Genomic DNA, 72089 nt, shown 5'->3' with positions numbered 1-72089 from the left:
TGCCACTTGCTTACTGATGCCATAAGTCAACTTTCTCAAGCTGTACCCTGTAGAAAATAAGTTTTTGTCTAAAAACCAGACCTAGAAAATTAAAAACTTGAGCTTTTAGTTTCATGTTTCAAAATTATATTTGCTGCAAATTATATTGTAAAGTCATTGATCACAGCAAAAATCTTGCCTAATTTGAAGTAACTTATTTTTAAAGTTAAGCTTACTAGCTACTTCTTTTGTGATGTCTCTTTCTTTCTTCCTTTCAGATCAGGTTTTTTCCCTGAGCTTCAGAGAATTTTCCCTGAAATTTCACTTACACATCTCTTATGCCTCTCACATGTTCCTCTTCTTCATTTCACCCATCCCAAACAAGGATATAACATTTAAGAATAATCCTCATGCTGTTGCTACCACCTTCCATATTCATCCTTTGGAAAACATTCAGGCCAATAAAGCAGAGCAACAGCCAGGCACTCCAACAATGAAAAGGTCACAACATAGTTGTTGATGCCAGATTTTTTTTCTCAAGGTCCCTGTCTCCTAGAGAGCCTTTTGTGGCAGCAGCCTCCGTCACCAAAGGACGCAAACGTTGAGGCTCGAGGCATCCCATGGGGCAGGAATTCACAACATGGCTTAAGGGATCATACAATGTGAGCCCTTTCTCCAAATAAAAATTTGAGGACTGTCAGGAAACTGAACAAAGACAGAATCTATTATGAAGACAACATGAAACCTCCTTAGAGACCCAGATGACTCCGCAGGCTGCCATGGAAAATATACGCCTAACCCTTCATTACAGCCATAATCTATGGTTTGATGCTGCATTTATCTTTCTTGTCCCAGTTAGTGAGTTAATAAAACTAAAGACACCAAACAATTGTTAAAGGGCCAGCTCCTATGGGAAGCTGAGCCTGTTTGAGGAGTGTCTGCTGAGAGTATCACTCTAAAGAGTACCAGAGTGTGGGCACTTTTAGAGTTATCATCTGAAAAAAATAAAATGAAAAGAGAAACAGGAAGGATAGAGGAGTTGGGTTTTTTTTCCTTCCTGGATGTGGACATTTAATGGAACTAATGTTTGGTAATTTACTGCTAGGGGAAAATGGGAGGGAGAGTTTAGCCATGCAAGTATGGACTTATTCTTGATTTAAACCCTCCAGATACCACAGTTGGCAAAGGACAGAAAACTGATGGTGATCAAACAGGTGATAAATATATTTCACTCACATATATTATTTCAATTAAAGTAAAATTGGAGCTGCTTTTAACACCAGAAAGAAAGACATGATAAAATAGATGTTTGTGCTCCTGATCTGGTCTTGCATTTAAGGACCTGCCATGCCAAGAGGTACATGCTGACTTTCAGTCCTGCTGCAAAACACACACCTCTCCGAGGACCTGAGCCAAAGCCCCCCCAAGTTACTGGCAGTGCCTCTCCTAAAACAAACATCAGCACCTGCTCCTTTCAAGTCCCGTGCAACTCAGTGAAGCCTGCGAGTGTGTTGGAATAAGAGCTAGTTCAAAAGCAGCAATACACTCATTCCCAGAGTAGGCAATGAGTGGCAGAAGTGGCACAAGCCCCGTGCCTCCTCACAATTAAGTGTACTAACAGTACCAAATTTATGAGCTTTACTACGTGTTCTCAATGCTTCTATGCCTCATCAGTTCAGCCACTTAAGTGAAATCAATCTAATAATACCTACAAATTTCTTGTGCTGGGAGGCACAGCATGGTAACACACTGGCAGATCACCACCCAAAAAGGCAACAACCACTGTGTCCATAAGCACAAAGGCTGGACTGGCATCTGAGCCACTCCCACACGGCTCTAGGTTCAGTGTCATTTTCCATCACTCTCCCTTATTTTTCATACTGCAGAAATAGATGACATTCTTCATTAACTTGACACAAGCAATTTCTAGAGGAAGACGGCAATTTCCTCAGTGTCATCCATAATACACTGTGTTGCCATCTGGATGCCAAATGGAAGTAATGGTCTGATCTGTTATTAACTATAAAAAACTTAGTAAAATGCTACTGCTCTGCCTTGTTACCTTACAGTCATCACTGGGGAAAACATGCAAATATAACTCCAGAAGATGCCTGCATCATCCTTCTCTCCAACTTCAGAGTTTAGTTTGCTTTAATTCAAATTTTATTTAACCTTATAGAAGATCCATATTCATGAAACTTGAAATTTCTCAGGTGTTCTCTGCACACAGAGAAGCAAAAAAATATTTTAATCAATAAAAGCTAATACTGGGTTTAGCAGCATCTCACAGCCAAGGTGACCATCTGCACTTATGCTCTCAACTCTAGCAGTGATAAGAGATTTCACAGAAGCCACATCTGGAGTGTGCAATTGCACTCCAACCACACAACAAAGATCTGTAAAGCAAGTTTGTTTCTGATCCTAAGAAATGATATGCAACAGAAAACCTCAATGATATCTGTAATAACAGTTCAGACTAAATTTAGCATTTTCTGTAAGGCATGTGTTGTGAGAATCTTGGAGTTTTGGAGAGGCATTCCTTTTCAACCTCTAAACTGAATTTCAGAAAGCTAGGACTGACTGGAAACAGAGTGGAAACAGGTAACTCTCATGAGAGCAATAACAAGAAATTACATTAAAAAAATACAAACTTTTCAGTGGCTGATATGAGAATCTGAGTCCAAAGTCATCACAGCCTCAATTCTCTTTCCGGTAGCTAAGACAGGTTACAAAGTTATTTTATCAACATAGATCTCCACGCAATAAAATGAAACTTACACTTCACATTACCTTACCCTTTTCCTTTGATGTGACACACTGAATGTAGGGATACTTGATTTGAATATGTTTATTTTTTCTTTTTCCTTTACTTCCCCCCCCCCCCCCCCCCAGATGTAATCATCTGTTGGATGCACTACCTTTAAAAACAAAATAAACTCAAAACTTATTTTGCTTTTGGAGTCAAATTCTGGATTCAGCTGCTCTGTATGGCTCAACTGAGTTCAACATTATTTGCTTCTATTTGGATCCAAAACAGCAAGCAACATACTAAATTCTAGCTGCCACAAAACAAAAAAACAACAAAAAAAACCCAACAAGAGCCTTTAAATGTGACTAGCATTTTTTAGAAGAAATGCACTGACAAATCCAAACACACGATTCTGTCTCTTCAGCAAAGAGACAGTTCTTGCTCTCCCAACTATGGAAAGGTCCTTATGTAGGTCCGTTCACTCTCTCTGAGCTTCTGTCTCTAATCCGCTCAGAATTAGCGTTTTGACTTTCATTAGGGAAGGCTTTGAAACTACAAATTGTAGAAAAAGGGATATATATCAATATTTAGAGGGCTTTTGAAAAATTCCTCTGCACACAGTATGAAGATCTCAGGGTTTTTTTTTTGGTTGATTGGGGTTTTTTTTTTTGTTAATTTTAAGGCTTTTCATGACAAGAGAAATTCAGCAAGGCCAGTAATTAAGTACAAGAAAGAAAGGGGACAAAACCATTGAAAACATTCAAGCGCTCAACTTGAACCCTCACCTGACCACAGATCATAAATTAAAGATCATTGGAAAAGTTAAGAGATTCTTGCCCAACATAAGACAGAAATTTTATAGAGACACTGATAAACATCTAGCTGTCCAGTTAAACACACCAGAGATCAAATAGGAGAGCATGTATTTGTACCCTGTGTCAAGAATCGTTTTGTTAGGATGGGTTCACATCAGCTGGGACCCTGCTGCCTTTTTCAGTAGGAGCAGCTGCACATTACCTGTTGCCACATATGCAAGTTCAGGTCTCACCCCAGGTAATCTCTTCCTCCTCCTCAGTTCTGCTGGCTACGTAGAAGTCCAGTGTGGCATGGTCATTTTGCTTTGAGCTTTTTAGAAAAAATTATATTTGGAAGCCAAGGAGAAGAGGGGAGCAGGATCCTTTCTCATGAAATGAGCAGGGAAAGGTCACACATGCAGTGACTTCTCTTGCCCAGGTTCAGAGCTGTAACCGTTCTCAAAGTTGATCACACTTCAAAGAATTTGAGAAGAAAAACAGACAAAAATTTAAGCACTAGGGAAACCACAGACTCTGAAATCAAGACAACAGCTCTTGCTTAGTCCTCCTAAACCACAGCATTGGCGGTTTAATTTTCACACATCAAGAAGCAGTAAAGACACCAACATTTAACAGTGCAAGTTCTGCCTCAGACGCATGCCCAGAGCTCACACTGAGTCCAGTAGGATTTTAGTGAGTGTTAGGAATATAACTGCTAATACAAAGCAAAGAAACTGTCTGGCTTCCAGGATGGTCTATGTCTATTTTTCTGCCTTAAGATTAAAGTGCCTGCCAATACTTAAGCGGTACTTCATACCAAGTTCTAGCACTGCTCTTGAAAACACAGCATTCAAAAGAGATTGGAAACAGAGAGGGAGGTCATCACGGCATTTACTACAAAAACAATTCTACCCCTTTAGGGTAGACAGCATACAATAAAGCATACAATAAAGACTACAACCCAAGTGTCACAGTGATCTTCCATCCTCCCAAGGAGAGAAAACACATGCAGGGGAGATTCACTCTCCTCTCCCAGAAGTAGGTGTAGGACAGAGATGAAAGGAACAGAGTGCTATCACAGTGGCACACATCCAGCCCAGCTGAAGTGAAAGCTCTTGCAAGGCCTTAGAGGAACAACCCACATTTTTTTTCATTATTAGTTCTCCCAGTGCTGCAAAATTAGTTCACAAAGAAAGAAGCAGCCCATCCTTGTTTCACAGCCATATCAGCATAACATCCCAGGTCACTGTGACCTTCAGTGCATGTGCGATTTTCATTTTTACATGAATACCAGATGTTGAGCCCTCTCCCTCTGATGTTCATTTATCTACAACATCAGGCACTCGGCATCATGTGCGTTTGTAACACTCCCTTTGAGTCTTGGTGGTGAAACCTCCATATTTAACTTTAGCTGTTACAGCAAACATCCATTAATTTCAGCTCTCAACCCTGTTGACCTGAATCTTCATGGGATTTCAAATACAGCTTAGATTACATCACTGCTGTTCTCTACAGCAGTTCCCTTTCAAGCCAAAGCAACTAAGATAGCATTTCAGTTTGATCTATTACATCTTGGTATCTGTTGATTGTATTCACTTTTTAGAGCATAAAATACTCAGAATAGCTGTTTGTATTCTTATTCCAAAAGTCTGCTTTGGAAACACAACAAAAGGAAACAAAAAATAGCAATCTGGAGTGTAAATAGCATCAATGGGATGAACCCCAGGTGTACAGCAAAGAAGATAGAAAGTATACAAAAGAGGCAGCAACAGCACGTGCATCCTCTCCAAAGGGAGGGATTCTGCCAGGCAGAAGAGGGAAAGTGGGAAGCTGTGATTTCTGAAACCTGAGGCTAAGATCTGTTCCTGTGTTTCAGTACTTTGGTATTAGTCCTCATAGCCATGAGTGTGAGTGTGCAGAGAAAGGGTCCCTAAATGCACAACGTAGAGAATGGGTTGTAAGCAATGCAGGATCATGCCAGCTCTAACAGGAAGGACTTCTTTCCTCTTAACTGTTAGAAAAACTTTATTTCCTTCAGTTAACACAAATACTCCTAATACAGCCTTGCATGGACAACTGATGGAGCTTGAATAATCTAATCCTCCACTACCAGGATCTTGACTGATATAACAGCCCCCTGAACCCTCCCATACGTCCTGCACGAAAGATATTTGGAAAGAGTTCCAAGAGTCCTGGAAAAGCCCAAGGAGAAGCCCTCCTGACATTTCTCTCATTGCTGTGAGTGGCTGCCCTGCAGATCAGGTGCACCCAGGGACTGCATGTGGCATCAAACTGAACAAAGTGTGCAGCCCCCTGGGAATCACTGCCATATTCCATGCTGCGTCTGTGCCCACACCACCCATGGGAAACTGCCCCTGTGCCATGTGGGGAACAGAAACAGGGGAGAGAGCACTCATCAACAGTGCAACAAGGCTGATCAAAGGAATCAAAATTAAATCCCCAAATAAATTTTTAAAAATTATACCAAAGAAAAGAAATTTAGCAACATAAAAATGCCTACTCTAGGCAGAGGGGGTTTACTTACAAATGATAAAATAAACAAGAGGGGAGGTATTTTTCGAATTCAAGCCTTTATATCTCAGTTGGCAGACATGAACAAATTTTGTTAAAGCAAAGACAACCATTGCTTTGATGGAATTGTGCTTTTAGAACTTAGGGGAAAACACTCTCTTCCTCTCTTGGCTGCTTATAACATGTGAATAATCAGCCCAAAGTAAACAACATGTGGTCTTGTGTGGTCTTTTTCTCTTCATATGAGGCTGGTATTTCACTTGAAACTATGAAGTGACAGGAAGTGGGGAGTTCTGCAAAGATACAGGAGACCCTGTGCTTTCCCAACAAGCTCTGGAAATGCAGTGTGTTTGGAGAAAAAGAATTATTCCTGTTGCAGATGGGAAATGCAAAAAAATACATCTAAACATGTAGAATGAATGAATATTCCTTTGAGTCACATAACTAAAGAATTTTGTGTAACTGTATTTACAACATTTCCTGACTCTTTCATGACTGTTTGAGTGCTCAAGCGTCACTGAGTACTAATCCATTCTCAAACTGAAATGTTAAAGGAGTTTCTGAAAGCAACATAGCTGCTGTATTATTTGCAAATACAGTTCTGGGTGTGTGGTGGTTGCTCACACAAACCAACCAGGGAAGAGAGACAGTCCTCTGGCAGACAGGAAGGCTCAGCACAGCAGGGTATGTGCTCCCCTTGCTGTTGCACTGCAGGCAAGGAATCCATTAGCTGCTTTCCTCGGCCAGGCTCCTGAAAGAATGACGAGTGTTTAACACGTTGCTACCCATTTTCACATCAGTATGGGGTGTGGAACATGTCCATTGGTTTCCTGAACCACCGCTTGCTCACCCAGCCCCAGGGGGCCCTGACTGCTCCCACCATGGTAGGGAATGCACGCAAACCATCAGCTCAGCGAGTTTTCCAACTGCGTGCTCCCTGTCCCTACCACAAAACCTCTCTCCCACATGACCCACCCATATCCCCATCACTCTAGCCGTCTCTCTGTACGGTCTTCCTCCCCACTCTGCCCAGCCATTCAATCCATCTCAACCAAAGCCCAGGAGAGGTTTGGTCCCTCCAGGCACCTCATGGGATTTGGCTGGGTCCCTGTGCCGCACGGGCTCAGCTTCATGCTCTGTGGAGTACAAAGGCAAGAGGACACAGGCTACTCTCATATACAAAATCCTTCCAGTGGGAACTGCAAATGTAAACTGGAAGCCGTTGCTTTGAATACGTGGACTCATGTGGCCCCTGCCTTCATTTCCAGGCTGACCACCTTCTGAGTTAAACATCCCACCACCTTCTCCCTCTGTGACTCTTGTCCCTCTCCTTTGATTTCTCCCAAGTTATCTCATTTACAGCACCCTTCAAAAAACAGGTTGATAAAGCATCTCCCTAAAATCACTCTAAAATCAACCTTCTTGCCTACAGTGGGCAGGGTGGGAAATGAGATAGAAAAGAGATTTTAAATAACACTAGAAGACAATGAAAAATACTCATGTGCACATACACTACATCCTTATACTTGTCCATACCTTCTGTGTCTTTTCTGTGACATTTCTGGTTATAAACATAATGTGTCATACCAAACCAAATTGCTGTGTTTGTGCCAGGCCAGAACTGTGTTCTTCTGGAGTGAAATACCTTGCATTTTTCTGAGCCCTGAAACAGCAATCACACCCCATACGTTTGTGAAGCACTCTCAGCTGGGACAGCTCTGCAGGGTTCCAAGTGCTCCCAATACCTCCCTTCAAGAAAGAGCTGCCCAAACCAGTTCCTTCCCCCCAAATATAAACTCTCTTTGCCACATCTCCCTGGGGGTGCAGCTCAGCACCTTGCCCCCCACACCACCAGCACTGGGCCTGGTGTAAGGCACATTCCAGGAATGCTTCCAGCTCCTAACTCTCCTCCTTTTCCTGAAAGCCCAACCACACTTTAGTCAGATGATTTTTTTTTTTTAATAGTTGCTAATTCTCAAGCAGAGAGGGGTGCATCTGCTCTGGAAGGTTCCCTGCCCAGGTCCTTGTTGCCTGCTATATCTTATTAGGAGTGGAGCCTAGACAAAGAAAATATTAATCTGAATTCATTTGCATTTGTAAATAACACATTTAAATGAAAGAGTGGATGCAGATTTAACAGCATTAGGATTAGCTAAGAGCATAAGCAAAAAAAACCCTACCAAAAAAAATTCAAAAGCCAGATCTTTGTGATTAAGGAGTTTGGACAATTAAGCTTTATGATTTGCTGCTGAACAAACCAACAAGGTGAAATATGTCATTATTTTTTCCTAAACCCAAGAACTAACCAGATAAAAGAAAATAAACTCCAATCAATGTTTTTCTCTATAATAGTCTTTTTTTTTTTTTTTTTAATATCAAGCAGACTCTCTGAAGATTACTACAGAACACAACTAAAATGTAAACAGCACAAGATTGCCAGTGATGAGCTGTGCCAGGGTGCAAGTCTGAGGCGACAAGGGCAGAACCAACTTGTTCTGGTCTCCTGCATGATGGGGGTGAATAAAACAAAATTAATCTCTTCCAGTTATGTGAAGGATAAAAAGCAGCTGCAGAGTCACTCAAACAGGCACAGATTAAAAATCCCTGAGAATACCATACCACTTACCTCCAGGATCAGCAGGCTCTGCCCTGCCTCTGCTGCAGCCTCGCTGTCTCCTGCAGCTCTCAGAAGGCAGGGCTGAGCTGACAGTACAGGATCCCAAAAGTTCCTGGTAGGAAGCTCACAGCCCCTCGTGCAGGCAGAGGGGTGCTCCTTCACAGACACCCACTACACCTAATTTGAAGGAAAGAAAGTATCTCTTTTATTCCAGCCACTCAGCCAGCACAGGCACGGCCTGGGAACTGCTCTATTCCACAGGACACAGCAAACCCACATGGAGATCCTTCCCCACAGAAGTCTCTGGGTTGATTTGTTTTCCTGTAAGGTGAATCAGATTCTGCCCTTTGGGCTAAATACCTAAATCCTTTTCTAGAAAAGATTCCTACCAACTCAGCTCTGTAAATTGCCTCATAACCTCGTATCCCACTGATGTCGATAGCAACGAGGGTTGGTCACCTCTTCATTGTGCCACAGAACAACATATTTGTGTTACTACCCATCTGTCTGCTTTGCAGCCACATCCAGGTCTCACAGTTTAATGTTTACTGGTCTCTGGTACATCTCTGCCATCAGCTCCCTCTCAAACACAACTCACATGGACTCTCTTTGGTATTCAGCAAACCACAACAGGTTTCCTACAGATGGGAGTTGTGATAGATCCTATCTCATCACTGGAAATCTCAGTGTGAGGAAGTCTGGGTCATCACAAAAACACAAAGATGTCTTTCTAGGTTTTTGGTGTTTGTTTTGTGTCTTTTTTATCTGCACACCCTCCCCAACCACACCCCCCCCCCTTGACTGGTTTCAGGGCCCTGATGACTCTCAAAAAGGAAAAAAAATTAAACAAAACACAGACATTAATTTGGGTACCTAGTTCTCAGATGCTTCAAATAAATTGCTCAGGGCCTTGCTGTAATTTAGCTCAGGAAAGCAGCCATTTTGCTAAATTAAAGATATTAGAAGTCTTATGAGTAAAGTGAGCTAGGCTTTACCCCCTAATTTATTAGCATTTTCATTTCATTCCTCTTATCTTACCCATCCCTCATTTCAGAACTGGTCAGGTTACAACCACAGAGGTTCATTATCACATGGAAAAATCCACGTGCAGGCCAGTGCTGTAGACTGCAGTAGCACCTTAAGAACAGTGACTCCAGCAGGAGGGAGCTGTACATCTCCAGCCTGGCCTTCCCTGTCAGCCCGGGTTGCCATGGCTACGAGCGATGCTCAGGAACCGGGAAATGAGATTGCCATGGCACCAAGGCAAGAGAGGCTACCTGGGGCAGGGGACACACTCCCGATTCTAGATGCCATGGTTTAATTAATAAGAGAATGTAATGTAGCCAGCGACACACAGGTAACACAGAATTATGGGGCCATTTCTGTTGGACTAAACTTAGAAGAGGTTTTAATCCAGCTTTAAAAACAAGTGGCAAAACCACATGAGCTTGTTAACAAAACAAATCACAGACAGAACATATTATATTTCTACTGTTATAATAACAAAATGGGAACAATTAATTCGCAATAAACATAAGTGAAAAGCAAATGAGGATCCCTCATATCTACATGAACTCCATACTACTTTCTAAAAATGAAAGGTGAAGGCTTCCTTCCCAGGAGGCAGACACAGTGCAAGGAAAACTGAGCAAGCAGCAATCTGCCCTTAAAAAAGGATTTTTAATACTGGAAATTTGTCTGTGACTGGGGGTGTTCAAAGCTCAGTCTCTGTGACTCACAGGCACCCTTTAGAAGGACCCGTGTTATCAACTCCCACCCCCTGACCCCCGTTTAATCAGATACCTTGCAGCACTGAGATACTCATCTCACACTACTGAGCTGTTGCCAAGACACCACTCGCACTTCCAACTCCCCATTAACATCAGCTAGTAATCTTCTGCCCTTGGCTTTCAAAGCACTGCAGAAGGATCCAAGGCTGCTATAAGAAAACAGGGCAAGAGAAAAAGCTGCTTGCTCTTGCAAGCTGTCAAATTAAGTTTAGCCCATGGCTTTTGCATGCCTCAGATAATCAGGAAACCAGAAAAATAAAATCCTAAATCCATTACTTTTATCATTTGGGGGTCTGAGTGGTGAATTTTGAATTACAACTTGCTGGGAGTTAGCAAGAGCAATAAAACTTTAAAAAAGAGACATGACCAGAGGTTCCCCTGTTTCCATCCGTTTCTCCTTCAAGTGTTAACAAGCTGTCTCTCTCACTGCTTACATCCACAGCTGAGTCCCTCCTCCTTCCCCGGAAGCCCACAGCACTGCCCCTACACTTCTCAGCTGCTTTCCCATTTTATTCAAAACACAGACGATTTGAGCTGGGGTTTGGACAGGAGCACAGAAACTGTTCATCCTGAACAAGGCTTTTGGGATCAGCATGCTGGGGTTGGAGCTGGGGAAAGCCCTGCTGCAGAGGCTGGCCAGCACTGCTGTTTCTCAGCATGGACAAAGACAAGGAGATTGAAAAATTCCAGCCAGCCTCATCCCACCCCATTATTTTGCTCTGACTGAAACAAACGCTGTTACCTTTGACCCTACTCTCTGCCTAGGATGCAATCACAGCACTTGTGAAACGCTGCTGCTTCTGCAACACTAAATCCACAGCAGGGAAAGCAGTCCCGTAGATCTCCGAGTCTGAGCAAAAGCTACAGACACTCAGTAACCACCACGTTTCCCAGGCTGTATATCCAGGTTTAGGTTGGTAATACTCAATCTGTGTCTTTAGCCCTTGGCAGGAAGGTGACGGTGGCAGAGGGAGATGAATGCCAAGGCTGCTGCAGGAAGCCAACAGCACAATAAATGTCCAACCTCCACTGCAGCAACCAGACTGTTCTTACCCTCAGGTAGGTTTGTGTCAGATCTTATGTCAGCTGAACTTGATATTAGCCTTCAAAACAGGTAAAATAAAGAAATCCTCACATCTATGAAAAAAATACTGCAGGCAAATAAAAGAGGGATAAGAACCCCAAATCAACACATTTTGTTGAGTTGGTGTGACGATACCTGGCTGTGAGAAGTGGAGATTTCTGACTTGCACCCTTCATTCTATCCCTGGACAAGTCACTTGCTCCAGGACTGAGAGGAAAACAGGACTGGGTCACTGCCCGGCAGGAAGATGACATCCAGGGAGGTCAGAGGCTCTCCCCTACAGCAGGAAGACTACAAAGGATGGATTAAGAAGAGATAATTTTTTTTTTTTTTTTGCTTTGGTATTGTGAAACAGACAGTCAAAATCTTTTCCAAATAAATAAAGTAGGACTGGGAAGATAATTCTTTACAATAAATAAAGGTATTGCTTTTTTCTCGATCCAAAATGTGAGGAAATCGGGTCAGAACCATGGGTCTTTGCTCTTGTGGGAGATTCCCAAATTCACAGGAAAACAAATGTCACTACTGCTCAGCAAGTCATCTGTCGCACGCAACTGCTATCGTAACTGAGTCATTGACAAGCTTCAAACATTTCCCACAATATTCCTGTGAGGTTGTGGGGGTTTTTTTTGTCTAGTGACTGAAAAGAAAAAACCGAGTCAGCTCCAGCACAAAAATCCTGAGTTATATTCTAAATATTACTTAAATTATATTTAAATAGTTGTTTGGGTTGATGGGCAGTCGTTTAGACCAATTACGCTTCTCACAGTTTACATATTTAAACCGCACAGAAAGGCGGGACTGCCCCTTTTGTCCGAGCTCGCCTGCTGGGAGGTGGGGGGGGGGGCTCCGAGTGTCCAGGCCCCGCCGGGCCGGGCCGGGGCCACTGCCCCTTTCCCCCTTTCCCAACGCTGCGGCACGGACCCTGGGTGGCTGGGGGGGGACTGTCCCAGAGCCACAGGCAGCTCAAACCAGCCATGGACTGTCACAGCTAAACCCAGCCATGGACTGGCTCACAGCTAAAACCAGCCATGGACTGCTCACAGCTAAAACCAGCCATGGACTGTCACACAGCTAAAACCAGCCATGGACTGCTCACAGCTAAAACCAGCCATGGACTGGCTCACAGCTAAAACCAGCCATGGACTGTCACACAGCTAAAACCAGCCATGGACTGGCTCACAGCTCAAACCAGCCATGGACTGCTCACAGCTAAAACCAGCCATGGACTGGCTCACAGCTCAAACCAGCCATGGACTGCTCACAGCTAAACCCATCCAGCACGGCTTCTGGGGACCGGCGGGTCCCTCTCCTCTCCATGCGGAGCCGGCGGAGTCAACGGGAGCCGGCAGAGCCTCCTGTCTGCAGCCAGCACACTTCGTGCTGAACTGAAGAAGACACCACGCAGCCAGCAGCACAGAGGGAGCGAGGCTTTCCCCACCGTAAAGCCTGAACAAGAACACTCTTCAACATGGCGGCTTCAGAGTCAGAGAGAAAGAGAAGTGAGTCCTGTGGGACGGAGCTGGAAATGGCGACGTGAGAAAAGAGGGCGGTGCCGCGATTCTGGCGTGCAGCTTAAAAGAAACCTTCTTGCATGCCGTGGTAAGAAACTGTAATACCACAAACTGTCTCTTTAATCCATTTGAAGAACATGGGGGGATGGAGAATCCTCGTGTGGCCTGTGAAGATTGTGAAGAATGCCTATGCCAGGCTATATAGAAGTAAGAGGCTGTTAGAGACTTGTGGCGAAGAAAAGCCTTTGTGTGCAGGCCAAAAGAACTTATCCTTAAAAAGATGAATAACCCCATGTGATGGCCCATGTTTTGCAGTGTGACAGAACTGTGAGATTTTTCATGGGAGAGATGTTCTACACACAGCAGATTGTTTGTTTCCGGGCGGATCTGCTGTTAGTGGCAGTTTGGGAACCACGTGCAACTGAAGGAAAACCCTTTTTTCCCTTAAGCATAAGAGAGACTTTTCAAGAACTGGAACACTGACTAACATCCCATGTTCTGTTATCCCTTGTGTGAGCTAGGTAAAAGGAGAGAAGTGCTGGAAAAGGGAGGGGGGGGGGGGGGATTTGCTTTAATTTTTTTGTTATTTTCTCTTTACTTTTAATTCTATTAGTAATAAAACTCTTTCATTGTACTGCAACTGTTTAAGGTTTGTGCCTGCTTTGCTTTTCTCCTAATTCTTATCTCACAGAAGGAAAATAAGTAAGCAATGAATATTTTAAACCAAAACCACTACAATAGTATAAATGTCTATTGCCATCCTTCATACCTACTGTCAGCCAAGTTTTCTTATACTGCAGTTTCAGGGAATAAACACACTCAGATTGTGCCCCAAGATACTCATATAGCTGCCTTTTAAGACCATCACATGGACCAGCAGAGAAACACCTGTAGAGATTTTTTGCTTTGAAATTACCAATACCAACACTTCAGTTCAATAGCCTAGGAAATAAAAACATTAAGGTAAATTATCCAACCTCACAGTCTGAGTTACTGATTCCCTCAGTGCTGCAGGAGCATTTACCCCCAGAGTGGCTGCAGTGACAAGGGGTTCTGTGACACCTGTTTGCTGATGTCCCCAGCACCCCACGCTGGCTGGGGACCCCATGAGTAAGGTGGGTGGCCTGTGCAGTTGCAGAGGAGCCAGGCTGCTCGAGCCCACAGCTCCCACCTCTGTAAACTCCTCCAGAAGTGATGCCTGGTCACATCAAACGACTCCTGCAGACAGTTTGAGGTATAAGCTCCAGAATAGAACAGATGAAGAGAAGGGATAATGAAGAGGACTAAAGTTTCGATATACCTTAGCAAAAATTATGACAAGACTTCTGTCAACTCAGTTATACAGAAAGCCTTTTGCTGTAGTTGACATGTGCTTCCAATTTTAAAAACGATTTATAAATTAGGAGTAAGATACCAGATGTGGAGATGATGTAAGCATTCGAGATGCATCAACCTTTAAAGCTATTTCTCTAAAAACTATGAGAAAGGTCTTGGCAGCAAAATAAAAAATTTATAATAAGAAAAAAAAAAAGGGCAAAAAGATACTAATTGTTTCTTAAGGGGAGCTGGGAGGAAAACCAAAGCAGGGCTATGGAACAGTGGAAGCTGGGTATAATTTTCTGCAGCCTCTGCTAAAGGTTATCACAGCAGTGTCCTCCACTGTATAAAGTCAGTGTTTACGAGGAATGAGATTAATTCAAAGGCTCCTGCTGTCAGGAGGAAAAGCTGGGCGAGGAAAAGCTGCTTTTGCCTGGCTGGGTTTGGCACAAGCCCTGACTCAGCACAGGGAGCAGCGGTGACATGGGCTGCAGCCCTTCCATCGAAAGCTTGGCTCGGCTCCGCCCTCCAGGCCAGCAGCCCGGCCTCAACACATGCAGCTGCTCTCCATGGAGGCCAAAATCCTGGAAAATGCTGGACCAGGAGCCCACCCACTGCCAGTGCTCCCCATGGCACTGCCAATGCACCTGCTCTGGTCAGACAAGGGAATACCTGGAGACTCAGATGCAGGGGGAAAAGAGCATGGAAGAGAAGGAACCAAACAACTCTTAAAAGAGGTCTTAGTTAAGCAAAAAGTTGAAAGAAGCCAGGGAGTTGGCTGTAATCTCAGCCCTAAGAGGGAAAGAAAATGTGAAATGGTGTCAGCCTGTGCTCCTAAAGAGACTTTCTAAGGCTTTGCTGCACTGAATCAGCACAGGAATCTTCAAATCACAAGGGGCTAGAAATTTCTATCACAATAAAGCTGTTCTGAGTACTACTGGAGCTTTCTTGAAAAAGTAAATAAACAAAGACAAACAGATGGAAATAATTATAATCTGAATACTTGGAATTGTTGGAGTACAGTTTTCAATTATCCCAGATTGGCCTGGGCCCTAAAAACCCATCCAAACAGCTAGAGTTACAAAAGAGAGAAAAAAAAAATCACTTCTGGCATAAACAGGTAGGAGGTTCCTGGGCTCTGGCCCACTCCAGAACCCAATCCACAGATCCCTGAGGGACAGCCTGGCACCCCCCCACCTTCAAGCAGGGATGAGCCCTTGGAGCAGAACATCCAGGGAGTGATCCAGCAGTACAGGTGATTAACCAGGAATTTACTGTGGCACACAAGGGCAAGGATGATGGTTTAGCTGCTCTCAGCAAAGGAGAGGGGCAGCCAGTGGCCCTCAGCACAAAGGGGGATGGAGAAGAAATGAAGGGGAGAGCATCCTGTGGCCAGTTAAACTGTCAGACGTCACATGGCAATTCAGCAGCTTGCTTAATTTAAACTATGGAATATTTAAACTAACGAAAAAAGAAAGGTGTCAGGATAATGTAAATTTTTGTCTTTTTTTTTTGTTTTAAATCAGGTTTTCCATTTCCCACTGAACTGGGGCTGCTGCAGAGCAGCAACACAAGCTATTCACAGATCCTCAAGCCAGAGGATGAGGACAGCAAACCTTTGCTTTCATGGCAGGCATTTCTCAAATGCAGTTCTTTCTCTCCACCAAATCAGCTCACCCTTCCACAAGGACCACAAAGGCAGGGTGGGTACACACCTGCACAGTGCCCTGAGCACAGGCTGCTGCAGGTGTCACTTGGCAGCCACAGCCTCACTCTTCCAGCATTTCAGAAAAAATCCTGTCTAGAAATCTCTACCACTCAAGACTCGCAGAGCATCGTCCTTCCTGTGGAAGCAATCAATTTTATCTACATCTTTTTGTAAATTCCATAAAACTATTAACAAAGACTAAACATCTGTCAGGGAAAAAAAGCACACCAGAAAAATCTGATCAGCCCATGGTATAATGAAAAGTTACTGGTAGAAAATAAAACTGATAGAAGGAAATGGAAAAATGGTTTAAAAACAAGTATCCCGTAGTAGCACTGGGAAAAATTCCGGGGAAAGTCCCAAATGTCATCTATTTATGAAAACATTAGGAAAATTACTGCAAAACACAAGGGAGCACACTCCCCATCAGCAACATGCTGCCCTCAACCAGACCTGTCACCTGCCAGTCCTGGAAAACCTCAGATAATCCACTACTAAGCACATGGAGGAATGATTATATGGGAGATACTTTCAAAGAAATATTGAACAAGTTTATCAAGACTTCAAATAAAAATGAAAGAAATTTCTGAAAGAAATTCTAGCACATTTCACTCATAACATCCTTGGAGAGACGTCAAACAGTTCAGCAGGAACCACCACGCCCCCAAACCTCCATGGTAGCCTGCACCAGGAAGGGACAACCCAAAATCTTCTGGTCCTCAGTCTGCCCTGTTGCAGGTCACCTACACAATGTCAGCCCGTGGGAGTGCAGAAGCACAGGCAGATATCCCACCGGAGCTGCACTTAATCAATAACTTATCAACCCATTTTGATACAGAAATCACTCTTGAAAAATCTCCCTTTTTTTCCTTTCCCCTATTGTTTTACAGCTCTTACGCAACTTTGGCAAGAAGGGGAGGAATGAAGATGTGATGCTGAACAGGCCAGATTGCTCATTGTCATTCTCAGCCTTCCTGCTAATTATGTTACACTGCTTTAGCTGGAACAGACCAAGTCCTGAATTGCCACAAAATTAAGCAAAATCATTTCCAAGAAACCTGGCATAAATACCCAGCAAATGTGTGTGAGTTCCAGAGAACTGATGAAACACAAAATGCTTAATGAGTTTCAGTAAATAGCTTCCTTATAGCTTGTTAAACATCCACAACCTACCTTCCAACTACACTACATAACAGGAACTATGCCTTCCAAATCATTCTTCAATCTTGTAAGCTATATGCTTAAGATTTAAAAACAACTATAAAAATATGGTACTAGGAAATGTACCAAAAATAGAGAGCTTGCAGAAAAATTCCTGATACAAATCTTATTTCAAAAAAACTGGACTGCATCTGGCCAACATTATTAAGATAAAGCTCTAACTCAAAGCCTGTATTATTAGTTAAGGATCCAAGATGTTTTACCAGGTTGGGATACAATGAATTTTATGGGAAAAGTTCAGTCTTTTTTGCTATCAATAATTTAATATTTCAAAGTGATGCTTCTTCCTCCCTTAACCTCTCTAGGAGCCTGAAGTAGCAGAAACTAGATGGAAATTTACTTCATGTAAGGAAACCTACTCAATATAAGGATCTATGTGAAAATCTCACCATTTCAGAGGGATAAAGGTCACCAGCCACCAGGCTCATTGCCAAACAGTACTGCGACTGCACATCAATGAGAAGTCACATAAACTTTTCCATTCATGAAGTTGTCTCTCAATTATCTGCAAATAATTACCATAACAAAAACCAAACAACCTACCCAACCTTGCTACCAATAGAAGGCATTACAGTTTCAGAGAAAGAAATAAACACACACTTGTAATAAAGTGCGAAAGGGTACAGTGGAATGCGTGGATATTCAGGGGCTAGGGATTCAAATACGGTACGTGGTTTTTCCTGCTGTTGCACTTGGCAGTGCCGAGTACCTTTAAAGTCTGATTTGAAACATCTTTTTGACATTTCATGCAGGACGGGTTGCACTATCCTTTCGGGTACATGTGCTCCCAGGAAACTGAACCCACCCAACTCCCAACAGGGAGTGTTGACTTTTCTACCAACCACCTCGTACTGGAGATCAGGCAGCAGTTAGGGGATGTCCATCCACGACCACTGGGAGCCAGAAGTGCCCCAATGGCCAGCTCTGTGAGAGCTGCAAGGTCTCTTCGTTGGGCAGGGAAGCAGCTAAAGCCTGGTTTGCACACAAAGCAGGAATGAAATGCTGAAGCCAATCTATATCATGATAGCTGGGATTCAAATCTTACCAATTACTTGCTGAAAGCCATAGGTATCTATTTTAATCGTAGCTTGAGTAGAGAAAATACTTGCAAACCTTCTCTGAAACTTTCAGCACCCCACACCTGCTGTCCCTCCAGCCACCACAGCTGGATCTGTGCTGGACAGCCTCAGGCAGACACAGGCCCACTGCCACCAGCCCTGCCCTCAGCTTCAGCTCCAGCTATCCCTGTACAGAAGCTACTCTGCCTGAGAACATTCCCTAATTTCCCATTGATCACTGGCACCTTTCATCCCAAATTAGAAACTTTCCTCCCACTGGCTCCCCAACACAAAGAAAAGGCACATCTGTCATCTGTTCCCTGGCTTGCTGAGGGCAGACAGATTCACTTTATATCACTTCTAGGGAAAGCCAGAGTTAACTTTCCACACCACTCCCCTTTCATCTGCAGGAGAACATTTAAAAGGGAGGGCAGGTCCCAGCCGCGGCTCAGTGACCAGCAGCCATTCCCAGCACTTCCCAACAGCTCCCCGGGGACAGCAGGAAAGGACAGGTACTGCTCTGCACACTGAGCACAGGCCTGGCGCTTCCTTTAACCTTTAGTGCCAAGGTAGAAATTCTACATGCACAGAAATAACATCAGGTTTTTTAAAATATAATTCCCAAGTATTACAACTCTTGTTTTAAAAATTACTCACCTTTTCAACTGTTCGGGTACTTTCCTTATTATTTCTTTATTATTTTCTCTTTCCCTGCTGCCACCCCTAGATTTTTTTCAGTGTACACAGTAATAATAATTCAGGTCTACAATGTTTTTATTTGTACTTTTATTGTATCTATTTTGGATCCTATGCCTCTTTAATGGCTACGTTAACATATTTTCTGAAAAATGGTTACATTTTTCCTTCCTGAAATTAGTTCCTATAATAAATACCTATTTTATAATAGTTCTGAACTTGTTTATTTCTCTTTATTAAAGAGACCCCTAACAGCGTTTTAGTAGCTATAAATGCATTTTAAAAAAAGAAAAAAAAATGAAAGTGAATCATATTACCCTAAACAATTTGAAATAAGAAGTTTATAGTCTTAAAACCCCCCAGTATTTTTGAAAGAAAAAAACCCAAACAATTACTTTGCATATAACTGAATCTGGAGGAAGATGGAGCCTTCTCATGGCTGGTTAAAGGGATAAACAAAAATATCAGCTATACAGCAGGGAAGGTTTGACATTTCATCAGCACTATGACCCTGGGCATTTGGGGAACCTGTAAATAGAGACACAAAAAGAGGAAAAAGAGGCCTCTGTTGAGATGCCTCCAGGCTGGAGTGTTACCAGCAGTGGTTTGTGAGCTTGTAATCAAAACTTGAAACTTAAGTGCTCAAGATCTCTTATGAAGCCCAACTGCTAGCATCTAATACCTGACCCTTCGACCCACAAACTTAAGGAAAATGACACACCAAATACAAGTCCGAGCACACTTGGATAGGAAAAAAAAAGTCATAAGCCTACAGCTTTACATCAGGTATTACCACAGCCAGTGCTCTTAAAACCAGGTAAATGGCAGACCATATGCAAATAAAAATTGACCAAGCATGATTAATTTTCCTGCAGTGAAAATCCAGGCTAACCTGGTAATTTCTGTTCCTGCATTCAGTCCAAAATGGTCACATGTATCTGTAAATAAAAATATTTGACAATAACAAACACACATTTCTATATTATCAACTCTGTACCACTGAAAAAACTGGATGTACAGGGACCAATTTGTGAAATTAATTTTATTTTTGAAACATGATATCCAATTACAAATAAATAATTCATACAATATAACTCAATTAGGATATACAATGTTCAGGCATTTCATAGTAACAACCAAGATCACATTGAAAATGAGTTTACATTAAATAACCCATTACAACAATATACAACTGGTCATTCAATTAACATTTCAGCCTGGTCCAAGGTGTAGGCAAGTTGAAAATTGTTCCTCTTACCAGTAAAGAAACAGATGTACATCATTTTATACTGCGTCCAAAGTAATACACCACAGTAATAAAAATTAAAAATGCTGCATTGCATCGCCTAAATGTAGTTTTAGTACAGAATAAAAAGTTTGTGAATTTTAGCAGGACAAAGGTTATTGCAAAGGAGTTTTATGTCCTATAGCAATTTCTGCATAACTTTATGAGCTTTACGGGGTGTTCCTAATCTATGGTTTCTGTTCCATACCCTTCTCTGCCTCCTGTCTGTAAAGCAGTGGGATGTAGGTATGCGTTACGTTCTTAGCTCCAGTCACACATTGCTCTTCACTTCCATGTCAGCAGAATCTTTCAGTGCTCAGCCACAGCTCCCCACTGAGGTGTGCTCCTGCCTCTGAGACCTGCAGCAGCAGCAAACTTGCACTGTCTTTTCTGACACGTAACTTTTGAATTTCTCACCTAGTCCAGAAACACCATACTCGGCAAACAACACGTCTAGCTTGAATGATAGCCTGAAGTCCTGAAATTTTTTTAAAGAATTGTGGAACTTAAAGGATATTCACAGCATCCCTGGAATTTCTTGGTCAACCATTTTAATAATGAAATACATGGATTTTCACAACAGAGTAAGTAGTTACAATTTCCAATGATTCAGAGACCTGGTAAGTTTGTATTTACAAAAGTTTTGTTAAAAATACCCCTCTTTTGGGGGCCCTTCAGGTGAGGTATATGCCCCTTGCTCTTAGTTTGAACTCAGATTGTTTAGTTACAGCTCTTTGCATTACAAAATCCACACGTGACAGAGACCATTCCTTCCAAACATGCACTTCTCAGTTCCTGTACAGCTGCCCACAGCCTTTGGGACACGTGCAGAGCATGCCAGCAGGTACTTTTGCTCTTGTGATACAGGGCATGGGAAGACAAACCAAAACAAAAATAAAAGAAAAAATGGAGGAGATTCCCAGCTGGCAAGCAGTGCACCTCTGCGGGGTTGGAACAAATCCCTCTGAAGTTGTCCTTGTGCTCAGCAATGCAGGAGCACAGGGTGGCAGCCAGAAGGACCTGGCAGCCCACAGGACCAGGACCAGGGGAGGGAGGGAGGCCCACACCTGAACTGCAGCCTGACTGGACATCCCATTACAGACCTTGTCACTGCCCAGCACCCACAGGACAAGTGCCCTCAAAATGGGACTTGGAAGTACCCAGCAGTAGTTGAGTCTGTCTTTTGCTTTAAATCAAAGAAAAAAACAATACCCATCACAAAGATTTTTAAAAATCTTTCTTTCTCCAGCGCCGAGACTAAATGTAATGAACTGCTTTGTTTTCACATTCTGTAGAATAAATGTCCACAATGAATCTGATGCCTATTGAAGGAGGAACTACATATATCACAGCCATTTTAAACATAAACAAACCTGAACTATAAAATCAAATGCACAGTTAGACTGCAACCCCATCTTGTGACTGGATTAGTAAAAAAAATTTAAAACTACTATTTCCAAACCATTTTAAAAGTTTCATTTATGCAACTTCTCCAAAGGGAATTCAAACCCTTAGCAGAACAAAATACTAACTTCAGATTTGTTTAACCAAAAGCAGATTTATTTTCTTAAATCTGCTGCACAATACACCAAGTGATATACATAGTACTTCAGCAATTCATTAATTTTCACTAAAAATCACAAAAATATTTGAACAATGTACAGGCTGTGTTGAGTTCTATTTAAGAACCTGTTGAGGGAGCACAGATACAAATTAAATGTTAGTAATGTCTAATACAGGGTGTGACACTTCCCTACAGCCTTGTCAATTTTTCCACATCTGGATTCTTCAATCATTTTTCAACATTTGTCATATCTCTATTTGCCACACAGTTTTCATTTATGATCTGGATACCTAAAGGCAGTAATCTCAAAAATATGGTCCCAATTTCTTTTTGTTGCTTCTATTTCCATTTGATTACTTACACAAAATTTACCAAATATTAACAGTTTTTTGTGGACAGCAGCAGAGGAAATCCTTAATTAGCATAGACCACCTCATAATTTCATCAAAACTCAAGTACAGGGAACCTGCTTGATAACCTTCAACTACTATGAATCTGCTTTCTATAATCAAGGGAGAGCATAAATTAAAAAAAAATACTTCAGAGGTTTATAGCATGAGAATTTGCATATCAAAGACCTCCCAAAACCTCATGTCACAAAGACAAACAGCAGGAACTCCCTCTCCCAAACTAAGCTTCTGCCCCTCAGCATTGCTATGTGCTGCCATAGCAGGGGACTAAGTGAGCATCAGGACCTTGAGTTTTATTACTACAAGTAAATGATACACGAGAGTAATCTCCAAATTAAAGCCATTTTAATATTTACTCCATCACAACACTGACTGATGTATGCCGTTTCACATTCTCATGTAACCCTGATTATTCTTTCCAGAAATATTTTGAAAAGAAAATTCACATCTGAAAAAAATCTGAACACTCTCACTGAAGAGGAGCCCCCATATTTTTTCAAACTATATCCCTGAATCTCTACTGAAACAGAAATTAAGACTCCTTCCCAAAGTAAGAGTTGGGTGTAACAAACCAAGCAACATAAATAACTCTGACAAATGCTTCAAATACCTGTTTTTAAAGCAAAAAGTACTGCACAAAAGAACAGAGAATCAAAGGGAGATTTTTAATGGCACAAAGGGCAGCTAGGCACTGTGTGAGCTGAGAACATAACTGTCATTATGACTTTAAAAATCCCCCCCAGGAAGATGTGGGTTGCAGCTAGGGCAGAGCAAGGGTCTTGTCAAACCTTCACAAACAACAGAAGAGCAAACCCAGTGTAATGTCCAAACCTAATGAGAAAAGACAAAGATTGCTACAGTCCCTCTGCTGAAAGAACACTGTCAAGCTCGTAAAGTGTTAGGAAAAATTAATGATAAGAGTTCACATTAGCACTACACAATTCAACTCTGGATGAAATCGTCACGAGCTATTTAAAAAAGGAGTTTCTGTATCTGAGAGATTATTCTTAGGTTTAACTTCTGCTGTGTTAATAGCATCTTCTGTATTAAAGGAGCTTTAACTAACACCTGCAAGAGTACCTGCCTTGAGGCAGAGCTGCGCCATGACCATCCTTCCATTTTCAGATAAAAATAAAAGTAACCATTAGGCACATATTGAAGGTGTATTACACAAGCTGGAATGTCAAACATTTTCTCCCTCAGATTTACACAGAAGAATAGCACAGCAGCAAACAACCTGGTCCTCTGTTCAACAATTACCTTGTTACAAGCATTTTCAATGTACATAATGTCACAACATCAATACCTTCTTATCTTTAAATAATTAGGTAAAAAAAGGCCCCCAGTATAACCATTTCTTACATAGCCAAGTTCTCTCTATATACATCCAAATTTTAAAGATACAAATAAAACATTATACAGGATTTATAAATGTTTAAAAACTTGAGGCTTCAGAATAATGGTTTCCCAAAAAGACCTGGGAAAATCCACAGACTGACAAGGTAGCAGAGAAAACTGGAAAAAAGGAGACAGACACAAGTTTGCTGCCATAACATTTTACTAAACGTGCCAGTCATCAAGGTGATACCATTAGAAAGAACAGTTTAAGCTGGAAATGAGGAATGGTGGTTTTGTGTGTTGATCTCAAGCGTTGAGTTGAGACAGGCAATTCAAGTATTTCCTATTTGATCCAAGCTCATCGTAGCAAAGTGGTGCAGAGGAGGATTATTTTACGTTTTTGCCATACATTCGATCAATGTCCATTTGATAGAACGCCGTGAGCTCTTTGCGTTTTAGTTTGAACGCATCTGTCACCAGACCAGTCTCTGGGGTCCAAGGATCAGGGCTCAAACGGATTTTTACTGGTATTTCAAACTTCTCCAGATTCGCTGTAGAAAGAAATATTTTTAATACAGAACCTAAACGTAACCATTTTCCTGAAGTTAAGCACAAAAGGAGAAATCATATTCTCACACAGAAAAGCATGTGACAAATGAGGAAGTGCTCCTCCAACCTCCCACATTGGCTTTGACAACCTGTGGGGTCACAAGCAGAGTAGACAGGATCCAGCAGTACCTGTTGGTCAGTTTCCACTGAAATACTGGAATAAAGCCCAGCTGTTCAGGTATCTGTGCTGCTCCCTAACTTCAAAAAAGTCTCAGTGCATGGAAATGATATCCTCAAAACACACTCTGCTCTACCAGCATCATGGTGCTCATCATCTGGAGATAAAGTCTTAATATCCATTCAAGCTAAGCTTGAAAAAATGAGGGAGTTTGTTTTTTCCTGATAGTTGTAAACTGATCAAGAGAATTATGTTCATATAGCAGCTCTTCCCTGTACTGAAAGAGAGCAGTGCTCTCCACATTACACCTCCTGCATAAAACACTATCATTTGCAACAGTTTCTGCTATGATTTCAGGTATGAGAAAAGAAAATCAAAGAAGAGTGGCCAACAGGCAATAATAAAAAAAAAATCTCTATTTTCAAGTTGAACTTCAAAAATATACACAAATGTATATTTATCCTGTGCAACCTGCCATTTCTAGATTTTCCTGCCCCTTTTTCTCTCTTTGGCATTAGATTACTGGGTTTGCATTTTCAGAGTTTTTTTGCAATTTATCACTAAACCCCGTAGTATTTAAAAATAAAGCCTGTGATACTAAAGTGAAAATCAGAAGCAAATACAAAATAACATCAAAATCACTGAGTGAAAAACTACCTTTTATCAATTTAAAAAAAGTATTTAATTCTCTTCAGAATAGTTAGTGCTTCAGAAAAAAAGGAAGGCAACTTTGTACATGCTCTCCATCACAGCAGCTTCTGAGAATGACTTTGCCCATGTGCTCCACACAGTGAAGAAAGCCAGACTACAGAGGTGGGGCAAGGAAACAGCAGCTGCAGTGCTGAGACTGCACTCATGGCAGGACGGTGCGCCTGGGATGGGAGCTGGCAAGTATCTCATCAGAGTTTAATATATTCACAAGCAATATGGAGAAGAGATGAAGATTAACAAGCAAAGATTGCTGGAAGCATGTAGTTATCCAGTGTAGAAAGGAGGAGGACAAAGGGCAAAGAGGGGCAGAAGGACATTGTGATACTGAGCAACTGCAACACAGCAGCAAACATCCATTGCAGGAAAGCGTCAAGAGAATGAGTATGGAAAACTTTACACCCCTGATGACCATTAAAAAAAAAAAGAAATCATTCTGTAGCCATAACTGACAGTGTTACGAAAAAAGCTCAGTGTTTAGTAATGGGCAAAAGCAAAAGGAAGGCAGAAATTATTAAGAAGAACAAAATATCACTGTGCCAGTAATAAAATATCATTCTGCACCAGAACAGCCTGACAGACTATGGCCAATTAGCACGAAAAAGATACTGAGGGGGAAGAATAACCCACACCGACAGAATCACAACCACCGCTGGGACTGCTCACTGCCTCTCCCAGACCAGAGCTCAGCAGAGTCACCCTGAACTGGCAGATGGAAGGCTTGGGACAAACAAAGCATTTCTCCACACAAACTGGCCAAGCTACACAACTCACCACGAGACACTATGGACACTGATATGGAACATCTGAGTAACTCTGAAATGTGGCAAAAGTCTTCTGAAAATTACTAACTACAAAGATGCTGCTCGGGTTTTGGAAATCCTTCAGATGGAAGTGTGCCCCTGTCATCATGGGTTTATTTCAACTCGGCACTGGTATGTAGCATGTGAGACTGTCTGATACCTAATACATGATTATGGATCTATAGATGGCCCACACTGTTTTTGGACCAGCAGCTAAGGCCAACAAGATACTAGAGGACATCTTAAAGAACACCAGACACATATGAAGAACTGTGATACTAAAGTGAATACAAAATAACATCAAAATCATTGAATCAAAAACTACCTTTCATCAATTTTAAAAAAACATTTAATTCTCTTCAGAATAGTTAGTGCTGCAGAAAAAAAGAGTACTTGCGAAGTTTGCCCTATTTTTATATTGTCTTCTCAGCTATATTTACCACAGTAAAAGAAGCTCCATGAAACAAAAGGACTGATCCAACTCACGTTTTGTCGTTGGGGTTTTTTGTATGAAAATTTCACTTCCTATAGGTTCTATGAAATAGACATATTCAAGGAAATATTTTTAGGGCCTATGATTATCTGTTTCACAGACACTGCAGTCCACAAGGTTGATACCGTCTACCCAGCCACTCACCTGCCATGGCAGCCTCAGCTAGCACCTTCAGTACCTCTTTTTCCATCTCAGGACTGTTACAGATCTCTTCCCAGCTTCCTTTGAATCCTTTTTTTCGGGCTAGTTCTGCGAGCTCCTTTTGATTTGGCACAACAAATCCAATGACATAAGAATGGAAACTGAGAAGCACAATGTACTTTAGTATGAATTTTACAAGTAAATAACTCTTCAAAAATAACATTACAAATTGAGGGGTTTACACTTCATACAGAGATATTGCTCTTAACAGCTGGCTTTTGTTCACCTGATAATCTTCCTGAAATAGGACACAAGTTACCTCTGCCTGCTTAAAAATAAGTAGAAAGAGAAGCTACTTACCTTACAGTAACTGGATTGCTTCAAGGTGTGCTGTCCATATGCATATTCCACTGTGTCTCATGCCCAAAGCTTTGGGAAGCAGTACCCATACGATGTCACTGCGCCCTGCCTCTGCTCATGTTTTGCAACCCGGAATGGAGACTGGTGTGCCGCTTCCCTACCTCAGTTTCCTCTCAACTGCAGAATCCAGTTACTGTAGAGGAGTAGAGGACTGCAGTGAAGAGGGGTTGGAGAGCAGGTTGTGGAACGAGCATATGCACAACACATCTCAAAGGACGCCTGCTTCTGTAAGGGAAGTGGCTTCTCTTTCTCTTTCAAGTGATTGTCCATACGCTCACTGTACTGTTGGCACTCTTTGCTCCTGACATGCCCAGAACACAGGAAGCTGTGATCTCAAACTCTTTGGGCCCTAAAGCACTATTCACTCTGAAACAGGTATTCAAGGCTTTTCAGATGGTGTAAAGTTTAGGCAAAATGTGCACAGAACCTCATACAGCAGCTTGACACATTCTAACAAAGCAGATTACAGAGCCAGAGTTGAAAGTGATCTTAGAAGAGCTCCTAATCAACTCACCTGCCCTGAAGCAGGGTCAGATACATCTAAGATGTTTGTCTAAATCTTTCTTAAACATCAGCAAGCACTAATGCCAATGCTTCATCACTCGTAGCATGGATAAGGTGTTCCTGATGGCAATTCCTGACTCTTCCTCTTTGCAGTTTATATCAGAGTAGTCAGATGTCCCTCCCTTTTCCACAGAAGCTATTTTTTTATTCACAGACTGTTACCTTTTTTCCTTGTCACCCTTCTAGTCTTGCTTCCTTTCTTAGGTTTATTTAGAAATATAAGCAGTGCCCCTTCCTCCTAAATCATGCCATCACAGGTCTCTGCCCAGACACCGCCATTTTTTTCCTGGACTCTTTTCATGAGGTCCATCTCTTCAGATGTGCTATATGCAGAACTCAGACCCTTTAATGCTTGGTAGAGCAAAGAGATCATTGTGCATTTTGCAGGCAATATATCTGATTATGCCCTTTACCTTCTTATAGCAGCATGGCACTTATCGACTGATGTCAGCTCCTACAGAACTGCTACCAACTGGTGGTTCTCACCCTTAACTTCTGCAGTTTATTTAGCTGTAAGTATCATTTACAAATCCTCTCTTTAAACTTACTGCTGTTTTCAAGCAAATCTCCATCTAGCCAAGCTTGCTCTGAATTCTCAGCCTATCCTCCACTGTAGCTTTGGTTCCATTCCCACCTTAACTATCTACAGACTTGTTAAATCTTTTCAACTCTCACCAGACAGATCATTAATACAAAATATGGAAACATAGCCCTTGCATGCAGATTACTGCAGCTATATCCCTTAAGGTCTTCAAATATCTCTAATTATGCTTTTGGTTACTGCACATTGCAATTTCTCCTCTGTTACTGGCATGAATTATAATGGGCATCTGACAGGAGTTGAGAAGACTGAACCAGAGTCCATTACAAACACAGACTTCCCTGGCAGCATCATCACAAGCTTTGCCTGCCAGCTTGAAACCATTTTCATTTTTCTCTTCCTGACAATGTATTACAGGATGATTTCAGATTAGCCTCAATATCACTACTGCTTCCATCTCACCTTCTGGCTTTGACTCCGTCCCATCTTCCACCATGCACAGTCATGCTGTACTCTGTACTGAACCCCTGTAACTTTGTCTATGGTCTGCTCCCTACTGTGTATGTATTGTGTGTGAAGGCATCTAGGACACAAAGGACTCTGGCACTTTCATCCCTGGCTCCTGTAGTCTTTTGACATGCTCAAAATCACATCCAGCAATATCAACAGCATCTCCATGGATGAACAGCATACAGAAGTAATCAGCTGGCTGAAAAGCATCAAACTTTCTGTTCATCTAAAATCCAGCCCCTAAAGTAGAAGTGTACTTGTTCTGGACAAACAGGTTCACCCAACTGCTTTTTTCTTGAAAGAACACCTTGGAGCTCACAGTTCCTGGAACAAGTAGCTTTTCATTCTGTGCCACAAAGTTAAAGCTTCACTTGTTGCAGTTCAAATGCTAAAGCACTGTTTAGTCTTGAGAGGTATCCTGAAGGTACCTCTTCCCTCTTGCTGTTTCTTATGCAGATCTTTTGTACTTGGTAGCTTTGTCAGTCTTGGAAGTGATTTTCAGTGGAAGCTGGTCCTCAAGACCTCCTTAGGCATCTCTTCCATGATGAAAGATTTTGCCAAAATGTCCGTCCTACACTAGGCAGCCTCATTCCCTCGCTGTGTTATGATTCTACCCCATGTATGGCTCTCAGACCTATGGTCAGAAACTTATTTAGTGGCACTACATATAGATACCACTGTTTCTATTCTGTAAAGTCTGGTCCTTATCTCCTTGAGATTACTAAGAACTCCCTCAGGTTTTTTGCCATGTTTCCTCATTCCTCAGGTAACTGAGTTACTAGTTTTCCTGAGGTGATGCTTGAAACCCATTTCATTTGTGTTGGATAGCTGAAGTGTTGACAAAGCAGTCAGAGTCTCCCCTGACAGAGCTCTAATCCTGACTCCTTTCAGCAAATGTTTTTATTCCTTATCTCACTTATTTTATCTGAAGTCAATACAGCTTTTGAAGCAGCAATATCATGCAAACAATTCTGATTCCCAACTACCATGTTCAGAGGAGCTTTGCACCCTAAAATCTAAGGTCAAATCACGTATTAAACCCATTTGTAAGTCCGCCCTCCTTGTCCTTTTGCATGTGGGAAACGGAACAGCTACAAATATAAAGGACTCCTCCTGCATACAAGATCATCCAGGCAAAGTATAAGGAGAAACAGGATCTAAGAAAGGTCACAGGTTACAAAATCTCTCTGAGCTCAGACTGCTGAGGTGAGCACATATCCACAATGAAATGTGCATATGGACAATCATTCAGGGACTCTTACATGGCTACTCAGGCTACATTACATACATAATAGTATTAAGAAAAAATACAGCCGCAACAGAAAAACCCATCTGGAATGTCTTGCCTTGTTTGTCCCTGGTCTGGACTCTTGTTTGTAAATTACCTTTAAAAATTGCTCATAGGTTTTCCTATTTTTAAGTAACAGACACAACATGGCCTATCAGAGTCAAGTGTCTGTCTGGCAAGTGCATTTTAGCTTCCAATGTTATGTTGACCTAGGAAAATTAACACAAAAATTTGGTAGCACGAGTCCAATAGTGAACTGCAATCCTAGAAAAAAAGAAATCACATGTAGGAAGCTCCTTCTCCAGAGATTACAGAGGGTGCTTGGAACAATCGCAACTTTGAGCTGTCAAAGTGAGCAAACACGAGACTCACTCAGTGAGTCCAAACCACAAGTAAAACTTAATAGAATGAAAATTTTCTCAGATGTGGCAGGCCCAATGCATGGCAGCCTACTGATCCAAAACTGTCAAAACCAACTAAAGTTACAGAATGCCTACCACTAGTTAACATACCCTCCCCACCCCCCAAAATTACAGAGAACCAGGTGAACAAACCAAAGTTGTTTTTTTTTTATTTATTACCACTGAGCAATTCTCTGGTATGCTTGTCCTGGCGTCTATCAAAATAAAGTGGGAATCAGAATATTTCTGATCACTCAAAAGCTCCAAAATAACTTTCCAAACATCAGTGTCAAATGTCAACAGGAAACAAAGACCACCTGAAGTACATTTATATCTGTAAGAGCTAAGAAATTATAGAAACAAACTTAAGACATGTCTGAGCCCTTATCACCTCATTTATTAGTACACATATAAAGCAAAATAAACAACATTTGATTGCCATTTATTGTGTGTTTGCACAGTATTTAGAGTGTGTTTTCTCTCAAGCTTAAAGGTGGTGTACTGCAAGGGTTAAAGAAAAGTAACTTTAATTCACAAGCCAGCTACTGGGCTGTTGGTGGCTTTTATCACCACCTTCCTCTGAAGTACCACAGTAACTTCCTCTGAAGGACAGATCACAACTAAACACAGCAAGGAACTAGGTGTCCTAGGGCTTCTAAAGGCAATAATCTCCAAAGTGCTTGAGTGATGTCTGTAATTAACGCAATAGAGCTCAGCTGCTTTTCAGATTGGGGAAGGGGGAATGTAAGACTCATTATTGGTATTTTCCAATAAATTATGACAACAAATGAGAAAGGAAAAATAAAAATAGATTTCAGATCTTTTAGTTTTGATAGTTATTCCATTGTATTATAAGTAAAATCCCTTTTTTAACTGATTTTAAATATTCCACACATTGAGGGGCAAAAAATTTTGCTTACGGCTTCAAGAGGACAAAGAACAGAGCAGTAACAAAGTATCAGCTGCTCTTACCTGCTTGCATACACACAAATATTATCTACCAGTGGGAGATTCTTCAGAGCTGCTTCTACTTTGCCAAGAGAAACATATTCTCCTGCCTGCAGTTTTACAAGATCCTTTTTGCGATCTAACAAGGAAGAAAGGAATTAAGTGTTAATTACAGAACAGAAAACTTCTAGACATTGATTTTAGATTTTTCTGAAATGCATATTTAAATACCAAAACTGACTCATGTTTGGTGAACGTACCAGAAACCTTTAGTATCAGGTTTCCAGACTCTGCATTTTATCAGTCTCTCCCACCGAAATGAGGGACATTACAATTCCATGCATTTTCTGCCTTTAGAACAGCATTTCCTATAAGACAGCACCATCATGTGCATGGAAGACAACTGGAACTGTGCAAGAGCCACTGTTAGCCAGGAGCACACATTTTCTGCTGTCTGGTTCAGACCCACAAGGCAGGATTTGCACCATTTGGTGACATTACATTATTTATTTCAGACTAAATCCATATTTAAAGAGCAACTGTTCACCTTTTACTTGAAATATAACATTAGGGATCAAAAATTATGCCCAAATTACCTGACGTTATTGTACACAACCTTACAAAACTATACAACATATAAGGCAGCTTATCTACTCAATTAGCTTATATGTAACTCTACTTACTATCCAGTCTCAGTAACTTAGGGAGTCAATATTAAGACTGTTTCAAAATGAACAAAAAATCAAATTCTAAGACACAAACAAGTTTACATTAACATATCAGAACTTCCCTGAGATACATGGGAAGGCTTTAGACTTCATGACAAGATATGGAGGGATTTTTTAAATTACTGTATTTCACAGCCCTGAAAAATGTGTTTGTACATGAATATATATACATACACATGTTTACCTGAATTTATTAACTCACCAATAATTTTTAGACACCCATCATGATGAAACTCTCCAATATCTCCAGTATGGAGCCACCTCTGCCCATTCTCATCAACAGTGAAATCTTTTCTGGTTCGTGCTTCATTTTTGTAGTAGCCCACAGTCACATTCTGCCCTCCAATAAGGATCTCACCTCTAGGATATGGTTTATCAGTGTTGTAATATCCACCTAAAAAGATTGGGGTTTTTATTAAGTTAATGAGAATGAAAACATATTCCAAAGGAAGAATTCGTGCCATCCTTCTGGCAGTAGTAAGTAATGTGCTTTATCAGTTTCACACAAAAATAAAAATTAAAAAAAAAAAATTGCCTCATTTTTGGAAAGAAAAAATCCATAAGGCCTTGCATTAGCCCAAAACACCCTTAAGTACTACGTATTTCTACTCTACAATACATAAATGCCTACAGTGAGAGAGGAAATCGCCTAAATGCATTTCAAAATTTATTACATGTATTTTATAATGTATTCATTAAGCTTCCATCCTACATGACAATTTTTTAATGACTTTATTAATGATACTATGAAGATTATTTTATAATAATTTCTTAATGGCAACTGAAGGTATTGTGCATACTACCCAGTCAAAGTGCCACTTGCACTGACAGCTTCTGTCTGGATATTTTCCTGTTTAGAAACCACTGAGGAATTTATTTTACCTTTCTTCTCCCCAGGAGCAAACTTTTATAAGTGAAGGTAGCATTTAAAAATCTAAATAGCCAAGAAATACTCTTCTAATTACTGCTACTGAGCAAAGCCCAATAGAAAAACACAGTTCTTACAAACACCTTACAATTTAATCATATGCAGGAATTCTCACCTTCTTCCCAGTTCATTAACTTGATTTCACAACAGACCAAAGGTGCTCCCACTCTTCCTGTAGTGTAGTCCCAAACTAGAATTTAAAAAAGAGCATTTTTCAGAAAAACATTTAACCAAAACTGATTAGGATTAAAAAAAAAAATCTTTTGCTGTCAGTGAAAATTAACTGCTATGTATTTTTGGACTTTAATTCAGAGAACCAAACTTCCAAGAAAATCAATGGATTTAGCAAGACAATGCAGATAAGCTTCTTATTCTGCTGAGAGAGTAAATGGCTGTATTTACAGATACTGTCAGTTACTAAAAGGCAACTGAAACCATTAGGCTCTGTTACATGAAATTAATATCTGGTGCAGGCAGATTTTAATTCCTAACAACTTAATATACTCACCACAATATGAAAAAATTTATTCATTTGAAGTGCTAAGTGCAACAATGCCAAGATCCCATTCACGCTAGAATGGTTTGCTCTATCACAAATGAGAACATCCATTTTACATGTAGGTCACCTGCTTTAGCACAATGCATCCAGACCAGCACTCCCACTGGTTTATACATTTTTGGGAACATCCAGTTCTAGGGTTCCCTGACAACATTTGGTGGCACCACCAAAGGGTCAGAGCCGAGCCCCACAGAGCTCAATGCGGGTGCCAGCGCAGTGCCACCCACCTTCCATGATGGTGCCAGCCCCAGCCGACTCGGTGAGGCCGTAGCCCTGCCCCACAGGGCAGCAGAAGCAGATGTTCATGAAGCGCTGCGTGGCCGCCGACAGCGGGGCGCCGCCGCACAGCAGGAGGCGGATCTTCCCGCCCAGCAGCATCCGCACCTTGCGGAAGATAAGGCTGAAACGCAAAGGGAAAAGTACATTTTGGGGCTTCAAAACAAAACAAGAGAGCACTGAGTTTAGGATCTGAACTGAAAGTTTCCACTGTCTTCAAATATGCTTTTATGATATCCAAGGAAAACCCTGAAGGAGCACATTGAAGTTTTCAGAAATACCGGCACAGATTTCTAAGCTTGTGTCATGTTCCAGTTTGAAGATGGGTTAAACGTTTCAGAACATATATTTAATGAGGCAGTTGTGTGATTTTCTCCTAAAAATACTTTAAGTTGTATAAATTTTGCAATTACATTATCCTTTACTCTCACTGAAGCCCAGAGTTAGACTCAATGATCCTTGTGGGTTCTTTCCAATTTGAGATAGATATACTATTGCTCCCTTCTGTGAAAATGAAGGGTCTACAGTTTTCTGTAGGAATAGACTTCTCATCTTACCCAAAAATTGTATAAATCTATTATTAAATTCCTGATGAAAATGCAATAAATGTAAATTTTCAATTTACAAGTTCCAAGTTAAATAACACTCACTTAAATTTTATCAGTAAATATTTAAATCCATCACACAAACTCCTGTTTTGTTGTTTCAATTTATGCTCAAGTATAGACTTGTTCATGTTCGAAGTATCAACAATAAAATGAAGAAAAGCACAAAGAACTAGCTACTGCTCCTGTGGTAAGACTTTGATTTTTTGGTGCCATTAAAAATAAAGTTAATATTACCTATCACAGAGTGGGGTAGTGTAACCTTTGGAAATCTGCTCCATTTTGTAGTTGTAGGCCAATATAAATAGATTCCGCTGGAAACTGGTCATTTCATTCACTTTATTCATGACGTTTTTGTAGATTCGATCCATGATTTCCTAGTTACGTAAAAAGATGAACTTTAACTCAAAGAAACAGAAATCCTGAATTCAGTACAGCAAAAAGAAAACACAATCTAGAAATTCAAGTATGTTTCAGGTGACAACCCACTCCCAGGTCCCCTCCTATTCCATTGCTAAGACACAGCAAGATGTTCATGGAAAGGAGGAAAGCAAAATCTGGGCAAGAGCAGCAATTAACCCCCAGCTGCCTGCTGCCAACTCTCTTTATTCCACCACTGTAACAAACAGTAAATGACTAAGTAAAATGGGAATCTAATCCCTATTGCTATCTTAACTTTGAAAAAGTTTGATGCTCATATCATGATTATCCCCAACATACAAATAAGCACCAAAATTATTATTTTAAGGCAGCTTAACATCAAAGATTCTACCTTTTCTATTTAAGTGGTCATGGTATTAATTTTGTTGCTAAAAATGGAATTATAACTCATATTTTTAAAAAAGCTTTAAAAATTATTCATCCTTCAGTTACTTACCGGAACAGCTGCCATTAGAGTTGGCTTAAGTGTAGTAACATCCCCTTTGCTTCCTTTCTTTATTTTAGAGGACTAAAGTGAAGAACAAGTTTACTAGCAGACACATTCAAGATCTTTAACATGAGAAACAGTATTTGTAGTATTTTAAAAGAAATATTACAAAGATCTGATGTAAGTAATTTTTTAAATTTTTTTTTTTTAACATAGCAGACTTACATCCACAACATACCTGGTCAGCCAGGGTCTGAGGGGAAGAGTAACCAATGCGGCACCCGTGAGACAGACATACAAGCTCAGCACTCAGCTCCAGAACATGGGCAAGAGGCAGGTACCCAATATAAATGTCTTTTTCCCTGCAAAGAATGTGTAAAATATAGGTTTATGCTGTATCACTAGAGTCCTCAGATGAATCATTAAGCACAATTTATGCAAAGTTTATTGTAGAACTAGAGAAAGTAGAAAATGCCTTTGAGCTTGAGAATGTATTTCAAGTCACACAGGTTTTGTTTCAAGAATTGAATATTATGTACTGTAGGTTTAAGGCATGAACAAAAGGTGATGGTTACTCATCCCAAGACAATTAAACATGCGTTATGGTTGCAAAGGCAACTCACTGGATGAGATTAAAAACTGGACCAAATAGAAAGAAGCCACTGAGTTTAAACATTAACCAAGGGAAGACCTGCTTAGGGAGGCTTTCAACCACTCTAGTGCAAGGCGGCCTTCCAGGCTTTTGTATCCTGGTCTTGCCCACACACCAAAGAGAAGAGAACAAAGAGTACATGAAGTAGTCATGTGTAGCACAGTGCTGGAAGATGCTCAGACATCAGTGCATAGTATGATGTGTCACAGCCACAGCAATATAAAAGAGTTCATATTTTACACAGTAATTAAACTAAAATTAAATGCAACTACATGACTTCTTTATTTGCTGGTAACTAAGGGTAGGTACGTACCCCAGATTTGGGATCCTCTCAGCCATTCCAGTTATCCCAGCAATTATGTTGCAATGGGAGATCATAACTCCTTTGGGAATTCCTGTGGATCCACTTGTGTACATGATCACTGCAATATCCGAGGGCACAGGCCTGGATGGCTGTTTGTTTCCTACAAGTCGTTAAAAAAATAGGATGTGTTATGTGTGGAGAGCCTCTCGGGCTGGGAGATGACACACTGACATTTCAGCAGTCACTGCAGTACAGCACCACAGGACTCTTGCTATTACATTCTGCTTTTGCTTAAAGAGATTGTAGTCAAACTTAAGTGCCTTCACAAAGAGTAGGAACTTTGCGTTAGCTGAGCAATACTTTGACTGATTGTCCTGATCACCACAACAACAGTTTTCCTATTGTGTTTCCCCTACTCCTGCAGTGGAGAGAACAACAGGCAGAGCTTTGGCTTCTCCAAAGCACCACTGAGCATCCCTGCCTCAGGAAGGTTCACTGCCCTGATTCCAGGCTGCCACAGGGTCCATCCCTCTGTGCCAAGCTCCTTCCTCACGTGCTCCCTGGCAGGGAACAACACACTGCCTCATTTGCAACACCTGAAGCAAAGCACTGCTGTGCCAACCTGAGGTCCAGTCTCTATAAATATTTAAAAGAAGTTCAACAGCTTTAATTAGATTAAAGTGCTTTTTAAATACTTGTGCTGAGAGCAAGAAAATACAAAAACTGCTGTGCTTATTCGAGAGGAAACTGCATCACACACAGTGCATGTGGCACAGTGCACACACTAAATGAGAAGTGTGAAAGCAATATTTAATCATTTCCCACTCACTGAATCCTGCCTATCCTGCACAATGAACAACACAGAGAAAAAAACATAAGCAATAGCTCATCTACTTAATATTAACTGGACATGCTTGACCATAAACAATTCATGATAGCATTTCACAGTTTATGAACGGTTAACTTGACAAAGATAATGTTCCTTTATTGTAGTGCAGAGTATGTGATATTTAAAAGACTGAAGAAAGATTAAATACCTTTTTACATAGCACATAGATTAACAAATTTCAATGAGCTAATGAATTACAGCAAAATTTTTTCTGCTGGTATTGTATTAAATAGTTTTAATGGTACATAAGACTGGTATATCAAACAGGGAAAACCATCTTCTGAAGAAATTGAGAGGTCATGATGTTAGGAGCAAATCTGCCATTTCCCTGAACATCAAGAACAAAGGGACTGACCACCCTCTTTACTCCTAAAACACAATCCAACATTCCTGTGCCTTCAGTAGTCATGAGATTCTGAAAACACAAAGGATAAAAATAGAAGAAAGCAACTACCGAATATAATGAAATCTTAAGATACTAGGATTGTCAGCTCTTCAGAGCCAAGAGTAAGAATTTCTTATGATTATAATTAAAATAACTTCTAAAATACCGAATTTTAGTTCTAAAAATATTACATAAATTAGAAACAGATGTCAATGAATTTACATAGTAGATTGATGCTTTCAGAAATCAGAACCTGGTCAGTAAGTGACCAAGTTCTATCAGATTCAAATGGCTATTTTACATTTTGCTATCTGTGAATTTTACAAAAATTAATGGTAACAAATTACTTATTCCTTTTGTTATAAAATACACAATGATTTTCCTTCTGTGCCCTGAATAACCTGGTTTTAATATGTCTGATCGCAAGAATGCTTTCTAAGTTTCTATCCTCTTTTAATTGCTTATCCTAAAAGCTATCCTTCAACCTGTGACACTTGATTGTGGAGTAGTTTTTACTCTGTTGAAAAACAAAACAAAACAAACTTACACCCCAAAATCCAACCACCCACAACCAAAACAAAAAAATTACACAAATTTTATTTAAAGGAAAAGGAGATAAAGAGTTAAATCTGCGTAATTTTGAAATCTGCAGTTTCTCCAAGTTTATTCAACAGGGTCAAATTAGGGCACCAAATGAGATGGTCCAAACAGGAAGAACCTACCAGTGTCTGCCTTGGCCCCCATGGCTTGCACAGATGCCATGGTGTGAACAATGACACCCTTGGGGAACTCTGACCACGTTGTGGGTTTGCCATCCACTGTAATTATGTGCTGCAGCAGTGGAACTTGAGAAACAATTTCCTGTGGAAATGAAAAATGAGTTCAGAAATTAAAAATTAGTTTTACGCCAAGAAGAAAAAAAAATCCAAGAACAAAACCCTCCATGCTATCTGCTGTATACTTTTTAAAAAGCACTAATATAAAACATCTGAGAATTTTAAAGGATAAACCTTCCGAGCTCAAATAGCTGCAAAGCTTGAAGCTTTCCAATTTTAAGTCCAAAAACCTCTCCAACCATTTACTGATTTGTACCTTATTTCATGAAAACCCCACAAATAACACTGCAATGATTTGTAAACATAATTGACTTTTCCCTCCCATAGAACACTGAGAGAAACTGTTGACACTGGGCTCACAATAATTCTTAGGTTGCTCATTGGTTATTATGCTATTTAAAATAAGAAACAGTTAGCAAAAAAATGGAAAATTATTAGTTAAGCATTTCAAGCAAAGCATGAGTTCTAAGACATTTATCAGTGTTCTTGTGGAAGAAGAGATGATCACCTCTAGCAGAGCAAACACATTCTCTTACTGCAAGCTGAAATAAATGTGCATGGCATATATACTGTCATTCTAGTAACTTCTTTTTAAAGTTTGGGAAATTCTTATTCAAAATTCCACAGCAGCACAGTTTTTCATTAAAACAATTGCCTTATCTGAAAGGTCCAGTTTCCCCAAAACACACAATGATGAAACTCATGCAGATTAGTTGTTCCACTTGGGTATTCCATCAGGCTCAGTAAGTCAAAAAAGTTCTTTGACTGCTCTAATGTTTAGTGAGCTTTTTTTTCCCCCCCCGCATGGAAAAACAGCTCTAACTCCTCAAACACCCATCTTTATATTAAAAAGCCATTCACTGCTGGGAAAACATCTGATAATAAGCCAGGAGCATGATCACAGTTAGCTCTTCATACACAGTTTATATGTTTTTCTGTTCTTCCCATTGTTACATTTATAGGCACTAAATCCACCCAGAAGCCACAGCAGTTTATTGTAAAGGTGCTTTTCCAGGCAGCACTCCAGCTCTGCAATACTGCAAATTACTTGTTCTCCAGTCACTGAGGAGCCTCAAACCCACTGAAAGCAAAATACCACTTTTCTGTACATGAAGAGAGATACATAAATCTTATTCCAAAAGTGTCTGCCTTATGGAAAGGCAATAAATCATTGTTCTGTACAATGGAACCAGGCCATTTCACAGTGATAAACACACACACACACACTGGGAAGAGATAGAACAGTTTTCTGACCTTCAATTTTGTTTGCATCAATTCTTTACTAGTAATGATGGTGGTCACCTCTGTTTCATTCAGCCCATGAACTATTGCTGGGCCTCCCAGAGTGGCATACAGAGTAACAACTGAAACACAAAACAGAGGAAATGGTCAATCTCTGGGTTACATTTGCAAGTACAATTTACAAAAAAGAACTGAGATTTAATCTATTCCAACTTAGGCAACACAGTAATAATATCTGTCAACTCAGAAAGGTGGGACAGTTTTATACCTAAAAAACCTCTTTGCATGGATTTCAATACAACACAATTTTCAGTTACTCACAGAAGGAATAATGAACAACCATTCCCTATGTGACTGTTTACTCTTACTCTTTTCCAAGGTCTAATTAGATGTACCAAAACCACATCACCTTATGCAATTCTCCTGCCTTCACTGCTTTTACCATCTGAAAAGTAGGCAAACCTTCTCAGTTTAATCACCGTGCAACATTTCTCTTGCACACAAGGAAAAAACCAGCTTTCATTCTTGTGACTTCTCTTTCCAGAATTCACATACTCTGTTACCAACCTCCTACAACTGACTGCTAATAACAAATTATTACAGCATGGCAGTATGTGTCATCAGCAGAGGAATTCTCACACTCAGGAACAAATCTATGACTATCCTGTTCTGCCATCTATTTAAACAATGTAATAAAGGTTTAATCACCACAATCATTAAACCCTGAACTGACATCATGAGAATCATACAGAATAGCAAGGAAGAAAATATTTAGAAAATTGACTATAAGAAAAATTGTTTCCTGTTTTTAAGGTCAGCTCATTAGCAAGCATATTAAACAATGATTTCATAACACCTTTAAAATAATATCTAATTTCCTGCCATTTTCAATGGAACTGAATGAGAAGAGATCAGAAGAGACTAGAGAAGAAAAAGGCAGCTAAAAAATGAAGAGAAGTATTGCTCTAAAAGAAAAAAATTTTCTTATTTTCCAAGCTGAACACTAAGCTGCGACATCTCAAAAAAGCTCCAAGGTCAATCAAGACAATCAATTACTAAAATATCCTTGCTGGGAGTTTTGTCACATCAGGTACCTGAATATCTTCTGCTTTTTAGTCTGTATTTACCTGAATACTTGAAGAGCATAATTATGAAAATAAGACACCCCATTGCACATTAGAACTGTACTCACTGCAGCAAAGATTAAAACTTAAAATTAAATAAAGTTCTGTTGTATTCTAAGATTTTTTTTTTCCTAACATTTTAAATCCAAGGAGTTACTAACCCAATGCAGCATACTACAGAAGAACTCAAAAGCAGTTTTCTTACACAGAAAAGTAAATAGTTGACCTCTACTTATTTTTTTCTTGTTAAAACAGTCCATCATAGTTCAGAACTGTTGCAGGGCAAATGCACATGCACTGTGTTTTCTTTAATTTGGTGGGAGCAAAGTCCAGAAGAGTGCCTCTATTTGTTCCCACGAGCTCTCTCTACTTACTGCAGTGACCCCTGTTATATAAACATGTAGCAGAAATTCAGCTGCCCCGAGCCAACAAGCAGAACCAAGCCCACAACACCGCCCAGAAGGCAAAACATCATCTCGGGTATAACCATGGAGGTAGTGAATTACTCATCTACAAATAAGTACATTAAGACACTCAGAGCTATATGACAGAGCCAAAGAGAAAGAGAGACAGACCATTTATATGATGGTGCACTGATGTCATGGAGAGAACAAAACTGAGCAATGACTCTCATCTCTGAAATTCTCACTTCTCCACACTGGCACCTGAAACATTTTCAGGCAAATCTGAAAGTGTTGATAATTTTTTTATCTCCTCACTCTCTTGAAAACACACTGAGAAGGAGTTATTTTGTATTCACCTTTATGAATGAAATAGTACAAGTGAGTCTTTGTTATCTGACCAAAGTCTTGACATAAAGAAAAACCCCAACACCACTGAATTTGCCAGCTCATATAAAAAGACAAAACCTTGCCCTAAAGAAACAAATAGAACTTTTACAATTTATTTCAAGGTAACTGGAATGTTAAACTCAGTATTTCAGCATCCATTGTACGTCAAAAATAAAAAGCAAAATGAACCTTTAAAGGCCTCAGACAAATCTATTTCTGACAAAACCACTTCTGCTCTAGAATGATTGAAAAATGAAACCTAACCTCTCCTATATCACCATTTGGTTATACACTCTTGTGTTTTATCTGCCTACCCTGGTGAAGAGCTGTTCACACACACGAAAAGGTACTTAGGAAGAAAATCTGTTTTCATGTTAGTACTACTACTTCTGTTTTTGAACTAGCAATCCCACTCCACCTCCTGCAAATACAAGACTTAGAGAACTTCAAGAAATGTTACATTTAAAATCAAGCAAGTATTTCTAGCTATAAAATCACTTGTTTTGCAAGCAATCCATAACAAACACCACTTTCCTCATTTTAATTCTGTAGTGCAAAAGGCATTCTCTCTCTCCAACACTGTGCATGAAGCAGATGAACCTGCTCTGTTGACATCAGTTCTGGGCCCACACCATCAGACTGAATACATTTCACATTTGGAAAGAATGTTCCAACACCCCCCACAGCAGTTAGCTGGTATCAAACCTGCACACTGAGAAATGCTAACGTAAGCTATTTAGCAATGTCTTCCCACTCTACTACTTCAACATCACCTGAATCTTCCAATTTGTTCTGCAAACTGCCTGTGAACACTGCATGGCTCTCTCTTCATCTGCCAGCACAAGTCAGCCAAGTTCACAGAAGATGACACAGCTTAGATGCTGAACACCACGTCAGAGTGTGTGCCGAGGCACACCGCAGTAAGGGGATTTAAAGCACTAATCCAACAAACCCAAAAATACATGCATACCATTCTGCTCACAACATCCAGCATCTAGCTCAGATTCTTCCCCCTTCAAATTACAAATTTCTCTAGGATTTGTAAATGTGCTTCAGTTCCAAAGGAAAAAAAAATGATACAAGCCTTTGCATTTCATTCCAGGATAGTCACTAGGAGTCTGACAGATCCCAAAAGTGATAAAAGGGAACTGGCACCAAGACATGTAGTTTAAAAGCAACACAGGCATCTTATCTGAGAATAGTCTGTGCAGTTCTCTGCTCTGGTAGGCAGGCCAGCAGCATTTACTCACTGAAGAACCAACTAAAAACATCACCAATTTAGGCTGGAAGGCACCTGCAAAGATCACCTGCACACACCATCCACTCCAGCAGAGGGCTCAGAGCCATGGCCAGTTTGGATTTTATGGATCTCCACAGATGAAGATTTCACAACCATTCTTTGTTCCTGTTCTGATACGGAACCACCCTCGCAATGAAGACATTTGCCCTAATACGTAATCAAATTTTTCTGCCACTGAACTTGTGACTGTGGCCTCCAGTCATATCAAAGCACACCTTCATGAGCAGAGCCTGGCTCCATCTCCTCTGCATGCTCCCACTGGGTAGTTTTAGACAGCAACAAGATCTGAACTCACTCATCTTAACACTGAACAGGCCCCACTCTGTCAGCTTCTCCTCAGATATCACGTTCTCCAACCCCTCCAGCATCTTTGGCAGCCCTCCACTGGACTTGCTCCAGGATGTCAACATCTTTTTTCCTAATAGGAAGCCCCTCTCTGCAGACAGGGTAGTCCAGATGTGGTTCTACCAGTGTCCAAAAGGAGGAGAAGGATCATTTCCCTGGACCTACCTACTACGCTCATGCTACCACCATCCAGGACGCTGCTGGCCTCCACCACAAGAAAGTGCTGCAAAATGCTGGGTAACTCACGGCCCGCCAGAACCCTCAGGTCCTTCCCTGCAAAGCTGCTTTCTCCAGCTGTCCCTCAGCCTATACTGGTGCATGAGGTGCATTCCAGCATACACAGAGGAAATTTTCAAGTGCCTTTACTGAATTCCAGGTTCCAGACAACCCACTCTTCCAGCTGACAGGCTCCTCTGCCCATCAGCCCTGCCCTTGAGTGTACTGGCTCCTGCCCTCAATATGCCACCAGCTGGGACCTCCTGTGTTTGCACTCTGTCCCATCATTCAGGCCTTCAATAAAGAAATATTGGAGTGAAAAAAGAAGTATTGGAGTCAATACCAACCACTGAAAGCCGGCAAATAACTCTGTCCTGCAGATTACAACCCTTGCAGCCAATGGTCCATCTTACCCATCTTTACCTGAACAGTTTGGCTGTACAGATACTACAGGAGATCATGCCAAAAGCAATGCTACAGCCCCAGTACACAACATCCACCCTCTCCATGTCCACAGAGCCAGCTGTCACACAAGGCAAGCAGGCTGACTTTGAAATGTTAAGGGCCAGGGCAGTAGACCTTGTCCTTAACACGGACTCCATCCTTAACACTGAGGGACCAATAGAGCAAAACATACGTGCAAAATAACCAGAGATGTGAGTAAAGACTTCTGTAAATGAAAACTGTTAAACAGTCATCAACGTATTGCTTCTCAAACTGAAACAGACTCATGGTCAGAGCAAAGAGGGATAATTTAAATACAAATCTTATTAGATTTGCTTCCAAAATCTGAAAAAAGTCTAATTGATAGACATCTTTAGTGCATGCAGGTAGGAAATCAGGAATTTCTGCACATTTGGCTTTTATGGCCCATCTTGTATTGAAAGAGAGTAGATGTGGCACAGGAGTGAAGAGGCCAAAGCCTCTTTCTGGCATGGCACTTTCTGGCATGCCCTGAGGGACAAGGAGATGTGTCCCCCTGAGAGCATCACAGAACCCAGCCAGGCTGGGCTTAGCTAGGTGAAGGACATATTAAGGAGTGATGATGAAACAGACATTTAAACAGCTATAGCATATTGAGATCAGCACTTAGTACATTCCTGAGCAAGAAAAATAGGCCTAACCAAAATCAAAACTGAAGAACTGACAAAATATCCAGATGAAACAAAACTTGCAGGCACAGATGAAGGTTTCGTGTCGACTCCTGAAACTGAGTCAATGAATTCATGTGATTTTTGTTTGTTTTTAGAAACTTGGGAATCTGTACTGATTTGAGATGAAAAGAAAACTCTCATGAATTCATTGAGCAAACTATACTTACCAAAACCATTCTCCATCTGCCAACAATAGAGGTTTCTCTATTCACTAAAGCAAAAGGCTACAAAGTGCACAATTTTTACCTTATGCAGTATTTTTTAAATTGAAGATTTCAATTTTCTATATAAAATCTAGATGAAGTTTTCTGAGTACATGAAATGAAGTAAGAGAGAGTTTTATTTTCAAACTGTAAGATCAAAAGACATAAAAACTTCAGGCAAGACAGGTACTCACGCTGGTAGTTGCACATAAAGCAGGCCTGGGCTGCAATCATCCACTCGGCTCTGGTCTCACAGAAGATGGCAATGTTAGTCTTTGGCTGCTGACCCAAGACTGCTAAGCCATTTCCAAAATTAACAGCTTTAATGTATACATCTTCATAAGAAAGCCAGGTGTACTTGCCAAGGATGACCTAATAAGAATAATAAAATCAATTTAGAAAATGAAAATCCTTAACACATGTCCTACTAAATCTTCACCTAAATGAAGAATCCACAGATGTTTGAGTAACGTGCTTGAATTTTAACAGCAGTTTACTGAAGATAAAGATGATACTTGTTCTTGCCAAAAGCTACAGGGCCTGTGGAAGTCCCAACACAAATACTGCAATATCTCCATGCATGTTATTCCATTTTCACATGAGGGAAGCACATGATTCCCACCATGCTTTGTAGCTTCAGAAGCCCTCTGAAAAGCTGTGTGCGGCTATCTGGCCTATATACCTCTACTTTTTAAAGAGGTTGGGTTTATGTAAAGGATGAAAAGCACTAGTTAGCACAGTACATTCTCTGTATTTGCTTTCTTGGATATTTGGGCTACAATTCTCCTACACAAATATGACACTCGGATGTTCATTTAAAAAAAAAGTTAAAAAAGGGAAACTGGAATCCATAAAGCAGTATATCCATGGGCCCTCAGTCAAAAATTGTGAAATCCCTTTCCCTTTGTTCTGAAACAAATGTCAAGGGGATAAGTAGTAATATTTTTGCCCTTTTTTTACTGTTAAACAAAAGCCGGACAGAAGACAGGATAGGAAATTACAGGCAAACCTCAGTTCTGAGAAGTCATGTAGAAAATATTATGCAATCTCACTTTTCCATATGGGAAAGCTGGTGCACAACAAAACTGGAAATTAATTTACAGGTCACTACCTAGATTTATATGTGTGAACTTGCACCTCGCAGAACTATTTCCTTACTGAGTGACAGGATGTTTCTTTGAGACCAACCTAGAAGTCTTCATATGTAGATACAGTATGAAGATGTTTTATACTGAAAATCTATACTCTAAAGTATTATATCCTATCCATCTATTTCTATAAGCACACTGACAATTTTGAAAAACATAATATTTTAATCAAGTATTTCAGACATGTTCTTTACACAGCATTAATAATAAATGCAAGCGAACACTAAAAAAAGGTAGAAAAGCAAACTTTTGCATCCTCCTGCATTCTTTTTTCCACATTTCATTCATCAACTTGAACTAAATTTCAAACTTTGGGTTGTCAAATCTAACAACTTTTTGACACGTAACTACATTTCTAATGAGTCTGTATTTCCACACACTCCTTAATGAAATGTATTTTAAAATCTCTCTCAAACTCTAATAGAAAAATAAAATCTAGTAGACTTCCTTTGTAAAGACACTCTTCCAAACTGCTCAAGTTACAATTAGGTAATGAGTTGTACCTATTACAGCTTCACTGCATATTGCTCATTAACTTACTAGTTTAGCAGGACAAACAGGTACATGTGCAGCTGCTTGGAAATTTCACAAATGTTTTCATGGGAAAATATCATTTAACAAGCCCAAAAAAACAGCATTTGCCAAAAACAGCAATATATAGCAATTCCAACAGAAAATACATATTTCTCACTCAAATATCTGCTCAGGTTTTCCTGGCTTATTTACACAAGCTCTGTTTCAGTGGCAAACAGGCTGTTTCAAACCCCAAAACCTTTCTGAAGCAGAAACATCAGGTTGAAACGGCAGCATGTGGGGCAGGGGCTCACCCATGGCTGCTGCTCACTGCCACAGCCCCCTGAAGAAGAGGGGGTACCTGGGAGTCCCTGATTGTTTCAACACATCAAGATATTTCTGGTGTGGAAAACTCTTACTGCTTCCAAAGAAAATATTGCACCTCTTCCTATCTATCCAAATTTCGGTAATTTGGAATTTAAATTCCTATTTGGGACACTTTTTTCCCCAAAGGCAGTATTTTTGGCAGACATGGAAGTTCTTGACAAGCTCATCAGCTGAAAACAATTTATAGCAGTGAATTGAGCAACACCCTTTTCTCCATTATACTCTGCCTACAGCGTGGCCTCAGGAAAACTGCTCACAAATAATTAGGCCAAGAAATACAAGCAGATTCTTCTTACTGTTTCTCATATGTTTGCCAATCCATAATGGCTTTTAGTAATTTCCACCACTCACTCTGTAACTCACGGAATTGGGGAAAATAAATCATTAAATGGCCCAAAACTAATCTCTCCAAATAACACTTGTGATTCTGCTTTTTTCCCCTTTTTTTATTCTCTAAATAATTAATCCTCATTGCTTAAGCAAGTTTGATACGTAATGAAAGACCTCACTGGTGCTTTCTTTTCTTAAAAAGGAAAAATCCTTTTTAAGGATGTATAGCACTATTAGCTACAGCTATTATATAAAAATACATTTGTGAAGAACACTGACATGAGAACAAGTAAGACCTTTTTCAATGCAGTAATTTTGAGTTTTACTTTCCTCCTGCCTTCTAGATACTTAAATTCCAGTGTTTTCTCCCCATGCCCAGTGTTTCTTCTCTATTCCCTCCCTACAACGTATTATTTATATTATGTACACATTAGTGAATAAGAGATATTCATATATACCTATTATTATACTGCCTCTATGTCCCTTTCTCCTGCATTTCTCTACAAGACTCCTTTGCAGGACACAGAGCAGGTTATGGTTTATGTCTCCAAATACATCTCCCTTCTTGGCCTTTCCCTCAGTAGTTTTTGCTAACATTTTCCAATGTACAGTGCAAGAAAGACAAGGAGCTACAGGACAGAGTCCAGTGGATGCCACAAAGATGATGAGGGGTCTGGAGCATCTCTCTGGCAAGGGGAGATTGTAGGAGCTGGGGCTGTTCAGTCTGGAGAAGAGAAGACGGAGGAGATCTCATTAATGCATACAAATACCTCAAAGGAGCGCCAAGAGGATGGTGCCAGACTCTTTTCAAGGGTTCCCAGTTCATGGCAATGGCCATAAACTAAAACCTAAGAAGTTCCACTTCAACATGAAGAAGAACTTCTTTGCACTGAGGATGGCAAAGCACTGGAACAGCTGCCCTGTTCCCCCCCTCTGGAGACATTCCAAACCCACCTGGACACATTCCTGTGTCACCTGCCTGGTGACTGTACCTGGGCAGGGGGTTAGACTGGATTATCTCCAGAAGTCCCTTCCAACCCTGACAATTCTGTGATTCTGCTTCTGCTGCAAACAGCTGATAAGACTGGCATTAGGTGCCATAATCCTTTAAACATTCACACACATTTAACTTCAGAACTTTCAGAGGTTACTTCTGCTTAATAATGAATTACACATGGAAAGAAAGTAACTGTCCAGAGTTGGCAAAAGGGCCCAAGAAGTCGAATTTGAGCATTGATTAAAGAGCCCCACAAACAGCACCCAGCAGGGACTGCGGCTCTGGGGTTTGACCTGGAAACAGCATTCCACAGGAACACGCTGCCCTCTCGTGCTCCACATTTAAACTGCAGGCTGAGTCACATGGGTCACGCAGCACAAAACACTAGTAAGTATCTAGACTGCACCAATATTCGGAAATCCAGAAAAGCATAGAGACTAAACACACAGTTAACGTTTCTTTTACCCGGATTTTATGGAGATATTAAAATTTTTAGTGTAAAAATGTTCTCCATAAAGCTGCAGGTTCATGTAGAGTCATTAAACTACCTGACCTCAGTTACCTTTGAAGGTCTTCCTGAAAGTACCTTAGAAGGTTTAGAGAACCTTGACTATGATTTGGAAACCAGTGAACATGAATTAAATATATTTTCTTGTAAAAGTATATTAAAAATAATACAAAAGAGGTTATTTGAAATTCCCACATCTGGCCTTATTTCACATGAAAACATGGACTGCAGCTGAATATATCCAAAAAAACCCTACCCTAACATGTAATTTACATAGAGATCTATGGTTTTCAACATCATATTTGATTCTTACTGCTCAACGACTTGGCATGGCAAGAACCTTCGTGTTCCTTCACTTTAAGTTCCAGTATCAGCAATAATGAGTAAAGTTCTGAACTCCCAAGTGTTTGCCCAAGTGCTTGCTGTTGCACCCAAGTCTCTCAGGCTTTAGACGCATCACCTTCCCCAACAAAGCCGTGTTTTCTTCTCCCCACTGTGTCTTATTTATTATGTTCCCATTAATTCAGTTCTTGGTTACCAACCCTTTTTAAAGCAGAGCAAGACAACCCCCAAAACTAACAAACATCTCCCTCAAAAAATAAACCAACAAAAGAACACACATGCAAAGCAAAATCCACATACCAACGTGGATCAAAGCAAGCACCTGATGATATAACCTATAACTAAGATGACATAAAATAATCAGCCAGCAGAATGAAGCTCATCATTTGGGCATCATAAAATTTCAGCTGTGCTTAAATTAAGTCATTTTTCCAATTAATTACATCTCAATCTCCAAGGTACTTTCAACATTATTTTATCCTGACTTAAATACATGTTTTATGAAATTAATAATAGGTGTGCATGATATTGGAGAAGGAAACTGGAGAAGTACACTAGAGAAGGAAATAGAAGAACTAACCATATATGAATTACTATGAAATGCAACCAGTGCATAAGCAAGTATTTGTATTTTATTCACATCCATGAATTTCTGCTACTTTGGCATTGCACAGAAAAAACTAAAAATTTTGGAACAATACACTATCATAAAAATTCAAGAAATTACAGATTATCTGGGATATCATTGTTCTCAGAATAAATTAATGCAGTACCTGATCTTAAAGATGTTGATAAGCCTTAAATAATTTTAGCTACAAGTGCGAGCACACTTAGTTTTCCCAATAATCAAAAGCTGAATATTTTACTTTGTTTTGAGAGATACATATAATATATAAATATATTGCAGCTCCTGTAAGGTATAGAAATTACATGCATTATGCCTAAAAATTAAACTTGTGCACCTTTTTGAAGAACTGCACCAAACCTCAGCAAGCTGGCTTTGCTAAAGAGAACCAGGCAATAAAAAAGTGTCTGGAATGAAAGACAGAAATCAAAGGAAGAGAACCTTGACATTTAGAATAAACAAGGTATCTTGTGAACTGTTCTGATTTTCCTCACTTGCTAAAACATGCTATGAGGTGTTAAGAAACACTGTATTCCCTAATGGAAAAAAAAAATTAAAAGTGGACCTGTGTGATAATGCCACAACTTGGAACAAAGTAACACGAGGGCAAGTATAGCAACCAGCCATAATGAACCCTTGTGTCAAGCTTAGACAAAATTACCTAACTTGGGAAATTTCTAAGTCTAAATACTCAGAAACAAATAATTTAAGTGGATCAACACAAACATTCTTCAGATTTCCAATATTCACAACTGCTTTGCTTGCATAACGGAAAAGGCTAAAACTCCTAAGTTCTTAAGTCTTACATTAGCAATTATGATTAAAAAACAGGGCACATACCACAGGCAGCCAAAATTCTGATTTGTGCTCAAAAGCCTTTCTTTGTACAACATGAACTTTCTTTTTCTTTATAGCGTAATGAGGCAGTAAAATGTGCATCCAGAAAGGTTACATGTAACCATTCATCCCAGCATTTCCTTCGTACTGAAAAACTAACTCCACAGCTAAGAGGAAGTTTCACTAACAAGTAAAGCTTGTATAAAGATTTTAACAGAACTAAACTTTGCCATATATTGTGATATTAATCAAATTCTATTTTAAACATACCCCTCTATCGGAATTAAAACTAGCAGAATGAAGAGAAATTTTTTTCATCTGCAAGGAAACTAATCTTAACTAAAAATTATCTATTGTGGATTTAACAACTTCTAATACAAAAATGCAGACCTTTAACACACAGAGATGCACAAATGTGCATATTTTGTTACACTATTCTGCCTTGCTTCTTCAGGCAAAAGTGCATTTTTCAATGTGTCTGAACAAATACAAAGCAGCAAATGACAATACCGGCTTGAACATCACACACTATAAAAAGCCAGTCTCTTCAAACAACCGAGCTGTTGTCAGATACTAGAATCACATCTCCCACACACAGCAGGATTAGAGATTAGCAGAGTAGTTCACCTTAAAGGAGACTCAAAGAAAAAAAGACTCTTCCAATGAAATCTGTGCAATCCTTTTCCAAACAAAAAATTCATTTAAGTCCTGAATTCTCAGGACAGAACAGCAAATCCTTAAATCACAACTAAGTCTGCTGGACAGGCACATCTGAGTACTGGCATCTAGTAATTTTTGTATATTTATCTGATTATAGTTCAGAATAACACAAAGGGAGACTTTATTAATTCACTTTAAAAAGAAACCTTTAAAGCCACTTACATCACCAGCTGAATATTAAAAACAAATACCTAAAACAAACTTGTGTTTTTTCTTTGACTGACACCATAAATAGGATATCTATTCAAGAATGCAAAAAGGTTTAGATTTGGTTTAAATACAGAGTATTTAAAGACTGGGAATTAGATCATTTAACTCTTTTCACAGCTACTGAATCTAAGTAGAGAAATTAATTTTTTCCCCAGCTTTGCTTTACTGGACTAGAAGTGCTGCCTAAGAAAGTAAACATATTTTGAAAAAAAATTCTTGTAGGCAGACTGCCAAAAGACTTACCTTTTTAAAAACTTTTCCTGATGGCTGGATTTCATCTTCCTCTTTTAGGATTTCCCGTGTTCCCAAGAGTTTTTTGTCCTTATATTTAGTTTTAGCATATTTAAAAACTTTGTCGAGTGTATCACAACCAGGATATAAAACTGAAGCTAAGCAATGCAGACTGTTAACAGATCTGTATGCACCCCCAGGCTTGTTATTCACAGGTCTGGCTTTAACCTGCTTGGCTTTTGCTATAGCCTGCTTTGATCCTGAAAGTATGTACCATGGAATGTACGTTATAAGGGAATACACCAGGACGATAAAGTTTATAAACTGTAGAAGAATAGGGTTGATGTTATGCTTCAACTTCATTTTGGCTGCTTGAGAATGTTACAAGAGAGAATTTGGAAACATGGATCAGCTAGACAGGGATCCAAAAAGATCTGAAAAGAGAAAAGAAGAAGTTAGTCGTAAACTATCATTGTTGGCAGGGAGGTATTTTCAAACATAATATTACAATCCATATCCCAGTAGGTTGTCTTACGTTGAAATGAGGCTAGAGGTCTGAACCCCATATACAAATGAAACCAGACACGGATAGACGAGGTGGAACTGTTCCACTCCAGCAGATTGCAGCACAATGACATGTGCATGGCATCTATTTCTTTGAAAATGTTTTGTGATTACACAATTTAAAAGATCCTCTTCAACAACATCAGAGCACCTCCATGTGTACCTTCACTAGCCATCTCTATGAGCCCTGACTGTGAATCACCCAGCCTCCCAACAAGCCCTATGAACACAGGCAATGTCACCACTCTGTGCATGGGACTTAAGGTCCAATCATTAAGGATGTTGAAATGCTTTCCAAGCCTTGGACACACTGGGACACCCACCTAAGAGAAGGGAAGCTCTGTATGTGACAGAACTTTGCTGGTTTAAACCTAGGGGTTTATTCCCCATCAGTCCTATGATTTCACTCTCAGAACCAGCATGCAATGAGCCCACTAGTATCAATAAACATGACAATGAGTTAAGTAATATTGGGTAAATACCAGAAAACAGCTTAGAAATATCCCCAAATTCTTAGCAACAGCACTATGAAGAGTTGTTGTTTTTTTTTCCAGAGTCCCTAATGATGCCAGAATATTCACTTGTTTTCATTTTTAAAAGCATTATTTACCATATCCAATGGCCACAATGATGATGCAACTTTTAATGTATTCTACTGTTAAGAAATTATGCCATCTGTCTAAAAGGTTAAAAAAGATAAATCAACAAAATAATTGAAATCTTTATGGAAATCAGAGACGGTTGCCAAAATGGCTGAAGATGAATTTCTGCAAGTCAATGAGCCACTAGCAATTCAAAATCAGTGTTTTGGACATAATAAACTACAAATGCACTTCACTCAGTTAACCTTTCAAATGTATTGATACAACTTATTAAATCAAGCAACTAATAAAGATGTATACACATAAGATGCACAGCTTTTGACAATTCTAAATTAAGCAAATTTTCACTCATAAGATGTATTATTCTGTGCTGATGTCTTACACTCTGACTTTCTCCATTAACTCTCTGACTTTCTCCATTAACTCTCTGGAAACCCTAAAGAAAAGAAATTTGAGTTGAAAAAAGTAATGTTTAAATCATATAAGATCCTTCAGTAGTAATGGAAACCTTGCTTCATTAATCCTAGATCTGCAGTCTTTTTGAGAACAGATCAATCCAACATCCTTCATTTGTAGGATGAGATTAATTCCATCTTTCCCCAAAATTTCCTAAAACTCCAAGCAAAAATATTTCATGATTGTCTTTTTCCTAACAAGCTGCTGTAACCTCACTGTTAACACTGCATCACTACAGGCACTACATCAAAGTCTGTTCTGCAGAGCACCCTGAGACACATACACAAATAAACCATAGGAGCTCTTCACAGTAGGGACTTACTACAACAAGCAGCGGGGGGGAAAGGAGATTTAAAATATAAAAAATAAATAAAATGGAAGTGTATATATTTTCATTTTCAGATCAAAGGCAAAAAGCAAAGACAAATAAACAACAAACTTAAATAGGCTAAAGGGCAAATTCAGTAATCGCTTGAAGAGACTTATGTTCTTAGGCTGTCACTGAAGGGTACTTAATGAAAATAATTATGAGCCAGCCAATCAGCTACTGCAGGCCAGAAAAATTATGCTGTTGTTGATAGCAGCACAGAACAAGACGTTTTAAAGCTGAATCCAGAGTTCACACAGCAAGAGTTTACGCATTTCTCAAAAAGTTGTATGTTGTGCTAGAATCTTGCCTGGCCCAGTTCAGGAGGTGAACATCTTTTTCCTCCTTATAAAGCTGGAGAATTTCTCTCTACCTACACAGTAGAAACACAATTTAACCAAACAAAAATTAAAGCAACTCATTTAATACCTTTAGGCAAACTGTTCCCCAAAGAAATTCCCTGTCTGACAAACAGTGAAGCCTGCTCAATTAATAGTCTCCCTAGGTTTCATAACTTCTCTTGGTTAGAAGAGGCACTGAACCCTTCCAGAAGAGTAGCCTGCCATTTCATTTTGCAGTTATCCCAACAGCTTTATTCTTTCCTTAGAAGGAGAGAGGAACCTTTTCCACTATTTCTATGATAACCATGCCAAAGTCTCACATCAAGTTCTCTCTTCTGGCTCACTCTTGCAGAATAACCCCCAAACCTGGAAATCTTTGCTTTGAATTGCAGACATAAACTGTGCTTTGCCCACCATTTCATAAAAGGCTGCATTGCAAGAAAGGGTCTGAGGAACACTCCAACAGGATAGACTAAAGGGAAATGTCTTGGACTGTCCCCCTAGCTCAGAAAAATAAGTATCCAGTTCTAGGAATCTGCTCTGATGTACATCTCTTACCCTGAGTAAATTGCTAATTATTTCATTTAGTCCTTCACAGAAGTGAGGCTATTACAAGCCATCTATTAAAAACAGTTTCTTAAAAATTAAGACCATTTTTTTTCACTCAAAATGTAATGTTTTTAAGATTAAAAAGTATCTTTTTCAAATGCAGTTTCTTATCTTACAGGCCAAGTAAGACTCCACTTTTTTTTCCTTCAAACTCTTATGATTAGGAGATAGCAAACTTTAGTGAGAGAGAGCTCCGATGCCAATGTCTTAAGAATTTGGCAATGGATTTCAGACCGTGATATTTACAGAGCATCTATGCTTGTAACTAATTGTAATTACCACTGTAATTAGACACTGGAGAAGTGCAGTCCCTTTCTGAACAAGACAGAAAAATATATTCTAGTAGTTTCATTAGAAGGGTAAGTTCCAGTATCTTTGTAGGGTGATGGTTCTAATGAGAGCTGAGCCACAACAAAAAAGAAGTTCCTTGGTGGCAATAGAAAGGCTCCCCCTCTTTCCTTGTGTAACTTAAGAACAGAAGTTGTATTTTAACTCATCATTCTGTTTATTTATTTGCTATGTTGTTTAAGAGGAAAATACCAGGTAAGCAAAGGAGATGCAGTTTAAAATGCCCTCACGCCCAACAGATTTATCATTGCCATTCCCAGGAGAACATCAAAATCAGCTAAATGGATCACTAAGCATTCAATAAAAAAATCATTTTGATGACAATGTAGAAGCAAAACTCTACCCTAACTTGAGGCTGCAGTGCTGGCTGTAAGGCAATTATGTTTTACAGCAAGCAAAACCAATGCAGCTGAACATGACAGTACATTTTCTGCTAGTTTTATTTTTTTTAAATAAAAAAGGTCATTTAACCTCCATTAAGAAAACCACTTTTAATGACAATGTAAAAGAATAAGACTGTTTGCATTAAGATACAATGCTTGCTCATGCATTTTTCTCTGTAACAATTGCTATTTCAAACATTTAATGTATGCTATTTTAAAAATTTGAAATGAAAATATATTATTAAAAATCAATTTCCAGAACTAATCTAAAAATTAGAAGTTTTAGAGAATTTTCCAAGGTTATATCAGATTTGCAAGGCCTAAAAGAGAAGTGTTTGCTGTTTAATATTTTGCCTTTAAAAAAAAGAACTATACAACAAAAATGAAACTTCAAAAGGTTTACTGAAGTACTATACATGGTTTTAAAATTTCACTGAAGTATAATATGTTGTCACCTTATTAATTTTGGAAGCATGTGACTGCTTCTGACCATAAAATTAGTATAAGCAAACCCATCATTTTAGGGCAGGGAAGAGAAAGCAGTACATGATCCTAAGCAGTTTTTGCAAGTATTAGACTATGACACAGTGAGAAAGTTCACTGCCTTTTCAACACTGGAATTTTGTTCTTAGGTAGCTCCTGCTTAATCACTGACAAATAAAAACACATGACAGGTGGTAATATTCTAACTTAGTGGCTTGGTCTGCAGGTTAGCTGCGAACAGTCAGGTTATTACACAACACACATCCATCCTGGTTTCACATAATCCTGCTGGGGTTTTTGAGGAATCAGCGCTCAAACCCTGACTAGTGATGCAGGAAAGTTTGAGAGGTGAAATCCTGGATGAAAGAGCTGCTAATTTATACAAGAATATAACTTCTAGAAAATCTGCACAAGCAAAGGGTTCTGCACATATGTAAGAGCTGTTCAGTTACATGTAATTCATGTTTAGTCTGATAGTCACCAAATGGGAAAGAGCAAGACCACTAATTAAATTTGACACACTTGTTCAACAAAAAGAAGCAGCAACCAGCACACTCATTCATGAGTCTGGAGAAGTAAACCTGTACTTTTCAGGACTGATCCTGCTTAATACATAATCAGTGATTTGGCCTGATATACTACTTATACTAATACTGTTATACCCTTTAGTTTTAGAAGAAAACTTCTGTTAGATGAGAAAGAAAAAATCCTTAAAGGAATGTGTTTACTAATTGACCTGCTTACAACAATTACATTATGATAAAAGCATGAATTAACAAGAAAAAAAAAAAAACCTTATGCAACTTCTCATCGTGGCAGGTACAGGTACAAGAGCTGATACAAGATGTTCCAGTCTCAGTTTACTCAACAGGAGCTGTCACAGGCAACTGCGTGAAATCTAAAAATGGAAAATCCCCATTAAATACGGCAATTATAAAACACATCCTCCATTTTTTCACTCTTATTTTGTAATAAATAAATGAAACCTTTTCCTCATCTGATACTGCACTGTCTCACCTCAGAGAGTCCAGGCCCACTACATCCAAGTTAACACAAAGGCAGATGTAACACACAGCACAGCCAGTTTGGGCTTGAGTCCCATACAATCAAGGTGTCTGCAATAGCTTCAGTTAAACTCACAAGCTCATGGTGCTTGTCTCCCTGACAAATTCTAACTCCCCAGTGGCTTTCAATGTACGCTGCTTCTACCACTTAGGGTAGAAAAAAATAAGACCTATCATTGTGTATCCACCCACACAGAGAACACATTTCAGCCTGAGTAATAAAATATTCTTGAACACTTTACAAAAAGACTTAATAAAATAGCAATAATTGTATTTACTGATTTTGCTCTACTATACAAAGTTTTATCTATTGTCCTTTGCAGAGAGAAGTCTTGAAAACCTGTGCCAGAAAATCACATTTAAAATAGGCAAATGTAAATATTTTGTACCTATTACCTTTCTTCAAACATTATTTACACAGCTATTCAGTTCTTAAAGATAATATTTTCCAGTTGATTAACTATTTGCTGCTTGAGGTGAGCATCCAGGGTGCTGACTGCCCTATTTTTTGACTTCCACGACTTTACACATACTAACCAAACAAAACCAAACTCCAGCCCAGAGACTCCAAGACAGTCTTGCAAAAAAACATTTTGGTCAACAATTTATAGTTGTAGGAACACACACTAAATTTCTCTTATCAGCAAATCTTGCAAAAAAACCTCCTGATTTCTTAACATTCACAGAAAGGATGAAAAGGTTATTCATAGGGTTAGGCTTTAACAGACAAGATAACCGAGTATCTTCAGGTACTGCCCAATCTCTTCATTACAGAATGTAACATTAGGAGTACCCAAGACAATATAACAAAGCCCACAATACAGACTTCTAACTGTAGCAAAAATCAGCTTCTCTTAGTTTACATCTGGACTTAAAAAGTAACATTAACAACCCTGAAAAGGCAGATTTTTACTACATCTGTAATTCACTCAAGAGCTGCCAGTATTTGCTAGCACCCAGCAAGTGAGCCTTTTACAAAAAAAGAGACCAAAAAGAAAGAAATCCCTATTACTCATTTATAAATACTCATGTAGTCATCTGTATAAAAATAAAAAAGCAAACCAAAGGTACACAGAAGCAACAGCCTTTGCTTCACAGGCAAACTCCCTGGACTGTGAAGCAAGGAGAGCCTGAGGCGATAAACGGTGTGCAGAGGAGAATCCCAAACATGTACCCATCTAAGTGGAAGGTCTCTTTTGCAATATGGGTTTAAAGAGCAGTTATATTTGAAAACAGATGTTCATCACAGGTACAGCACAAGTATCTTCACATATTTCTTGAAACAGAAGGGATAGAAATCCCAGCAAGTCCTACTGAACGGCAGAAATGTATGCTCTGGGTCCCTGGAGAAGAGCTAGTGCTCAGCACATCCTCCTGAATAGGAAGCAACAGCAGAGTGGGCACAAGGACACACCTCACCTCCCCAACTCACCCTTCACTGCTTTCCACAAGTCTCTCCTCCCACCACCTCCTGCATTCCCTGAGCACTGCTGCCCTGGCACTGCTCGTGGGAGCTGTAGTGCCCCCCAGCAACAGGTGTGCCAGCAACCTCCAGGCCATCCTGGCAGTCTCCACTCTCACAGGCCCTGTGGTTTCCACACAAGCGCACACACTGTCCTTGACCCCCACTTGCTGATTTTCCAGCCTCCAACCTCTCCAAGTCACCCTTTTCCAGGCTGCTGCCTGGGTCTCAGCATCACTTCTAGCACAAGGGAGAAGACTTTCCATGAGGCTCTCAAACATCCACAAAGCCCTTCACCCAGCAGACCTGTACCCTGTTACAAACAGGAGTGCCTCTCTGCAGTCAAGCTGGGAACAGATCCATAGCTCTGTCCCAAAGGACATCTGCTCTCAACACAGAGGAAAAGCAACGCTCAGCACACCAACCCCCAGGGACCACCTCCCACTGGGAATAAACCCAGCAGGACCTTCCTCAACAGTTCCACATGACCACTCAGGGCTTGTCACAGTTATCGAACAGCCTCTGCTACAGAAAGATCTAGAAGAGGATTGCATGGCTGTAACACAGGCACACACTCAGAGGTTTTTCTGAAACTCTTTCAAGCAAGCAGACAAGAATGAAACGGATTCCCTCATCAACTCCAGTCCTCGATGTCTCACTCCCAGTCCTGAACAAGAGATAACCTGTCTCTCCCTGGACTTCGCTCTCCCTGCTGCTCCACATGCTGTGAAACTGCTGTTGTCTTACACAGAAAGAGAGATGGTGGGAAACCAAAATTGCTGTTGATTATGGCTCTGCTCTCAAAAGGAGGCAAATCTTCAGGACATGGAGAGAATACACTCTCTGAAAGCACCTGTAGGGTAATTCTGAGCTACATTATTCAGATCACCTGTAGGCCTCCAGCTGTGACCCACTTCTAGCACAACCCTGGGTGAATCCTAAGGCTCTTTAAATGCTTCCCGTTACTCTGCCAGGGATCGCAACGCTGGCAGATGGCCAGAGCCACCTCAGCATTCCCACTCCTGCCCCCACAACTCGACCCACTCAATGCTTCAGCATAAGCAAATGCACAACTCAACTCCAGTCCCGAGGGAAACTCAGGCACTTCTCTGCATGAGCATATTTCTGAAAAGCCCAGGAGAGCACACACAGACCGCCAGGAAAGAGGCATCATGACCTGGAACAAACCAGTTCCCAAGGTAGTTTAGCAGACGGCTGGGGGAGGAAAGGTTGCTCATGAACTGCACAGCCTGAGAGTGTGATTTCAGTTTGGCTCAAGCAGATTTAACGCTGGGCTGCGAATAAAAACAGACTGTTCATCTCCAAAAGGTAATTCCGCTGTTGCCCTCCATTGCATCAACATACGAGTGCCTGTGTGGCTAGGAATGAGCCAGATTAGCTTGTTGACCCAGTTTAAACCCTCTCCTCAGAGCAGAATGGCGGATTTTCCTTTGTATTAACTTTGGTACTCATTTGAGCCTACCTTGAGCCACTGTAAGTACCTAAATCAACAGAAAATTAGCACTACAAGAGATGTTATTCTTCTACTATCTCAAACTGAATAACCATGAACTGTCAGGAGTTACTGACAAGGCAAAGCCAGATGAGGAGATCCAAGGAGCCTGGCAGTCGAGCTGCAAATGAAACCCGATGGGGCTGTGGAGGAACCGAGCTCAGCACAGAGCGATAGCAGGAGCCCTTGTGACGTGGGTGTCACAGCACACTTCGGGATCAGGGCAGAGCTGCGGACTGGGGGATTAACCTGCTGCTCTCCTACTAATGATCTCACTACTTACTTTTTTCGGAGCTCAGCCTTGGGAGTTTCAGGTGCTACAAGCTTAAATACCTTTAAAACTTTGGGCATAGGCTAATAACATTCCTATAAATACAAAGGGGTTGAATTTATGTCCTTCACGTGCCAGTGTTCGTTTGCAAAACGATACTCCTATTTCTTTAGGAGGCAGCCAGAAAGCATGTTATTAGGATAAATAAATTATTATGTCCTTGTTAAACACCAAGATACTACAACAGTATGAATTACATGAACCAAAGAAGTCCTTTTACCCTAGAGAGACATTCTATGGTATTAAGTAAATTTTGATACAAAGCAAGAAGTTTTACTATCTAGAAAAGATTCCTTTTTCTCTTAGTAGGCTCATTTACATCGGGGGGGGGGAAATCACACCTAGTGTTGGCAGACAACAGGGAGACAAATGTGGTGGCACAGAACTAAACCAGACAGAAGGAACGGACATTTCTTGAGGGCACAAAGCTGCACTTTCTCTTAAATAGATCCTAGGTATATCCAGTTATTCTAAAAAGGTAATGGTAAGTGGGTATTAAAAACTTCTATTTGACATCAACCTCTTCTAGGTACACCCAAGCCCCACTGTCAGAAATATCACTGCACACTGCAGGACAGCGAGGGCCCAGGTTCGTACCTCTCTCCTCTGCTTCCTAACATAACAAAGACGGTGACATTTATTAGAAACTGAAAGCTAAAGCGACATCACAAACAAGACAAACAGATTTATTTCCCCCACAAAAAAGCTTCAGGACTTCAACACACAGTCTGATTCGCACAGGCTACAAACTTAAGTTTAAACCTTTGTTCCAGGCGAAAAATAAAACTAAATCAGTGAGTTCAGCAATAATGAGCTCCAGGAACAATATTTAAACATTCCTAAAGCTACCTTCACCCACAACACGAGCACCCTTCCAATAAAATCAACTAAAAATGCAAACCCCGTTGCAATTCTGTACCTTAGATGTTTTCTATTTAAAACATTTGAAAACTTACTTTCCTTAAATAAGGGGGTTTTCTTAACTTATCCAAGACAGTTTAGATATTTAATGGATTGACAAACACATCTTCTATTAATAAGAACAATAAAACACAGCTCTAAGGTGACAACTTTGTCAGCAAACCCAAACTTCCCAAAAAGAAGGCAGTGTGTTAAAAACACTTACTTAAAATCAAGTAACAAAGTAATGGCTATGCCAGAACCCAATCCAGGGCTGCTCCACGTTTCACCTCCTCCTCCCACTACATACATGACACTTCATGGCAAACAAGTGTCTTAATTCGTTCCAGGCACTTTACCAGATACTGCCAATATATTGCTTCTGTTCCTTTTCACAAGCAGTTATTAGAGCATTTAAAAGATGCATTTAGCACCAAACTAAATTAAATGTTTTCATGTTTGTGACAGAGAAAAAAAAGAAACTAACGGATAAAGTACCTTGCTACTGCAGAAGACCTCAGAAGAACTTTGGTATCTGCCAATTCACTGTTAGAGAGATGAAACCATCAATTTCCCCAGCATACTGCTAAATTTTTAAACCACAGATACAAATTAAACATGGAAGAGTACTTAAACAAGAACATCAACACCACTGCACATAGAGTACGAAAAAAGTCTGCATAAAAATAAGCCAGAAGCTTCACCAGTAACCTTTGCCTACTGAAGAAGTGGTGTAACAGCATAGTTATCTCTGCCAGTTTGTCACTCTCCAAATTCCTAAGTAATTTTCCACTCATTTAAGTCAATCGCCTTAAGTACTTCCACTGGGAGGCAGACTCTACTTTCCATCCGAATCCAAGAGACTCACCAGAATGGTTTCATGTGCTGTTTTCTACTACAAAACACAGCCTAAGATCAGTTCTGCAATTTCTGGGAAATCTGAAATGCTAAGGCATGAACATTTCCGGCTTGTTTGTTTCTTAGAAAACAAAACAAAAATAGACAGTCTGCTGCCATACATTCAGTGTGGTTTGTACCGTATCCCAGTCATGTATTCATTAGATCAGAACCACAACAAAAAAATCTAACAAAACAATCCCACACATTTTTAACTGTAAAGGTGCTTCAGTATTTTTTTCTCCAGCAGAAGCTATGCACGCAGAAAATTGTTCTCATGTACTTCTAGATGAATTTGAGTTCATGTAGTACTACAGTAAAAATTATTACCCATTATCCTATATTCATTTTTCAAAAACTACCAGGTGGCCAGGTCCAAAATCTGGTAGGCCTGTATATTTATGTTGTCTTTGCCTTCTTTCTTTAACATTTCTTCTCTATTTGATGGGCTTTTGGTAGGGATAACTGTTGTCCCTGATGCTGGCTCATTACCTGGTGTGCAGTGTCAATTCACACACCAAGACAAGATGTTTTATTTCTTTATTCTAATTTGCACAAAGTAGGGATCTAGGTGTAACCCCACAAAGCCAGCAAAACTTTACACTAGTTACACATTTTAACAAAGGTATCAGTGTTCCTCGGTTACAAATTAAACAGCTTTTTCGCTAATTAGTACTCAAATTCACTGGTTATCTCTCTCACTACTCCTGCTAATTAGTTCACATGCACAGCTCTTCTCACATTAGAGTCAGGGGTCTGTTTTGAGCAGGTGGTCAATGGGCTGGTGGCCATGACCCCCCTGCCAGAATCACCTTTCTCCAGTTACCACTCAGTCCTGCTGATTTCATTCCTGGTGGCTCTGGTTCAGACAGCCCTTTCATCTTGGGATTGTGTGCCCCTTTCTTTAAAGCAGAAGATTAGCCAAGCCTACAAGTCGCTACAGGTTTCACAATGCAATTGCTTAATCATAACTGCCTACCTATAGCTACTGATTAACATCAAAACAACTGCACAGTTTGGTTCAAACCTTGAGGGACCTGACAACCTTACACCAGAAGCTCCTGAAAACAAGCAGCAGATGAATACACTCAGGTAACAACGCAGATCTGAGAGAACAGAATGAAGATAGAGATTTCACAAGAAAAAGTGTGAAAAATTCTAAGTCTTTAGACAAATTTCTCACAAGAAAAATATCAGCCAGATGAACAATACATATAAGAAATTTTACAACACATTTCAAAGCAAGAAGCATACCCACAGCATGATCTAAGCTATCAAAGTGATAAAGTGGGATGTTTCACCATTTAATTTGAAAGGCTAAGCTGGTGACATTTTCAATACACTTTCTCTTTTGAAGGATAAATACATTCTCAGGTTCCAATTACTTGGGGTTTTGCTAGGTTTGGTTTGTTGGGTTTATTTAAAACATCATTATTGTGTCCAGTCATCTACAGCAATTTACTATCAAAATAAATGTAATGAAGAAGTTCCCACAAGAATATCTGCTTTTCTCACACCCCATGCTTTCCACTGTGGTGGCTGAAACTCCAGAATAGGAAAAATCCCTCTCCTCTGGCCTGCAATGGAAGTCACAAGTCCTTTGGAAAGGATCACTACCTTATTAAGGAAAGACTACTGCTCCCAACCCATGTGCATGGTTCAGATTGTGCTATCTAACATTCACTCTTGGTATAATGAAGAGATCCCCCTCAAGCCCCACAGCAGAAAAACAACAGGAATGCAATTTATAAAAATCACAGCCCTAGGAAGTCCTGCCTCAGGCCAACACTCACACAAGATTCACTGGGAGTTTTCAGAGTTTGTAGACTGAACCTCTCTGTAAGGACTAAGCAAGATATATTGAAAGCAGTGCTTCACTCCAGCAACTATATAAATGCAGAAAGTATCCTGTGGAGCTTTTGCTGAGCACAAATACAAAGAGAGAAATGAAACTTGCTCAAAGCTTTGGGAATATGCAATTTTCACTTTTGGTAACTTTGCCACAGGTTATAAACCTTTTCTCAAAAACAGTCATCTGTTTTTAGATTGCTCACACTGGTGTCTGTGAAACCCCACATCCTAAACACCCAGGTTTACAGATGACTACACTTGACTCTTAAGCTGGTTTAACAGCAATACTTAGCTTAAGATTCAGGGTATGTATCCAAATACAACTCTTGTCCTGCAATGGCCAGAAACTACCACCCTCCTTGTATTTTTTAGGACCTAATGCTAAAAAATTACTTCACTTATTTAACTCCAGATTTAAAAAAACTCCAACTAAACAAAACCAATTTATAAGACACCAGGAATGCTGCACACACAATCAGTAGAAATAGGACTTCAGCAAATATTTCCTATGGATACAAACATGACACCATAAACACCAAGTTGCCAAAAGGAACTGGAAAGCCTGGAAACCATGGCAAAACCATTGACCAATTAAGCACTTGATGAAATCTGGGGAAGACTACCAGAGAAGATTTTAGCTGTTGATGCTGCAACCTCACTCCTCCATGTATTTATGGATAGGCAGCACACTTCACACTCAACAATTTGGGGGGTGACTGATGGGAAGTCACACAAAAGGCTGAGCTACAGAAAGACAAGTAGGCTGTTTCTCTGCAAACTACTTTGTACAGTTTTTATTTCTCTTGGCTGCTCTGAAGGTCCACGGACAGTGGGGAATAGGACATTACAAAAGAAAGAAACAGCCAAGGAAAAAGAAAATATTTCAAATTCAGTGTTTTCCTAAAGAGCTACTTGAGCTAGGTTTTATATCTGTACTGCTTGGGGAAAAATTACTCTTCTGTTCAAAATCCAGCACTATAATTTATTTAAGCATGGCATAAAGAAGTCTTCCTTGCTCATTTGAGTCATCATTCTATTTTCTAGCTTTAGAAGTAACAGAATATCAGGACAACCTCTCTTCTCCATCACACTGGAACAAACATCCTTTTCTCTCTTATTATTATTCTTCTTCTGTAAGCAAAGCAAGACAGGATCAGTCATGAACATGCTCAACAATTGCATAACTTGAAGCAAACATGAAACAAGCTCTCATTAAATTAGAAGCCATTTTATTCTCTGAGAAGAAGCATTACAGAAGTGTGGTTCTCAGCTCCAAGTCCTTATGCATCACCCTTAAATATAAAACTTACAAACACAGGTGTTGAAAATCAGAGGGCAATATCCAGTGCCCACAGATATGTTCTGGATGGGATGAAGGTGAGGAAGTAACTACTACATCCTCCCAGGAGATCACTCGAGTCAGTAGTTCAGAATCAGTACACAAATACTGTGTAGGTAGATGGAGATTTTGGTAGAAGGGAGTCCTGTTTTTCTCTTCAGGGAAATCAAGCACACCCTTAGACTATGATTATGTAAACACGACCAAAGCTGAGGTACGTGGCTGGGTAGAGCCTTCACTGCTAAGTTTCAAGAACACTGGCCTTTTTTAAAAAGAAAGGTGCCATAGGTACCAACTTCATTTGTAGGAATTTTGTGAATATTCGCAGGCAAAATTATTTTGTCTGTCATATACAGATGTCAGCATTAGATTAATACAATTTGACAAGTCAAAGTCCAGAACAGACTATTAAGTATTTCTAGAAGAATAATATAGATATTTCATCTGCTTCATGAGCTGCTAACATTTCAAACGCCAAGCGAAATACATCTTGCTTTTCAAAAAAAAGAATCCCCCAAAGTATCATGAAATATTAAGCTAATGATGTAATTAAAATACAGGCAGTTTCAATCACCGTATTCTTAGAATCTGGTATCTTAGATGTATACACATTTACAGACACACAAAAAACCAAGTCAGGGTAGCAGATGTCTCAGTCCTTTCACAACCTGGACCTGGCCACAACTGCATTTGTGACTGTGTAACACAGGATTTGGGCAGAAGATTAACTTTTTCTTAACTATAATTGATGTTATTAGTAAATTACAGATTTAAATTTTTTTGAGTGTCTATTTTACTTAGCTTTCCTGATCAAAAACCCTCATCCCACCTTCCAACACTTGCTAACAGCCTTGGCTTGGTGATCTGGACATTCACACATGAGCTCACAGCCCTACACCTACGGGGAAGTGGATTTGTACCTTGTTCTTGAAAGTACTGGATGTTACCAGGTTAAGCCTTTTGTGCAGATCGTAAGAGAAGCAGGTAAGAATCTCCATAAGCATCTTCCCCCTCAAGAAAGGGGAAAAAATAAAATCTACACAGTTTTCAGCACAGCAGAATTGGAAAATGTTTTCTAAGCATCTCAAAGTTATCCATTAGGAAAAGCACTTCTCTATTCACAGTTTCTCTAGAACAATACAGCACAGCAGTACTTCATCAGGACAATTAAACTGCAGCTGTAAATGCATGGAAAGTCCTGTTACCAGGGCTTGACAAGTCATTTGTGGACTTACTGCTGGAACAGACCAAACCCAGTTTGCCACATAAGATCACCAAGCTTCCTGCCTGAGCATGCCTGGGACAGCTGCCTCCCCTGTGTGCCTGCTGCCTTTAACCTCTCTTCAGCACTCACAAACAAAAATCCTGACAAAATCTGCAGACACAAAAAAGCAGATGTTTCTCTACATAACCACTTAAATCCTCCTGCAAGCCATCATCTCTTGTTTATTCTGTTCCCTTTTGCCTTTCTTCATACCCATGTACTTAAAACCAACTACAGACACCTTTTTACCAAACACAAATCACCAACTCATCTAAATTCTAAAAGTTAATTGTAGATACTCCACTTTCCAGTTTTTCATAGGTTCTCATAGAATGAGCTCATAAACATTGATTTTAATAATGGTTTAGTGAAACAACTGCAGACCACATTCCACTGTTTCACAGACTATCTTATCATACTGTCTTAAAACTTTGGTATTAATTTTCTGTGCATCTGATCCAATATGTCACCATGGACACTGATGGCTCACATGGCACTAACTGCTCATGAAGTAAAGCACACATGCAAAACCTTCCTGTGAATGGCCAAGATTTCTCACATGTCTGAGCAGCCAACCTGAACAAAATGAGGTTCCATACCTTGTCCGGGAAAGCAGTAAGGGAAAGGCAGAAGTCTTGCCTTTAAAGATGCAGAAAAAGTGTTTTTACATAGTTTTCATATTCTTATGAATTTATCACAGGAGAGAATGTTCTGCAGACAGGAATTTAACACAGCAAATAGATGGGGAACTGAACCTGGCAGTACTGTATTAGTGCCATTCTGCTGCTTCAGCAAGTCACTTCTAATCTTTATTATCTATTTTCCCCTTCCAGGTCTCATACCAGCTTCATCTAGTAGATACAAGCATTCAAGATAAGGATATTTACACAGCTCCTAAAAAACAAAGCACTAAATTTCCAATTTTATAGTGCAATGGGAGAAGGTTTGCACTTTGTTCTTGTTGTTTTCACTATCAACAGTGAAAATCCTTAAATCAGTAATTTCAATAATCTTATCTTCCCTGCTTTTCAGGAAATTTACTGGACTGAAAAGCCAGCTTGTCCCATTTCAGATAACATAATTACCTAGCACATTTTTGTAATTAACAAGGCTCATGAACACTGAAGGAAAGATGACTTCCCAATGCACAGGTGGTGACAAATTACCACCTCCTCCTCCAGGATTACAGACACCTTAAGTCATCACCTTGACTTCCCATGAGCTGCAGGCTCACTTAAGGAACAAGACAACACGTGGGTGAGAATTCCCTCCCAAGGACCACTAAAACACTCTTGCAAGTTTTGAATCGAGTTGATTCAAACCATTTTGAATTTTGAACAACTTTAATCGATTCAGAAGGCAATACAGAATAAGATTTGAGTTTCTTTCAGAGTTGCACTTTTTCCCTGCCCCACGTTTCGGAATAGCCGTTCAGGTGTGTTTTGGATATGGCCTTGTCCACGTGATTTCCTTCAACAGACTCAAAATCATTAGATCCCAAACTGTATCTTGCAGCTGCGTACTGAATCTTTTGAGAGCCCTCCAGGCTTTACTACATGGCAAGCCCTGATGTAGACCAGGCCCTCAGGATGAAGAGCAGGTTCTTCCAACTCTAACTGCATAATTAAGCAAATAAAGTCCTGCCATTTGAGAGCTGCTTGGGATTGGCTTGAGTGCTTGCCATACTGCTCCAAGTCTGATGCATAAACCTGAACTGCCAGACCACATGCAGCCCTAAATAAGCTGGCTCACAACCTTCCACTGCAACTGCTCTGTTGGCAGAAACTAGATAGAGCCATGGGATAATTCAGGTGGAAAAGGACATCAGGGGGACTCTGGTTGAACCTCAAGCTCAAAGCAGGATCAGCTGTGAAATCACGCCTGCTTTTTCAGGGCTTTGTCCAGCTGGACTTTGAAAATTTCCACAGAAGGAATCTGCACAAGTGCTCTGGGCTACCAAGTCCCACCACTTGACACACCTCAGGGCTAAAAATGCCTTATAAACACAGGCCTCTGTGACTTCAATCCACACCTGCTGTCTCTTGTCCTCTCACCACGCACCACTGTGAAGAACTTGGCTTCACTCTCTAGAAAACCTTCACACAGGTGCTGGAAGGGCCCCCCAAGCCTTTTCTTCTCCAGGCTCAACAACAGGCACAGCTCCTCTACTTCTCCTCACAAAGCAAAAGCTTGCAACTCAAGCCAATCTTGGCAGCTGTCCACCGAACTCACTCCAGTTTATCGACATTTCCTTTGTCCCAGGGAGGGGAGCAAAACTGGATGCTGTACTCTGGACGCAGCCTAACGAGTGCCAAATGGAATGGGATAATTGCCCCACTTTGCCTACTGGCTGTGCTCCTGTTAATATGGGGCATAGGCTGCCCCATGCTCAGCTCGCTGTCCACCACGACCCCCAGAGTCTTCTTAGCTGAGCTGCCCCCAGAACAGGCTGTGCTGGTGGAGGGGGTCAGTCCTGACAGGGAGTGAGCCAGGAAGCCCTGACCCTTAAGGAGCTGCTTAAATGGTAAATTTGCTTAGTAATCGGCAGCAGATGAAATGGATAGAAATTGAAGCCAAGTCTTCTTAGTGTTAATACACCTTACTTAGTAGTACTAAGTCGCATCTTAGGGCCATATTCAGATGGCCTAAATTCCACATAAATCCTTCTGCCTCCTATTTCTTATTAGCTGGCTTTCAGGCAGCTCCCCGCTCAGTGTCTTATGTAAATTCTCTGAATTGCTCTTCAAAACCACCTAGAATTCTCCATTGACTGAGAAAAGGGGCTTCAGTGGAATTCAGGCCACCTGAACCTAGTGTTTAGGTCCAGTAACACTGCAGCATCAGACTAAATTATTTCTTTAGATTTGCCACGATGGCAGTAAGTAGCACTTGGTTGCAAAGACAGGTTTAGTTACTCTTCCACTGAAACAAATACTTTAAAAGAAAATATAGACTACTAAACAATTCAGGACTCAATTCTTCCTTCTACTTTCTGGAAATTTACCCCATAGCTGAATCTCCTTTAACAAGAATGCTTTATCCATAGGTCTTTTCAACTTTGTCCTGAGCCATGTGTGATGTTTGTTCCAGAAGTCTTGACAATCAAATGAAAAAAATTGGGTCTTTAGTATGACTCAATGGCTCAAACCATTCACTGGTCTACAGAAAGGAAGAATAAAAGCCCTACAATCAGCACTGAATGGGAGCTGGGGAAATCAATGGCTTAAATGCTCAGCAGTTCAGCAAAAGCACACCATGCTTTAAGTCAAACATGAAGACATTTCCTCTAGTTCTTCAAAGATTAACAGTTTTCCAAAAAATACCATTCTGATTTTTCTAGGTTTCTAGCTAAACCACATCTCTTGATTTGAGAAGTTATTTCTTACAGGCATTATGGTTTTGTAAGTGCCATAAAGGAGAAGTTATTCACACCAGCGTACTCAGTCCAACAGGCCCTAGTCAGTGTTCTTACATAATCAGGATCCTCCAAGCAAGAGAGATGGAGCACAGAAGATGGGAACCACCCATAAACACTTCTGAAAAGTGGAACCAGATTCTACACACCACAGTCCTGACACCTCTTTTTAGGCCATTAATAGTGCTTTTGTCAAAGTTCCACAGCACTCAGGTGCACAGGTATGGAGAGTCTACTCCTTGTCCACAGCTGTAAGCCACAGCTCTCTCAAAACATCCCAGTTCTGTGAAACATAAAGAATAAAACTGAGGCTGAAATTTATTACCTTCATCCTTACTTTGAGTGGAATAGGACACTTGAAGATAGCACAACATTCAGAACCAAGTGCCAGCTTATTGCAGGTCAAATAGACTATTGTAGAATTAAGTCAGTAAGTTTGTTCCCCCCTCTGAAGGATTCTGTATCCATGAGTAAGAACCCTGTTTTCCTGACCAGCCAAGAGGGACCAGATCCATACCACAGGCTGACTTCATTATGAGTTTCAAAAATTTTCACCACACAGATCAGCAGTTCCATCAGACTGACTCAAGTTTGTCAGCCAGCCATCAACACTGAACATACAAATGTTAAACATGAACCTACCTCCCATTTCTAGGGACCAACAATAACAAGCATGCTGAACAACTACAACGAAAGTTAGATCTGTAAGTCACATTGTTTGGTTTCAGCCATTCCTGAGGCATAAATCCACAGGTCAAGAAGGAATTACCAAGCTTAAAAATGTCTTTCCTTAACTTTTCAGAGCACACAGAACAAATAGTATGAGAAATGCTGCAAACAGTTATGAATATAAAGTCTTATGAATGCACCCAGATCATTACCTTCCTCTCAGGATACAGTTAAGACCTGATAATACATCTATTAATTCATACTTCTGCTTTTTAGCCCCAGGAAATAAAAGTCATAAGCCACAGTGAATTTTTGCACAATGAAATGACAATCCACTCTGGAGAAAGAATGTATCAAGAGCAGAATGTAACCAGTCAAAAATCACATTAAGGCTTTTTCACAGGCCAAAAAAAAGCGCCGTACTCTAGAATCTGATACTCCTAAACAAAATGCAGTATGTCATTTTAAAAGATTACATACCAGCTGCTTAACGCTTGGGGAGGGAAGGGGGCTTCTTTCTTCAGTAAGGCAAAAAAAATGTAGCAGTGGTCATAAACTAACTGACAAATATTTTTATTCTGCCGCTGCCCTTATTTTTCTGCAGGTTACTGGTTTCTTATTTCCCAGGGATTCTGTATGAGTCCCAAACACGGAACTTCATGCTATTTATGGAACTATCTGTAGTAGTATTTTAAGGCTTACTGCTCTCCCTGCGAGTGAAGGATGCTATCCTTCCCGGTCGAATCCTGGAAGGGAACGCACCCCAGCACTAAATCCAGTATCACACCCCTGGAAAACAGATCGGCAATCCTGAAACGAGACTAGAAATCCCGGCCCACTTCTCCTCCGGCCCTGCCGGTCCCGCATCACCCGCGCTCACCGACCATGAGCCGCACGCCGAGACCACGGGGCCGCGGTCGGTCCCGGAGCCCGCACCAGGGACACGGCGGTGACACGGCACGCGGGGGGAGAAGGCACACGGCGTGTCACCACCCCCGCCGCACCGGGCACCTGCCTCACGCCGCGCTCCCGCCACCCCCTCGGACGCCGGAGCCCAAACACAAAGCAAAGCAGAAGGAAAAACGCGCCTGTTACCGACTATTACCTCGATAATTACCCGGAGCGCCGCTCCCGCGGGGGCAGCGCCGGTGCGCAGCCGCCGGCCCCGCCGGCAGCCGGGCCCGTGGCAGCTCCGCCGGGCCGCTTCAGCACCCCCGCGGCCCGGATGGCCGCCGCACTCGCCCCCGCGGAGGCGGCGAGAGGCCCGGCGGGGCACCGCAACACCGCGCGGCCGGGTCGGACGCGCTCCTGGCAGCTCAGGGCCCCGCAGCCCGCCCCGGCCCGCGGCCCCGCACTCACCAGCCCCGGCCCGGGGACGCCGCGCCGGCACCGCCCGCTCCGCGCACCGCCCGAGTGCGCGCCCGCGCTCACCCGCGGCCGGACCGCCCGCCGCCACCGCCGCGCGCGCTCATTCCGTATGCGCCACGGCGCGTCCTGGTTGGCCCGCGCCGGGTGGCGCGCGGGGCCGGGCTCCCGCGGAACGGGGTTACTACAGGTCAGCCGCGGGGGGGGGCGGGAGCAGGGCCGGGGGCCAATGGCCGGCGAGGGGCGGCGCCGCGCCAGCAGCGCGTCCTTCCGCGGAGCGGCCCCGCCGCGCCTGCGCTCCGCCCCGGCGCATCCGCTCTTGGCGGGCACCCGGCCGGGTGCCGATCGCTCCATCACGGAGCCTCTTAGTGGCCCCGGGCCCGTCGCTGACGCCGTGGTCCCACGGGCGTTCC

The 72089-nt window shown here is 40.7% G+C and overlaps 1 protein-coding gene across 4 annotated transcripts; it reads right to left on the bottom strand.

Moving 5' to 3' along the window:
- Window positions 1-22957: 22957 nt before the first annotated feature.
- ACSL3 (acyl-CoA synthetase long chain family member 3) lies at window positions 22958-71770 on the bottom strand. 4 transcript variants are annotated; one of them, XM_082287770.1, is made up of 16 exons: window positions 71671-71738; window positions 56401-56504; window positions 51466-51887; window positions 44800-44977; window positions 39485-39594; window positions 38117-38255; window positions 36130-36280; window positions 35403-35526; window positions 35174-35245; window positions 34534-34673; window positions 33643-33815; window positions 32972-33046; window positions 32131-32322; window positions 31225-31339; window positions 26532-26689; window positions 22958-24207 (listed from the first exon to the last, which is right to left on the bottom strand). In XM_082287770.1, exons 3-16 carry the CDS (start codon window positions 51814-51816, stop codon window positions 24044-24046), a joined length of 2142 nt encoding a protein of 713 aa, XP_082143896.1. In that variant the 5' UTR covers window positions 51817-51887; window positions 56401-56504; window positions 71671-71738; the 3' UTR covers window positions 22958-24043. The 4 variants fall into 4 exon arrangements, with proteins under 4 accessions (XP_082143896.1, XP_082143897.1, XP_082143898.1 ...); XM_082287771.1 differs by lacking the exon at window positions 71671-71738 and adding an exon at window positions 61375-61449; XM_082287772.1 differs by lacking the exon at window positions 56401-56504 and having other exon boundaries at window positions 71671-71770.
- Between the last annotated feature and the right edge of the window lie 319 nt (window positions 71771-72089).

Source organism: Coloeus monedula (genome assembly GCF_965178545.1).
Source record: "Coloeus monedula genome assembly, chromosome: 10".
Classification (NCBI taxonomy): Eukaryota; Metazoa; Chordata; class Aves; order Passeriformes; family Corvidae; genus Coloeus; species Coloeus monedula.
The sequence above is the reverse complement of the archived record's forward strand: the minus strand, read 5'-3'. Positions and strand labels throughout refer to the sequence as shown.

Bases quoted from the DNA above. Each gene is read 5' to 3' on its own strand.
- ACSL3 (XM_082287772.1), bottom strand. From the start codon at position 51,816: ATGAAGTTGAAGCATAACATCAACCCTATTCTTCTACAGTTTATAAAC. The intron at 35,527-36,129 runs GTACGTACCTAC...CATTCTTTGCAG, and splicing joins GAGAGGATCCCAAATCTGGG to GGAAAAAGACATTTATATTG. The intron at 32,323-32,971 runs GTGAGAATTCCT...CAATCTTTTTAG, and splicing joins GTTAATGAACTGGGAAGAAG to GTGGATATTACAACACTGAT.